A 72,089-nucleotide genomic window follows, 5' to 3' on the forward strand; every position below is an offset into this window, starting at 1 on the left:
TTAAAAACCTCAGCTGCTCACAAAGACTATGAGTTGCTTCAAACTCAGGGGCCCCACCTCTATATGGCGGCGCAGTCAGTAAGGGCTGGTAATATCCAATCCTCCCTCGCAGAGGGAGCACAGGCGATCAGCAGGCCTGCGTGGCTTCCTCCCCAGGGCTGCAAACCGGGTGTCACTAGACACCTCACCTGTCGGGCTTTGGTGGGAACCTCTGCGCCGTTGCTAGCTCTGCAGAATCTCCCTCAGCCAGGTATCTCACCAAGAAGCAGCACCCCCACTCCTGTGGCTGGAAGAGCAGGAGACTGGAGAGGAAAAAGGTATGAGGGGGAAGAGACCAGGAGGAGAGAAAGGCATCCACTTCCCGTTGCAGTCTCCCGGGTCTTTCAGACTAGGTCTCAGCAATCACTATAGTGTGGCCCACACCTCACCTACTGTCTTAAGCGGCCCAGCGCTCCTCCATTTCCCAGTGGCCACTGCCTCCGCATGGCCTGTGTGTTGGCACCATCCCACAATCTCAGGGGGCCCTAGAATGCTCCCATTGTAATCAATCTGTCACGAGCGTTGCCTGCGAACACCGCTGGATCCCACAGCATCAGCTATGCATGGATGTTGGGATATTTTATATCTGGTTGCTGCGGAGCTCACTTAGTGTGTGGCCATCTTGCTCACAAGTTGACCACCACCCCCCTACTTGTTCACAATCTAGAGCCTTGTGAAAAGCTATATTTTGCCAAGTCCAGCTAGTAGTCATTCATATTCAAGGCATAGGACCAAAACCAACATGTTGTTTAAATATTCTGTGTGTCATTTCCTGTCCTTTTGCATGTCAGTTCTTCTCACATTGAGTCAGCTTAGACAGTGAGGAATCTACTTGGCAATGCACCAGTATTTTCAGTAACATCTCTGTCCTTTTCAATTATTGTAAACCTTACATATCACTCTTTTTGCTGTTAGGTTGGTCTCAACTGACTTATGCTGAATTGTTCCACTCAGCTTACAGAAATGATTTGTGCCTGGTATTACCTTCAATCTGCTCTGATATTAATCTACTTTCCTTGCCTGGGGTACCTTTATGCCTGAGAGGCTTCTACCGCTTTACGTAAGGATGTCTTTTGCTTTGGCGTAATTCACTCCTGGTTAAAGGGACATCATGGCACCATGAAGAAATAGCTATTTCCTCTGGCAAACAAAGCGAAAGAAACAGGACAGTTGTGCACAGCTCTTGACACCCTTTCAGAAATGCACACTAGCAAATCCACAAACCAGCTATTCCTTCCAGGTTTTAACTCTAAATTTCTTTACATTAAAAAGCTTATTTTACTTTTGTTGGACCTGGCCCTTTTTGCAGGGTAGTTCCCAAACTAGTTGCCTTCATCCTGTATTTTTTCTGACCTGTTTTTTTTTGCTTTTTGACTCTGGGCCCTTTACCAGTTCTGATCAGTACTAAACTGCATGTGCTCTACCCTTTAAACTTGGCATGATTTGTCTGCATCTGTATATGTAATTTACCTGTAAGTCCCTTGTACAGTGGTATCCTATAAACCCAGGACCTGGTAATGAAATGTTACTAGTGGGCCTGCAGCGCTGCTTGCACAGCCCACAGATGTAGCCTTTCAAACCTGTCTCAGGCCTCTGCCACTGCAGGGCCTGCACGTGCAGTTTACTGCAACAGTTAAAGTTATCTGACAAGTATGGAACTACTCTTTTATTACATATAGGTCACCCCTAAGGTAGGCCGACCTATGGGCAGGGTGCTGTGTAGGTAAAAGGTAGGGCGTGTGCTGCATGTCCCGGCAGTGACTATCAGCCTTTTTGGTTTCTCAGTGATGTGAGGCTGCTCCTCTCATAGGTATACATTGGGAATTTCCTGATATGTATTTCAAGTGGTAATTTCGAATATGGAAGGAGTAATGTTGCCATGTTTGGGTGTGTGGAATAGTGGTGATAAATCCTAATTATTGGTAAAAGTGGGTTTTTCATTACTGTTTTAGAAATACCACTTTTACACGTGGTCCTTTCTATGTGCTTGTGTCTCTTTGTGCTTTGCAGCCTGACTCCAGTCAATGTCTGGTTTAGACTGCAGGGGCATGTTTTGTTCATTCACTCCACACAGTCACCAAGAGAGCTGAGGTGTGCCCTGCATATCATGGTGGGTCTTCCTGAGCTAGAGTGGTGGGAGGAGTTGTCACCTGCACCAGAATAGTGCTGTGTGTGTCTTCTCACAATGCTGTCTCTACCCCCTGTAGGGCGTCTGGTGCAAGGACTGGAATTGCATGGGGGTGTTGTGCACTTCTAAAGTTTGTTTGAAGTTGTCTCCAGATCAAAGACATTTTGAGCATAACTACAGGGTTCCTGACCGCATGATTTTAGACACTGTGTGGACTTGTACCCAGACGCGGCTGGCTCTAAAGACTGCACTGGAACTATTGTGTTGCCAGGAGGACCTACCATTTGGACCATCTGCTTATTGTGCTGGAGGGACTGCCCCTCTGCAAATGGACTATCTGTGCTGGGCTGACTGATTGCTGTTACCTGTCTTTTGTGCCCTCCGTGTTCTCCCAAACTTTGGGGGCTTGCCCTGCGACCTACAAACCAGCCCATGTTGAGCATTCTTTCCGCAGTTGGGTGGGGATCAGGATCTGCACCACTCTAGAATAGAGTGTACCTCCTTATCCTGACTAGAGTGGTGGGTTTTGCCTGGCTAAGGTAATGCCCTAGACAACCAGAAACCCCATTTCTAACAGCTATGGTTAGAATGCATATAACTGACTCATTTCCCTCAATTTTGCCAACAAACCTGCAAGAAAAATTTTTAGAATGCAAAATATTGTCTCTCAATAGCTGTGTCTGAAATTTATCTTAGACAAGAATTACTCCTGAACTTCCATAAGTAAGCTATACTTAAAATCAGAAAAACGTAATTCTGTGTATTTTTATATCTTAGTAAGCATTCTTTAATCTTAAAAATATAAATATAAGTCACAGGTAAGTCTGGATGAAGTAAGAGACAAATATTTACCAACATGTTCCATGAATCAGGAGTATTCGCAAATCAGCACCAAAATCATGTGAATTCTTTCTGGCAATCCTTTGGTCCAAACGTTTCAAAGAAGGATTTATGTGCGGCTATTCTGCTATTCACAAAGGTAAATTAAACTTGTGAGTAAACCTACATGTGTAATTTACTCTTAAACCTTTGAGTTACTTTTCTAGTTTTGGCTATTCACAAATTCCAAATGCAAAGTAGTCAAAAGTGCAGACTTACGTCTCTCCACCCCCTGAAAAACAGGGTGGGGCTAAATGTATGAATCTTAGCTACTTCTTAAAAATACAGAGTAGTAATTCCAGCACAATGAATGGCCAGCCACTGGTAGTGCAACATCCTTAATAAAAAAGAATGGAGTTTAAAATGAAACCCAAACAGAAATCATTTTAAATTAATTTTAAATTGTAAAGATTATAACTAACTTTCATTATACAATATTCCAATAATATTTTTTTGCATTTAACAATACGTTTTAAAAATAAATATTTAAATTAATTTTATACATTTTATAAATTCTGTTCAGCACTGGTAATTATTATTACTGTTTTATAAACTATTTACCTTGACTTGGGAGTTTATTTTTAATTTAACGTTCTGAAAAATATTTTTTGTTTAATTTAATATATTTGTATTAAAAAAGTAATTGCCTATTACATTAATAGTACTGTACCATTTTTTCTATTGTAATATTTGTTTTCGAGTTTAATAAACGTTCGTAGTACTGCACCATGTGGTGCTGTTAATACCTTACCCTCGTCTAAACTTCTCAGACTCGGGCCTAAGAAATTATGCTCCTAGGTTTTTTTAGTAAGGTAGGTAAGGATGCCAACAAGGGAACTGTTAAAAGAACAACGTCACAAACTATACTTCTTAGTCATTCAAGATATCTAAACATGACATTGCAACCTAATTGAAGGGCTCTTAAAGCACACATCTATTGGTAATTTCTTAGCAATAAAGGTGGTAAATATCGTTTATAACATGTTATGCTTAAAATCAGTGCTTTAAAATTTAGGTAAGCGAAGCTATCTCTGCCTATGCATTTATTTCCGATGAACACAAAGCTTTGCTGGCGCTGAAACTGTGGTCGTTCTGTCCCAGCGAGATTAATGATCCATCTCATATGTTGCACAAGAGCATTAGCTGACTAGGGTGGTTTTGTTGCTTAACCAACTTTATGGAAGTAATTAGTTACTGACCTAAATGTAAAGAAGTTCCAAGAAGATTTTTAATGCATCTCTGTTCCAAGTGTTATGCACGTCTTTTGCTGCCATTAATATCTCTAAAACCCCTGCTATTCAAAACTTCCCTGAAGAATTTAGAACTGAACGTTTGTTTCTGGAAACCAACACAAAGACTGCATCCTGTGCCATTTACAGAATCAAACCATGTAATCAGCATATAGTTGCTATGCATTGGAACACCAAGACAGTTCTGACTGATCAATTGGATTAGAGATCTTGTTTATTGTAGGGAACAGCTCAATGTATATGCTGAAGACTTACCAGAGGACTCTAGGCCTAAAGCCTTTTAGGCACCACTTACTGCATACTTGCTCGAGCATCCAGACCTGACGTAAAATGAATGTAAGTAAGCTAGCCATTGCATTGCAAGTCTGTGACGCAAACTGAGATTGCACTGCTGTACACTGTTGACCATTTCATTCCTGTTCCGCTGAGTGGGTGTTGGGCTGGGAGGGAGCAGGGGTGGAAATGCATAAAATTAGAATATTTCTGTATACCATGATGTTTCTGCATATCGTTGTTTCAATATGACTGTGATATTGTCAGTGTTGGCAGATTGAGACTCAATAAAAAAAAAATTTAAACTAGGGAGCCACATTTATTCTCGTCACTAGTTAGCAGGAGGGGGTAACTTATAGACACACCCTAACTAATATGATAAAAGTTTCCAGGAGCAATATAATCCACATTTTCACTAGTTCTCGAAAACAATCCTAAAATGCCAAGTAACAGGGCAATTTTGAGATGGCGAAAGACTTGGTCCACAATTAACTTGGTTTCTAAAATGTATAGGTGTGTAAAGGAGTGCACTATGGTAATCACAAGTGTCCTCCAACATCTAACACTAAAAGTCACTTTGAAGCAGGATCTGTACCCACAATAAACCAATAGACAGTCATTTGGTTGGACAAAATCAGGGTCCTCCAGCGACCAGACAGGGAATACACAAGAATTATCCTGTTATCCTGTTTGCTCCCTTTAAAAGGTGCAAAGCATTTAAATGTGCTTCAGATAGATGTGGCATGTAGTATTTGACACTAAGGTCATAGATCCCATCTTGTATATTTATACTAAGCTCATCTCTGCCAAATCAGTTTAGCCTATTGTTACCTTCTAGCACGAATCCCCCAGCCCTTTCACACATCCACCAGGGTTGATCAAAAGATTGGGGAATCTGCAGAGACAATGGAAATTAGCATCCAGGACCTTAAAAAAACTTTCTAAAAGTCATTTGCACCATTGAATGAATTTTTATTAACTACTAAAAATAATAGTGTAATAATTTTTCTCCCATTCCAGAGATACAGTATGTGAGAATTCTGTACTCTGATTTTCTATATAGACTGCTAGTTCTGCACAGTCAAAATAGTATTTCGAGCCTTGTCATTGTAGGGAAAACATTTATTTTTACACGACCCACTTTTAAATAAATACAGCCTTCAATGTGTACCTTGTGGGCTGAAAGGTTTACATAGAAATGACATAACCATATTTAAATGAGTGGCTTTTACTTGTTAAAAAGTGTTATTTTAACTGGTGCATTACAGATTTTTTACTGCAGCAGTCATTCTACAATGGTATACCAGGAACTAATATTCCCTTTGTCATAGTAGTGGATGGCACAATATAAGTGCTTCTGTCTACAGGTGTCATTTAACATTTTCATGCAACGGGTGCATTTCTGCAACATATATTATAACTTATAGAAAAGTTAAATACACCATTTAGGAATTAGCCACTATTCTACACCTTTTAGAGGTCGGAGCAAATACACTGGGCACTGTAAGCAGTGCCCCAGTGTACAGAGTTTAAACCCGGCAATACCATTCAGCAAAAAATGGGCTTTACCATGCAAAAAGGAGCATTTTCTCACAATACCCATGGAGCTTTGTAATATTTGTTAAAGACAAAATAGAGAACTTCACACTTTTTGCTGGAAATTTGTTGCTTAGTACTTGTAAATTCTCCATAATTTGTAAGGTGGTGCTGTCTCATTTGTTGGGGTAGAAGATCTATGCTATTAAGGAAATTTCTTGTTAGGTTTTAGAATGTTGTTATTAGGAAACATGTAACTGGACAAGCCATATTCTCAGGGAGGTAGAACATGTAGAAGAACCTGGGGTTCAGTCTGCAAATGGCATTCCAGCCTGAATTAAACTTTAGGATGTGATATTAATGAACCTAGAAATTGTGGAAGCCATAGGGTGATCAAGCTTCATACCATGGTGGTGAAGCTGGGGCCATTGCTGTTGCTTTTGTGCCAGTAAACACTACTATCACATAAGTGCAAGCCTAGAGGCCAAAATAATGGTGGGTGTGGACACAAACTGTGTATGCAGGTCCTCAGTTTCCATCTGAGGCCAAGCCTGTCCACCAGCACACTATTATTCAGTAGTGAGTTAAACAGTCGTTGTACTCAGCTGTGCAAGCCCTCCCACATACAGGTAAGCACAGGGACAATGTGCACCTGGATAACATAAAAAGCACATTTTTGGCAATCTCGCTCACAACACCTGTCTTTCGATATGACCTTAATCAGGGCAGCACCATGCAATCACTTATAGAATACATTCACTGCAAATACATAGTTTACACTTTGAATGTGTTTTTGCTTTTTATTGTTGCAGTGTCTATTTGAAGCAAAATGGCACAGTTCACAAAAAAACATGTGCATCCCATTTTCCCAAATATTATTACTCCTAATGACTAGTAAATACAAAAGGCTATTCTAGTTATATATTAACTAAAAAGTAGGATGAACATTGTACACATTTTGCGTGGGGCTTAGGCTTTTGGAATGTTTAAAAAGATTTTACATGAGTTTAATTTAAAAAAGCGAAAATGCGCAATATTATTCCTCTGCTCTTATTGGTGCTATTTATTAACCTGACATTTTAATAATGGACTTGAGAAAATTCAACCTTTAAAATTGCTTTTTCCATTGGGAAATGTAAATGTGAATTGTAGAGAAACATCTTAATAGTCTGGGTATTAATTTTAAATTAGACTTCAGGCATATGTAGGAGAGACAATTTCGAAATGATAAACGGCTGTAATTTTTCAAGAACTATAACAAATACAATAATAATAAAATATTAAGTGCAGCATTTCTATATACAACAACAAGGCTATAGAGTATTGAAATGAAATGAAGTATGAACTATTATTTACAAACCAAAAGACCTGCTGAAATTCAGCAGTTATAGTTTAGTAACTGTACCTTGTGCTGTGTCATGCAGTGCTTATGAAATCACATATTACATCACTCATGACATGATAAATTACATTGATGACATCATTGATCACTGCAACGGCTAACCCCCAATGTGCACAGCCTATGTCCTGCACAACGGCTGTGTGCCACAGGGTCTTGTCTGTAACCAGAGCCTTTTAACTGTTTTTTTCTTATGATGATCTCACTGGGTGTGCAGATTTGTCTGCAAGAACCACAATGATCACATCAAAAAATATATTTATAAAACAGAAAAAGTTCCCTACGGGATAATCCTAGGGACAAGGGTGTTCTAAATACGCCATCTTAAGTGCTCTTTTTTTAAAAAAAATTCTCGGGAATCAGAGATGGTGTCCCCCAATCCTATGATAATTGCAGCAACATTTTCTCCATTATGGTGGTCAGCCAGTGAGGTCATTTCAGTACTCTACAGTAGCTCCTTCCACATTTCTGCAGTATTGAAATTGCCAACAGATGTAAAAGGTCCTTAAGCCGACCAGAAGCGACGATTTTGAAACTTTTTTGTTTAGCAGGAGTAACCTGGTATCCCATAGTACCTAACTTTCAAGATATCTCTGACTTTTCGTGAACATTAACTGTTTTATGCCCAATCTGAGCTCCTTGTTAAAAGCAAATTTAAAAAAAATGGCTGACTGGATTTACAACAAATTACAAATATCACACTTTCTGAGTAAAGTTCTAACCTTGTGCCAAATTTATACCTTTTTTCTGTATCAGTAAGTGAATTTTCATAACAAAATTTTAAATGAGAAATCTTGGACCATGCTTCCTGTCCCCTGCTTTATAGATCAGCATAAACCTTTCCATGGAAGGTCTGACTTAACCATATCCATACTGGTCCTGCCACTGAAATGTATAAAGTCTGGAACCAATGGGGGTGACCATGCAAATAGGGGCATTTTCTCACAGTTTCCTGTCCACAAAATCACCATAAAACATGTTCTCACCATTTGTATGCTGCTAAATTGCTCCTCCATTTTACTCAGTTAAACAATACACACATAATTATTTTAGGTCCTGTCTTCTAGGGTTCAGACCTCAGGAAAAATAGTCCTTTTGCACTTAGATGTTTCTGACCTCTCATCGATGTTAGTTTACTCATATTTTCAATACATGAACTTTTACCAGAGTTACGCCTGCAGTCATATGACAGTAAAATGTTGGTAGACATTGTTGTGGAAAGCTTTTAGGGAATATTCAATTCTGACTACATGAAAGCAGTTCAGCATACTCATTTGTACGGTACATAATTGCCCATGTCAAAAAGCCATTGCATCCAACGGGAAGGGGCAAGAAACGAAAATCTAAGGCCACCATGTTTTTTGCGTTTGAAGGTAAGGGTGGTGAGCAGAGCCAAGTGGGAGGAATGAAGATTACGTGACGGGAGATAGTGATGAAGGAGAGAGGAGATGAACACCGGGCCTTGGCCTGCCAATGCTTTAAAGGTGATACAGCCTAATTTAAATTCGCAGCCCTTGGAGAGTTTTAAGCAGGGGGCAGACATGATGGTGTCTAGGTTGATGAAAGATTAAACGTGCAGCATGATTCTGCACCAACTGTAGGCGGTTTAGCTGATACGCAGTGATGCCTACGTAAAGAGAGTTGGCGTAATCAAGCCTGGACACTACTTGGGCCAGTAAAGCCAGAGTAAGGGCCTCCAAGGTTAAAAAGCGAGAGATCTTACGGATTTTCAGAAGGTGGAAAAAACTAGAGGAGACCACCGCATTGATATGGGGCTTCAAAGAAAGGTCCTTACAGATAATAACTCCAAGTCTCTTGGCGGAGTCCACAGGGCATGGAGGGGGACCAAGGCAAGAAGGCCAGAAATTAGAGCTCCAGGGATTAGAGACGCCACCGGTTAGGACCAACTCGGTCTTATCGGGGTTGAGTTTTAAATGATTGTTCTCCATCCAGTTGCTGATGAGGCACAAAGTAGACTGTAAATTATAAATAGATTGATCAGAGGAATCAATATCAAAAACTAGCTGAATGTCATCAGCGTAGTTAAATGCAGTGACCTTACTGCCTTGCAGGGAGCGAATAAGGCGGGTCAGATATAAATTAAAAAGAAGGGGAGAGAGGGAAGAGCCCTGGGGGACACCACAGGTCAGCTTAACCATTTCCCCTGAGAAGTTGGAGAGACGGACAGCCTGGTGGCGATTGGTCAAGAAAGAGCGAACCCACTCCAGGGCTGTCCCCCGGATGCCGGCCTCTCCGACATGGTCGACCAAAATGTCATGGTCGACCATGTCGAAGGCGGCCGACAAATCCAGGAGCACCAAGGCCTGGCTGGTCCCGAGGTCCGCCCCTCTCCGCAATTCCTCCATCACTGAGAGAATGACTGACTCAGTCGAAGGGGCAGGTCTAAAGCCAGCCTGTTGCGGGTCAAGGAACAGAGAGCCTTCAATGGAGGAGCTCAGGAAGCCAGTGACATGGGCCTCCAACACTTTTCTCAAGTAGGGAAGAAGGGAGATTGAACGAAAGTTGCTAATCACAGAGGGGTCGGCATTGGGCTTTTTCAGGATAGGTACTACTTCGGCGGTCTTAAAGGATTCAGGGACCCGGCCCAGTCGTAGGGAATTATTAAGAAGGGTCAGAGGAGGTGTGGGGCAAGCAGTGAAAGCCTCTCGTAAGATGTGGGGGGGACAGCAGTCAGTAGGGGAGCCAGACCCAACCTTTTTCAACATTGCTTTGCATTACTTTGCGTCAAAGGGGCATTCCATTGGTGGTACATGTGCGATCCCATGCAACCACCCATGGGTTTGAACACAGAATCCTGTCTACTAACAATAGTAGTGTTTTGCAACAAATATGAGTGCCACATAAAAACAGGCATTTCTTTTCTGACTTTCAATGTGTACAGCACACATACAAGTAGGAGACATTTTAAAAGTTGTTAAGGCATAGTATTTTGTACTAGAAGGCTACCCTTCCTGTACAAAACCTATGTTAAACTTATATACACACCATGGTGAAAAGCTGTGTGGATGGTACTCAGCAGCAAAATTCTTCATGGGAATAAATATTTTTATGAGTATAAAAAATAAGGTTTGCAAATTTCAAAAATATTTTTCAAAAAACATTTATTTTTGAAAGCTAAACTTACAAGTGCAAATAGATTTGTGTATTGGCCCGTACAGGTATGGTGTTTGAAAATGATACACACATTGTGCATGGCGGTTAGGATAATTCTGGTAACATTCTTTGATGTATTTTTCAAAATAAAAATAATGTTAACATTTGGTCTGGTTTACAGTTTCACTAGTGGATACATGGGCTTAGGAACTATGGGGTCAATGGGAATATTTCCTCCACAGATTTTGGAGTTGGGGGAGGCATGGAAAAATATTCTGTTAGGTTTGTAAGTGGAGTTTAAACTGTGGCAGACCACCTCTCTGAACCTGTGATGCACATTACATAAGTCACCTTGAAGCACTGTGACCTGAGGTCAAACTCTGTAGGTTCTATATAACCTCTTTGTTATGTGCCTTTTTAATCACGGATATTGAGGAGCATCTCCTTGAATCAGTCTGTTTATCAAGCCAGACCACCAGCAGAGCAAAGGTAAACATAACATTCTATGTTCTCTTAATGTTACTTCTTGCTCAGCTGACTTGAGAAAAAAACACTTTTTGGAGAGGCTCAACAGGTCAGTAAACACAATTAAATATTTATCAAAAAACAAAGAGGGCACAGGTTCCCCACAGAGTTTACTTCTGCAGCATGATTTCATTTTAGAAAGCCAAGTTCTGATTCCGTGTTTGGTCTCCAGTGTTTGTGGAAACATTTCAAACATAATCGCACTCCTTTAAATCTTATAACAATTCACATTAAAGCATGTGTGTATTTTTCAGTTTTATGTAAGGTGTGATAAGTGTATTTGTTGAACTCTTATGACAATTCACATTAAAGTATGTGTGTATATTGTCAGTTTAATTTAAGGTGTGATAAGTGTATTTGTTTAACTCCTTATACTAGCACTAATTGAATAACACAAATTAAGTACCCAAACGCAATGCACTCACCTTAGGCATTAACCAAGAGTGAGAAGGATGTAACTCTGCAGCATCTGCACTGTAAAATGTGCAATCCTGGATACAAATTCTAGCTTCTCACTTGACTAAATTGTGTGATTTACAGCGCATTACTTTATTTTGCTATATACCCTCTTCTCTAGCCATCCGGTTTGACAGCACATTGAAGTAATTTATTGCATGATCTGCAAAAAACATTACTTACATTTAATCAATATAAATATTCTTCCTTCACATTTAATAATAATATAGGCAATATAAATTGAGCAGGAGAACAGCAAACACATTTTGGGTAACTTGTGGCAACAGCATAAGGACATGGGGGCATTATTGATTGTTTCCTTCTTTTAAAACAAATATTACTTTCAATTAATGTCACTGAATTCAGTAGCATAATACATGCACCTAATTGAGACACTGAAAATAGTAAAAAATAAAAAAAATAAAAACATTCATCATATTTTTTTATGATATTTGTTGCCTGATTTACATCTGAGTGTTCGACTTGTAAATTGTCGTTGGAGTGAAACCAGACCCTAGTTTGACTATCTCCAAGGCTGATTGCTGTCCCAGCCATTTGGCCCAGAAATGTGGTATCTTCTACGCCTTTGGATGGATTTTCCGTCTGCCTTTTTACAAGTGCATTATAGCCTGTGGCCCTTGTAATGAGTCTGATGGTATATCCAGCATTTTGCGACAGAATAACCTGTCCGCCAATCTCTAAGTAAGGCCATTAGTTTGCATTAGAGACACCTTTGAAACATCTATCATTGCATATACCCTTCGATCATATTCACTCTATTATCGACGTACATTTGTACATAACCAGCATCAGTTTCGATACATTTTTGGATCTATAAGCTATGACGTAAAAATTACTTGAGTAATAACATAATAATTATATGCATGGTAATTCTGTAACGGAATGTGTGGCCTGCATGTGAAATAAATGAATACGAGCTATTATGTAAATGACCTACTATGCTATAGCAGCTTATGGTCGTGTACATCGAAACTGCATAACTTTTTAGCCAGTATTCTCCCACCCACAATTTTCATTTAACATCTCATTTCTCTTTTGCATGTTCGCAATTTCCCAGGACACCTAATTAAAAGTCACTGACTAATACAAAGGTTTTCTGCAATTTTGAAGTAAAATGGAAACACTTTCAAAAGAGTTCTCTCAAATTACACCGAATTTATGAAATATGTATTGTCATTTTTTAAGAGTTTCAAGGAGCTGCATCTCAGATGATAATCGAAGATATGTGAATTAATTTCAAAATAAGTATAACCAATTGTAAACAGCCTTAAAGTATGATTTCAAATTCTTTTTAGTATCATAAAGAGAAACTAGTAAAACAACACTACACGAGAGTTAGAAATTCCAAACTGTTGTTCAGATTACACTAATTGACCAACTCCGACACATTGAAATTCTTGTCTAATTTACATGATTTTGTGGCAACCGGAATACAACTGATTTTGCCTTCATTGCAGTCCAAAAATAAAATGTCGAGGGGGACAAGAAACGACGGTATGCGTGTCACAAATAAGCTGATGTAGAGAATGGGATTGGGTTAGATGAGCGCAAAAAGAGTACTCTATGTTGTTTGAAATTATTCCCTGCTCATCACCCCCACTTAAAGGCCCCTGTTTTATGCAGTGTTACAATGATTGCAGTAGTGTTTATGCTGGATCAGTCACATGCATGCATTCATAGTCATGGGCTACAGCCATGTATTACAAATGTAGTCACTACTCAGCTCAAGACAGTAGGAGAAAAGTACAGTAGCCCGCTGGCAGCAAGAGGCGGCTACCTGGATGCTAAATGAAGCAGTCAGTTGTAGGGCACCAGGAAGAGCAAGCAATGTAGTGGTAACGTGTGTGAATAAGTGAATGGAAAAGTAAAATGGTGGCCAGTGATGATGGTGAATCAAGGTGCCAATACTGTGAGATTTGAGAGTGTGGTTATCCTTTAAGTTGTGAGTAAAAAAGGTGGAAGAAATAGACTCAGGACAATGTTGAAAAAATGTTGAGGTACAACTAGAGCATGACACAGGGAAGTCACTTGAGCCAGAAATGTGGTGGATGGAAATACTGAGTTTAGATATAAACGTAAACTTCAATAAAATATAAGCATTTATTCTACTTAGGTCTAGCTTCATTTGTCACTTTTTATGCACAGCAAAATATGGAAATTAGCGAAGCATAAAAATATTGTGCTTCCGTCCATCTCAATCTATCCTAGCTGCCAATCCTAGCCCTAATCTCCAGAAGTAGTATTAGTGAACAGAGTACCATATTTGCATACTCAATATTCTATTTAGTACTACATGTGGATTTAACACTGAATAACCCTCTTACTTTTTTCCAAATCGATATAGTGAACATATATTAAAACATGCCTTTAGACTACTCCCACCAACGGAAATGTTACATGCCTGACTAAACAAATATTAACGACACCTCAACTAGTAGATACAGTGCACAAATCAGCACCAGTGCCTGATAAACTACTACCTTTTCTCCTGATAGGAACATCACTACAGACTTCAAAAACAACAGGCCCCCAACTATATCTTTCAATGATCGATGCAAGGCCTAGCCATGCTCTAATACAGACACATATTTCATCAAACTCTAACTGAGGATAAATCTTAAAGCAATATTCCTAGAAGTGTTCAGAGATAGAGTGTTCAGAGAAGTGTACGCAGGACCTTAATTTCAATAAATAATGTAAGCTCTTTGAGTGCTTTCCTTGAAATCTGTTCCAATGCAACCAATATCTTCTTTTAAGACTTTGATATAAGTGATTTAGTTTCCTCCGACTAGCTGCCGCCAATTTTTGAAGTGGAGGTTGACCCAACTTTTATATGTTGCAGCTTTCATCCCGCAATGCTTTAATGTAGATTCAGTTAAATGTATTCACAAATCATTGATCAGTCAGCAGTCGAAATCTCCGGCTTACATGCTGCTTATATATTAACTTGGTAAAATACTGACTGAAGCTTGGTATGTGTCACTCGAACAACTGACTTCCTAATATGCCCCTCAGTTCTTAAAGTTATGAGGAGGCCTGCCATCAAGCCTTTAACCTGTCACCTGCCACCATGCAAGGAGGTGGACTAAATGTCTTTTTTTCCAATGGACCTTTCAAGAGTAGCACAAAGACAGAGCTCATGCTGATGGAATCACATATTCGAAGTTGATCTGCTTGCAACATCAGGTAAGTCTGTTGAACTGACTAGTAAAACAAAGGTAATGCAAGATGGTACAACCATAGTGGGAACAGTATCCAGCTGCTCAGCCCCCCAGTGACATACTATATACCTTTGTCTCCTGCAAGAGAACACCGGATATATATATATATATATATATATATATATATATATATATATATATATATATATATATATATATATATATATATATATATATATATATATATATATATATATATATATATATATATATATATATATGTATATATATATATATATATATATATATATATATATATATATATATCATACTGCAACCTCCACACCCCACCAACTGTGCGCACTGCAGGACCACTACAGCACACCACATCTCGCTGGACAAAGTAGCGCACATGTTCCCATTTCAGCATACTTACTTGCAGGACAAAGAACCCTCATGCTTGCACTGCTGCACACTCAACTGCAGGACAAAGGAACCCTCATGTTACCACTACTGCACATCACGCTGGACAAAGGAACACACATGTTCCCACTACAGCAAATTGTAGGTATCTTACAACCATGGACAATTAGACAGTTCAACATAAAAGGAACTCAATGCTCATCCATGGGGTATCTTCCTACCCACTGACCACATGGTCACAAAATAATAACTAACCCAAACACACCCCTAAACATACATATATACATCGTGCATCTCAAAATGTAATTCCAACAAAAAAAATATGCACTCATCCAAAAGTGCAATTAACCACATTTCTGCTCACACGAACATAACCACACAGCAGACAACAGCTCATGAAGCATGAAAGGCCATCAATGCAACAAAACCTTACTAACAATACGAATAGAAAAATGCACGACATTAGGAATGTGCATATCGTTTTGAATGACAGTAGCCATTAATAGGCGATACGCTGAGCGACCTCTCACCTGAGCCTTCTCAAATAGCAACAGAATTACTTCACCTTAAGCCTCGGATAAACATGCATGTTTACCACAATGCTGAGCACAAGTGTTATTTCTCTTTTTGCCAACGATCCTTGAGCTCCTGGGTGCAGTCACATGAAACTGAACAACTCTTCCACTTGCTGACTGTTTGGCATCAGTCTGGCATATACACAACAAACAATGAGAGGAGGGGCTAAGGGCAGATTTAACAACTAACCAGGTACACGCCCCAAACACAATATCATAACACCAAATTGTACCTGGGAGTCAAGTAAGTCATTCACCATGGATCACAAAACCAATACCATACAGATAACACCAGTGAGAACACACCATGCAAGCTAGTTTATGCTGGCCAAGTCAAGGCTCAAGAGCATGTGGAGAAAAATGTTCCCATCAGAAGCCACACTGTACCGCCCTCTTTCTCATCATTTGGGTTCTCCTTACCCAGGAGACAAAACGGCCGGTCTGATGTTACCGTGACCGATAGATGTGAAAAGTGGGAAGTATGTGTTATTCAAAAGTTGAGGTGACTACTGAAAAAAAGCAGTGTGTGATGATAGGAGTGAAATAGTGAGGGGTTTTACTAAAATTAGGTGAATCGGGTAGAAAAAACAATTTTTATTAGTATCTCCCAATCCCTAAGGTTAAAAGGCAAGTGCAAGTGCGGGTTTGAAATAATAACCGTACTTGATAGTGGTCAACATGTTTCTGCATTAATAGAAAAAAGTTTCAAATGCATTCTTCAGGACCTTGTTGTATTATAACTACTGCTTTACGTGAATAGTAATAAAAAAGATATCACCTGAGAGTCCCAGGTTGTGTGCTCAACCATATACTGTTACCGCATCGTACCACACGGTATTGGATCCAACAGAAAGACAAACAAACAAGAAAAATAAAAGAACATGAATGTATCATATTCCCGTGGTTTATCTGAAGTATTTTGTCAATTAAAACCACAATGCGATGGCGCCACATTCGCACATACCGGAAAGTAAATTCCAATATAGACACTCACCCATACGTGGTGGTTGAGAAGCTTCACCCCACCTGGCTGCGGCTCAGGTATGAGGAGCACCGCTCTAGAAATGAGTTATTTTAAAAAAAGGAGTTTAAATGGAGGGACAACGGTCCACGGAATAGTCATGGCACAATACCTCCGAGACAACTGTGCACCTACAGGCCTCATTGTTAACAATGCACCACGGGTATTTCTTGATGACAAAGATTTTTTAAAAGATTGGTCAATGATAGCCTGGAGGTGCACAAGGGACTGGCTGGTCCTAATCATTAAAACCGCAAAAAGAGTAGCAGATAAAATGTTCTTTTATTTTTCTTGTTTGTTTGTCTTTCTGTTGGATCCAATACCGTGTGGTACGATGCGGTAACAGTATATGGTTGAGCACACAACCTGGGACTCTCAGGTGATATCTTTTTTATTACTATTCACGTAAAGCAGTAGTTATAATACAACAAGGTCCTGAAGAATGCATTTGAAACTTTTTTCTATTAATGCAGAGACATGTTGACCACTATCAAGTACGGTTATTATTTCAAACCCGCACTTGCACTTGCCTTTTAACCTTAGGGATTGGGAGATACTAATAAAAATTGTTTTTTCTACCCGATTCACCTAATTTTAATAAAACCCCTCACTATTTCACTCCTATCATCACACACTGCTTTTTTTCAGTAGCCACCTCAACTTTTGAATAACACATACTACCCACTTTTCACATCTATCGGTCACGGTAACATCAGACCGGCCGTTTTGTCTCCTGGGTAAGGAGAACCCAAATGATGAGAAAGAGGGCGGTACAGTGTGGCTTCTGATGGGAACATTTTTCTCCACATGCTCTTGAGCCTTGACTTGGCCAGCATAAACTAGCTTGCATGGTGTGTTCTCACTGGTGTTATCTGTATGGTATTGGTTTTGTGATCCATGTTGAATGACTTACTTGACTCCCAGGTACAATTTGGTGTTATGATCAGTCTGGCATAACCAATTGTGTTAGGATGCAGCACAGCAATCACCATGTCATAAAGTCTTACGGTGCCCCAACACAATGTGCTGTAATTAGATGAACGTGGTGACGTAGCAGGCATGGCGCTCATTGCAACTGCTCCAAGTTCAAACTGGACAATTTTGTGACAGCGGCTCCTTCTGAGTAACCTCAGATTTAGTTGGTTTGCATATCACAAATGGTGGTCATGGAAGCACACCAAAGACAAGTGCCCAGGCTTGTGCCCCCTGCGCCCACAGCTACCAACTAGAGATCTGCTGCTCGCAGACTACTTTGCAACTTCTCAGATAAACAGCACATGCCAGACCATCACGTAGCAGAGTGAACATTCTTTTAGACAGCAATGGTTGCTAGGAGCGCATCTTTCAAGTTGTAAATATCTACAGTATGATTTGGACCAGTTCAGTTGAACCAACGTCCAGCCGAACACTCCCTGGGTCTCAATTTATGCTCCTGAATACCAAAAGGCATGCTGATTATTGTTGATGCTCAACACTGATGTTTCATGATTGCCCCAAACAGTTTTGACAAAACCAGAAGCGAGTTGAGTTCTAGAAACAGCTGTGATCGAAATAGAGCGTATACTGGCCGTTGCATGCACTTAAACCACTCACTTTCTTTCCCACCTTGCTGTACTGTTTGTATACAGCAACTGACTGCATGCATCGCTGACTTTCAGACATTAAAGTTAGACGCCGAAAACTTCGATTCTGCAGGCTGTCTTAAAGTCCCATAGGCTCAACAACATTTCAGCAGTCGGTCTGTTAGTTAGCAGGTTTTGAACATCAGGTCACACATGTCAAACGTTTGTAGGCTGTCTGTCTTCAAGCAACATATGTCAAACGCAATTTCTGTAGACTGACCGACGTTTGGCAGGTTTTAAGTCACACAATGTCCAATGTCCAATGTCCAAAAGGGACAATGTTTAGGCTCTCTGTTGTGGGACACCCAAGGCGTTTCACAGGCTTATTTCAGACTCTGGCAATCTTCTTTTAGTTTCTTCTGGAATTTCTTTGCTCTTTATGTGTGGTTCTTTTCAAAATCGTTGACACTTTTGTGAGCACAGTTAGATCATTGTAGGCAGTCCGTCCAGTAGCCAGTTGTGTGGATTATGTAGGTTTATTCAGTTACAACCAAAATGGTACAACCCAACGAGAACAAAATCCTGCTATCAGCCCCCCTCATTCCAACTGACCACTCATCCATACCATGCACTCATGAACATTGTATTGCATCACTCTGACACATGCTCAGCAGCAAGGAACTAGGAGACACAGAATATAACAGTAACAACTACCTAATATTTTGAGCAAGGCTCTTCATGTGTGATTCTTTTCAAAATCGTTGTCACTTTTGTAAACACAGTTCGGAACTTATAAGCAGTAAGTCCAGTAGCCAGTTGTGTGGATTATGTAGGTTTATTTATTTACAGCTAATATGGTACAACCCAACGGAAAAAAGCATCCTGCTGCTCAGCCCCACTCATTCCAACTGACCACTCATCCATACCATGCACTCATGAACATTCTATTGCATCACACTGACACAGGCTCAGCAGCAAGGAACTAGGAGACACAGAATATAACAGTAACAAGTACCTAATATTTTGGGCAAGGCTCTGAAAACTAGAAATGTTTCCTTAAATGTGACTTTAGATTGGGTTGAAAGCAATGCTGACTCCTTTTCAAAAACACCATCAGATCAAACTTGCAGGTAGCCCATAACATTCTGCAAAAACAAGAGTGGCGACACAGGTGAATCTTAGTGGGAATGACTTGTGTCACAAGCACTATCTGCTACCTAACACTCTTAATTGAGACCAAGGGCCTCATTAGGATGTCAGGTGTGCGGACACCAACAAGCCATCCGTGGTGGTCCAACCGACATCCATCGTATCAGTCGGACCGCCAGAATAAAAGACCGCTGCCTACGACAGGCTAAAAGAGCCCGTCGGGGCAGCTGCCGTAGCCTAATCCCTAAAATGGAGGTGGTGCCTGTGGAAGCACTGCCATAGGGCTGTCCCCTTCTCTTAGCCTTTACATGGCGGTCCCACTGCCATGGAAAGGGACTTTGGGGACCCGTAGAAGAACTTCCTTCCCTCACGGGCCTCTGCAATGGGTCCAGTGGGGCACATGTGGTGCCCTCAAACATCCATGCACAATGCGGCTAGTTCTGCTGCCCTTTCCTGGGTTGCTGCACAAGTCGCAATACTAAACTGCAGGTTTCCAACTGCCTTCACCTTAGTCGGATCGTAATATGGTGGGTGGAGCCGCTTATTAATTGTCGTAAGGTCTCCATACCGCAGTGATGGCAGTCGAAAGCTCATCCTACCTCCATCATAATGAGGGCCAGAATGTGCATAGGAGCTCTAGAGCAGCTTTGAGACATTGTGACACCATTAAAACACCAATTAAGAATTTTAGAGCCCAGCATGAATTTGCTATTCAGAGCACATCATTCCAGACTGATGCAAGGGTTCTTCTGAAATTATTGCTTCAATAGTACCTCAATATACAAGTACAACAAAGAAAGGAGTGTTCCACAAGTGTCTGAATTAACATTGTCTACTTAAATCTCTACAAAATGTAACATTACATTCAGAATTTTGGGGATAGTAAGCAATGCCAGATGATTAGATGTAGAATGTATTATGTACACTTTTAGCTTAGGTAGAGTATTGATGGAAGAAGTGTAGCATCGTGTTCAAAACTACATTTCCGGTGCAACCCATCACAATAGTAAGTGCAATGTTTTATGGCAGCAAAATTGTTCGAAGTGTTTTACATATTTCAGGAACAAGCTGACATTCACCTTTAATGCCAGTGACATCAAGTAATACTCTGTCACTTCACGTGTAGTCGCAAAACATTTATGTTGAAAATGTCTTTACTAACAATGAAACCTAGGGCGCAATCAAAAATCTACCTAAAACCATTCCGTTTTGAAGTGTCCCTCTCATATCAACACATAGCAATGAACCGTAAACCACAGCTGAAATCAAACAAGTGAAGAAATACAAATATCCAAAAACATTTTGCGACTGCTTAATGTTGCAAAAAGATTACATTGAAGGAAAGCAGCAGAAATATGAGCATCAATCTGGAAAGGGATGGGACGAAGGAGAGAAAGAATGGATGGAGAATCACAACAAGCTAGGGATGAACACAGTATAAAAAGTCCCTCCCAGCTCTAAAAAAAAATTTCTCTCATCACAAAGTCGACATCACAGATATGTAGAGCACTTAAGGTATGCAGTCTAGTTAGTCAACGAGATAGTATGTCCCACAGCAATGTTGAAAATTTCTGGGCTGCTTCTAAGTGTGAAAAACCAATGGATTTACATCATATGAGGCTTACACATTTAGAGGATTCCATACAGATGCCCATGTTCATATTTTCCTGTTTTACACTCAAGTGGCTTACAACTAAGTCTATATTATTAAAATAGTGGCACTGCAATAATATGTTTTCAAGAATGATATACATTAAGCATTACATGGGCCATCAATTTTAGATCCTGGGCAGTTGTTAGTTAATGTTTTTCTCTTGCCTTCTCTTTTCAAGCCTTCTCTTGTAGTGCATTGCTTCCTTTGTCAGGAATATTGTGCCATTTCCAACTCGCCCGGAGATGCTCAGATATCCTCCTGTCGCTGGTTCCAGCCCAGCAAGTATGATGCGACCGAACCCTGTTTGGTCTCAATCCTATACTTTAGAATGGGAGCATGCATTCCAAATGGAGGTCAGCCTGTTATTGTCCTAAACTGTCATTTTCCCGTGGAAGACCAGTTTGGCTCATCCACCCTCTTCCTGCCTTTTGTCATTCTACTCTAAACTCTTAAAAGGTTGGCTACAGCCACCTCAACTATGTGTTGGAAAACTGCAAACATGCACAGTGGTTATGTAGCATGGGGCCTAGCCCAAATAATAAACCCCTTAGAGATAATGCAAGCTGCTAATGCACTAATTAGGAAATCAAGGTCAGTTGACGAAACCAAGGGGGGCTCAACTGTGTGCAGGATTTCTGTTAGTGAGCCAACTACATTAAGGAGCACTAACAGCCGAAGTTAATAAGGTCAAGAAAGGGCCACACAGTGTTCAACATAAAAGACCATCCACTGAACATCAATCACATTAATTGTAAAACATACGGTGCCAACTTTCAAGAAAACAAACGAAATATGTGTAATTAAATATTTATTCAACTGAAATTACTTCTTTATCATGGAGTAATATATTCATAATATATATATTCAGCATCTTCAAAATATTCTGTGAATAAACAGAAAAGGTTTACCTTAGGACTCAATAAACTTTGGTACTCGTTGTGCAATATGTTTGTGAGCTGTGTCTTAAAATTAGCTGTTTGTCCCTGCATGCATATCCCTCTACAGCTCGTGAAGCATCAACTCCTGGAGGTAGCAAACGAGGGGGCATTTATGCATCACCTTCATCTAAATTGTCACTTGCATGGTCAATTGGGAGTCTCTGACAGAATACTAAATTATGCAGCACAGCACAGCACAAGTGGTTGTTATTTTGAAACACATTGCTTGATCATACCCCAGGGTACCACCACTTTTGTGCAAACATCAGAATCTGCCTTTAGGTAACCCAAATGCCCTCTTTGTATGCCTGTAAGCAGCATTGTATCTCCTTTGTCTAGGGTTTGGAGATGGAATTAGGGACTCATAAGCCATAGTTTTAATGCATATGTGCTGTAACCTAAAAATGATCAAAGTAGTTTTAGAATATATGAGATACCCAATTGTGGCAAAGAAGTGCTAGCTACCAGGCACTAAAATGTGTAAGCTACACAACACCTGAACGTGTGAAGGCATGGCACCACTGCGTTGTGTGGGTCTGCTTAGTACAGTGTCCTAATCATTAATTCGTTTTTAATGAAAATTATAATAACCTCTTTGGTAAACCTATACCCACATACATATTGTCTGTTCATTCAAGAAAGGGTCACACTCTGTCTGCAAAATGTTCTCTCTCTGCCTTCTGCTCAGCCCCAAAAATCCACATCCCCCTCACTATATCATAGAGTGCCGCCATTATGAAAGATTGCAATTCATTTGGGCCCTGTTTTATACTTTGCACCTGGTTACCATCTGTTTACAAATATTGTTATTTTGCATGTGTAAATGCTGTGTTCTAACAAATTTTCTATAAGTGAATGCTATATTGATTTGCTATTTGGTAATTGCACATAGCGATTCGATATGTTCTATCACAAATATTAAGAATTGTTAAATATTCCGTGCAGTGTGCTATTTTAAATAAGCCATTTTTGAAAATCACAAACACCCTATTGAGTAGTTGCTAACCAGTTTGCCACTATTAGTGACACTTTTCATACATCAGGCCCAAAATTAAGTTGTGTTCTTTACTTTAAAATTATTGGTACTGTTTAAACTTAACATGAATGCTCTGGGAATAGCTGATTGTGCCACAGCATTCAAGGGTTAAGCAAAGATTCCCTAAGAACTTTGTTTTAACCCTATCAAAGAGGATTTATTAAGTTGAAAGGAACATCCATCTACCAAATTAAGAATTATATTCCTGACACGTATCTATTAATCCTTCAAAGGATGGTGCAGTTTGTAAAATACTTGACAAAAGTATCTGTCATCCCATAGTGGATGTGTCAACTAATATTGCAGTAAGATACTCAGAATATCTTCAAATCTTGTTTGGACTAAGCAAATAATGTTTGCCATATCCAATCACGATTTTTTAGGTTTCAACTTTGATTGATAGATTTGGCAAATCCAAGATAGAGACCAGCTGTCAAGCTATACATCTTTTTTATTTTTCTCATTGAACCTCTAACTTTTTTGCTAATACTGTAAAACAGATTTTCAGCAAGGTAAGTCACTTACCTGGTTGGGTTTGGTAAAAACTGGTTCAGCAGTTTCAGTTATACCTACAAAAGAAATCGCCCTATGAAAAGTAACTTTGGCATTTTCACTATTAAGATCCCTTTGCTCGAAGTTATTGCATTACTGGACACATCCCACTCCTTTTCAGCCACATGTGGCAGTGGAAGCTGCTGTTGTGGCGCCCCTCCCCCTACAGGTTACCCTATATAAGGAATACAAGCGCCCTAGGGAAGACATTGATATGGTAGAGACTATGCAATGGGCCTCAAATGAGTTGCGGAAGAGGGCAGGCGTTACCATCCTATAAGCCCCGGCAATGCCCATAGCCAATAACCCGGCGCTGTTCCCCATGGGAGATGGTCTTGGAAAAGACTTGGCATGTAATATAAACTTACACACTTTTAAGGACCTCTACCCAGAAGGACCTTTCCGACCGCCTCCATCGGCCACGAAAGAGCGGCAAGTGCCGTTTTCCAAACTGTTTGCATATCATAAACTTAAGGCTACGTGTCGATCTCTTCATGACATTTTTCCGGACGCTCCGCCTATCCTTAGCGCCTTGGAAAATGTTCTTAAGACAGCTTCCCCTTGCTGACTAATCACCAGGATATACAATCACATGCAGAATTCGGCCTCCTTGAGGACGTCACCGTGAGCAATAGTGGCATGGAATGAGGACCTACAAACCTCACTCACAGACGACCAGTGGCTTTATTGTTGCAGCCAACTTACTGCACTTTCCCCAAATTATAAGCTTAGTATAGTTAACTTTAAATTCCTACATAGATTTTATAGAACACCTATTAGTCCACATCATATATGTCTCAAAAAGGGTGACAGTTGCTGGAAATGTGGGCGGGCTCCAGCCGGTTTTCTACATGTTGCATGGGACTGCCTGCGATTGGGGAAATATTGGTCCGATGTGTTTCATATCATTCACCAAATACCCGGGCTGGCTGGGGACCCCACTTCTTTGGGATATGTTAAGGACACTCCTGCTAAGCTCAGGAAATTACATCATTACTGCTCCTTTTTGCCAAACGACGAGTCGCCATGCATTGGGGAAGTAGGAGGGTTCCATCCAAAACCGATTGGATATCAGACATAACATTTGGTCACTCACAACTGACCACTTTCTGGGAACTAATGCCCTCCACATCCAGACCCAAAGACATATGGGAACCATTTGTGGTGTGGGCCCGTGAACTTCAAGAGATAACGGTCTCCGTGGGACCCCAAGAGTAGCCTTGAGGGTGGTCTGAGTGAGCTGTGAAATGCAATTTGGGGATGTAGTAAATATGTAAATGTGCCTGATTATGTTGTACGCATTCTATATTTTATGGTTTTAAATGTGTCATACCCTGCTATGATTTACTGTGTTGAGGACACTGCTGCATCCTTTATAAAGGCAATACCTACTGTGTTGTTGGGACTATATATTGGGGCGATTATGTATACAAATATGATACGAATATACATGTCTCTGTTACGGAACGGTAACCCTGTATTGTATAAGCAAATGACTGGCTGTTTTTGCAATTGTTTGTAATGTTGATTTTTTGAAAATGGCAATACAATGTTTTTTTTTTTTTTAACCACTTGGCTGCTAAGGCAATATTTTACTTTTCATTGAATTTCCATTGAAATCAATGAAAAGTGCATGACGAGTTACCCTTGTCATTAGCGGCGAAGAGGTTAAAGATCCATTTGCAATTTTGGGCTCTTTAGATGAATCATGATAAAACATTTCGAACTTTCACCTCCATCAATGAAACAAATGTAGGGAAGTTTTGTATAATTTCTTTAAAGCATTCCAAATTATTTTAATTTTAATAAATGCGATTCATATGGGTAGTGCAGTGTAAGAATGTCACGTTTACCGACCCTGTCTGTCTGCCTGTCTGTTTCATCTACCACATGCTCCTTTCAATAGGTGAACAAACAGGAACAGTCACCCTACTAAAAAAATGGTCTCTTAGTAGCTAGCCTTTCAAAAGTAATTTCACTACCTGTAGACATAAAATGATATTCTTTCAAACCTGAGGGCAAATATATAGGCTCAGAGAACACACAATTAGCTGTGAAACAATCTGATGGACCTCGAAATTTTGCTTATAAATCGTACCTACAGCAGCTAACGCATAAACAAAAGATAAGGGGCCTTATTTATGAAGGCCTTGCGTCAGTTTTGCGCCGCCGGTGCGTCACTTTATGTGACTCACCAGCGGTGTGAAAAATGCGCCTCGTTGCGCCATATTTAAAAAGTGACGCATCTAGGTAGATGCGTCACTTTTTAAACGCCTGCGCCACATTATACCTGCGTCAGGTATAATGTATGCAGAGGGGGCGTTACCCCGCAAAAAGCCTCTTAATAGTGACGCAGTGAAATCTATGAGATTTCACTGCATCACTTTTAGGATGCTGTTGCGTCAAAATCTTGCACCTGCCTCACAGCAGGCGTAAGACTGACGCAAGCCCTTTCACATGGGGCTTTCCCCATGTGAAAGAACGCATTGCTGGAGTTGCGTCACTTTTGTGACACACTCCAGCAATGCGCCACTTTTGCGCTTACAGATACGTCAGAAATACTGACGTATCTGCAACTCCTTGCGACATGATGCGTCATACATTAAATATGACGCATCAGGAATGTCGTAAGGGGTGCGCAGTGAAAAGTGACGTATAGCTGTTTTCACGCAGCGATGCGTCACTTTCCATAAATGAGGCCCAAGCTGTTTTTAATGGTAGAATTCTAGGGTGAGGTAGGGGGCTTCCCAGAAAAAGTGGAAAAGGAGTTCAAATCACAAACACTTCGAATATAAAGACGCAGCATAGAACGAACTTTTGATTGTTTACTCCCTTGTTTTTTTTATATTTTGTCTTTCTACAAAGTGTTGCGTTCAAAGATATACCGGCTGTGAATAATATGCTTCTCCCAATATGCAATTAGATAAGCGCTTCTCCTTAAATTATTTTTCTTTAGGCCACTGAAAAGCTTATTAGGGCCTTCATGAATGTATTCCCGGTGGGACATTACAAATGTAGGTTTTGGCCTATTTTTCAGCTACTGATAGGACTACTTCATATCCGAAAAGTAGCTCAACATAAGTAATAAAAGAAAAAACATGTTTGATGAGTTGTAACTTCAGTGGCGGCTTCATCCCACTAATTAAAAGCACAGAGCTAGCCGTATTTCCACTTTGATGTTGCTGACGCACTAATAAATATTTATTTGTGAGCTATAAACATGCAATTTGCACTGAATGGTAATAGTATTTTATAATTTTTTTTCACTTCTACTGCATAATATTATTATTATTGTTGTTATTATGAGAGAAGGGTCTAAAGGTATGAGTAACTATTGTAAAATAATGTTGCCAAGTGCATGACACCTATTTTACGTATGAGTGATATAGCATTCATTTCACTATTAATAAAATCACCATAAATATTTCTATCCGAACTTGCATAACCCAATGTGTGTCTTGTTATGACACTGGTGCTGTGGATGCTAACACCTGCATGAATATCAGATAAACTTGAGTCTTGCCAGTTGTTGAGTTTGGTCCCCCATCCAGCTTTATTGTGCATTTGAGCCAACGCGCTTGATTACGGTCAATTAATATAATATGAAAAAGACTTACACAAATATGCCAAGACAATTTTAGGAAGCATTTTTCACATAATAATACTTTAAAAAAGATGCTAAAAAATCATCCATAAAATGATTCCGCGTTGATTAAATACATTAAAGCTCTTTCTTACTTAAGTTCGGTATACACGAATACACGAGTAACGCTTGAGCTACAATTGCCTAAATTCAAGATATATTCACCTGGTTGTCTCCTTTAAAGAGTCGTGCAAGGTTTTCCGAAAAATGTAATGGCAAGCATCACCACAATGAAACTTGCAAACAATATGTTACTGAGGCAATAGACTGATCTGTCCTTTAGCGAGGGATGTTCTATTTATTATACGTGGTTACGCGGAACAACAAATGCCTATTAGGAATAGTTGGTTTGAAAACAATTTGCATGAGAAAAAATATTAAACTGCATATACAAATACACAATGTGGCTACCTGATTGTTATACAACTATACTCAGCACTGCGAGTGTGAAGTCAGCAACGCCGCTGCTTCCCCCTTTACAGCGAGGAGTGCATGGAAGTCGCACTGCACTCCGGAAATAAATATCAATTTCTGCAAACCGACAATCTAAAATGAAAGAAATTAAAACTGTCTCGGCAGACTCTTTAAGACATGTCAATGGATATGCGTTTCCTGGCAGTTTCGATGAGCCCATGTGGCCTTCTGGTACGAGCTGGCTCCAGACTCTATGATGTGCCAATAGCACATGCCAAAAGAATGGGCAAGTGAGACTGCTTTAGTTTAGAATGGTAACGGAGTTACACCAGACACTGCAGCACTAGCGGTGAGATGTAGGCCTCATTTGTGTACCAGGACCTCAATGTCAGAGGTTTATCTGGACTGTTAACTAGTGTACCAGTTACTAGGACACGGGGGTCCCAGGGTCTTCTGCACCCCAGTTAAGTTTGTCTTTTGTTCTTCAGCTGGAAGATATTGGAACTAATTTCCTTTACTTTTACCAGGGCCCGTTGCACATTTGATATGGGAGTGTTGTACGAGTAGTAACTTTCAACACACAGGTTTGTGATAATCACACAGGTGCATTCTGCTATTATGTTTCAGGTCCTCTATACCTAAAATACAGGCAGGGGTATGCAATGTTGTAGTCTGATTAAATAAGGAACAGTGGTTACTAGAGAAAGATGTAGTAAAGGGAAAAAGGTACCCCCTATATCAATTTTTAGGTCCAAGAGTGGGGGGAGGGAGAGGGGGAAGAGCAATTCCTGTAAGAGAGAACTCCTGTCCGACCTATATTTCTTTATATACGGGCTCCTATAGGCAAACATTAGACAGGACCCCAAAACATGAATCAGACATGACAAGTAATGGAAAAAATATGCATTTTATTTATGATTTTTTACACATACAAAATACTTTTCTCTTTTTTGGGTTGCAATATTTTATGTGATTTTGGTATGTATCAATTAATCTATGACAGATTATAACAAATATTGTACAATTCGGATGTGGGGAAACCATTAACCAATACTATAACATAAATACAAAGAACATTAATTTATAAATATCATATGTTACAGAACAGACTCATCACACAAAAGTCAGTAAAAATCAACAATAACCCCATGAAAAACCATCTGAGTCACTCTCATCAGGCAAACAATCACAGATACCCTAACACTCATACACAAAACAATGCCAGTGCGCAAGGAAATCCCATTATTTATATAGACATACATTTCTTGCATAGTTTAGTGATTTGATTTAATCTAAACACTTTCCACTGGTATGTTGTCTTATATGGGATTTCCCATATAAACAACTGTGTTCAACTCACGTTTCGGTGGGGAGGCTTTACAACCAGCTTCATCAGGACCAAATTGTTTAGAGGGATGAGTCTCAAATAGTGGGCCGGGGTTATCTCAAAAGTAGAGGAAGGCCCATGTGCTTCTCTGTCTATTTCCCAGATTTTTAAGATTTATTGTGAGTGAAGCAGAGCTTTGACTAATTGCGAGTGGTCACGCTTCCATGCCGTCTAGAAGATTCTGTAGTATGGTGTTGCTATTTATCAGCATCCAGCAGAGAATCAATCATACGTCTGCCACTGTATAGTGTCCCTCTGACAATCTGGATACAATGATTCATTTACATGGAGGGACCAAAATCGTGCATTTAGCAGGGAAACAGCCTCTACAACGAAGCCGTTTCCACAAAAACATTAACCACGCATGCATTACAACGCATGCGTGGTTACCACGAAAGCCTTTACCACACATACCTTTACTACGAGGTACGTAGTAAAGGCATGTGTAGTAAAGGCTAACATTAAAAAGGGGGCTTGGGGGGGTCTCCCCCCAAAAAAAGAAGCTCACCTAAAGTCACTCAGCGTCGTTTAAGAGGAAACGGAAAGAAACTTCCGCTTCCTCTTAACGACGTTCGACGTCACCACGAACAAAGAGAGGAAAAGGTTCTACGTTGAAATAGTATTCCGTTGTAACGCATGCGTGGTAAAGGCATGCGTTGCAACGGAATTCGTTGTAATAACATACAACCATTTAGCGGAGTCGTATTTTCTCCTAATCTTTGACCATATTTGTGGCTGTTAGTCTCACGTGGGACCAATAGACAAAGATGACCTCATTGGACATAAAACTACGAAGCACCACTAACAAATGTGCTGCAAAGAGAATCGTTTACGTTTACACTGAACCGATGTCTAGTACTCGAGTTCACAGATGCTGCAAAACAGTCAAACTGATTTTGTTTTTATTTTGAATCGGAATAAAATGTTTTATAATTTCCCTTTGTTGTCGCAAGAAAAAGACAGATCAGGTCTCTAAAGTAAATCATGTAGAAGTGTTAAATGTTCATACAAAAGTGATTGATCGAAATCATTAGCCAAAGTAATTTGAGAAAAACTGTAAGAATGTGGGTTCCTGGTTGATATACATATATATATATATATATATATATATATATATATATATATATATATATATATATATATATATATATATATATATATATATATATATATATATATATATATATATATATATTATAAGGGAGATTTATAAAGCGCCTGGTTACGCAAGAGTGTGTCCCTGTGCTGGAACTGAAAGCTCAGAGACAGACGAAGGGGAAACCCAGTTATCCTAGAAAAAGATGTGTTTTAAGTTTCTTTCGAAAGCTTGGTTCTGAGGGATCCAAGCGAAGGTTAAGAGGTAAGGCGTTCCAGCTCTTCGCCACCAAGTAGCGGAAGGACCTCCCTCCCATGCGGGTCCTGCTTACCTTGGGGACCTTTAGTAGGCCTCCGTATGTGGAGCGCAGAGCTCAAGATGGGTCATGCCTAGTGACAAGGTTATGGAGTGGAGCTGGCGCCCTCCTAGCAAGGATGCGATGGCAGGTGCAGAGGGCTTTGAATTCAATTCTGCTTCTTACTGGCAGCCAATGGAGGGTCTGAAGGGCAGCTTTGGAGTTCGATCTTTTGGGGAGGTTTAGAATAAGGGGTGCTGCCGCATTCTGTAAAACCTGAAGGCGGTTTGTTGCCTTACTGGTTGCTCCCAGGTACAATAGGTTACCGTAGTCCAACCGCGATGTGACACGTGCATGCACCAACGTTCTACGGGCGGACGTAGGATGGAAAAAAAGGACCTTTCGTAAGCTTTTTAGGACGCTAAAACATACACCCGCCACACAGTTTATCTGGGGTATAAAGGATAGGTCAGTATCGAGCCAGACACCTAGGTTTTTGACTTCTTGACGGGGCGTGGGGACCTCTCCTAGACATGGGGGCCACCACGCCGATGACCAAACAGATGGATTCTTCCACACCACGAGCACCTCAGTCTTGTTGCCATTTAATTTAAGGCAATTAGTGGACATCCAGGCTGCCAGATCTTGCATGCAAGCTCTGAAACTGTCCATAGCAAGGCCGGGCGCACGTGAGAGGGAGACAACCAGCTGCGTGTCATCGGCGTAGGACACAATTTGCAGCCCATGACCTACCGCAATGGAGGCCACTGGAGAGACATAAAGATTAAAAAGGCTGGGGCTCAGGGAAGATCCCTGGCCCAATCCTATGTCCCTAGAATAGTGGTCACCCTGGCGGACCTGAAAACTTCTCCCAGTCAGGAAGGATTGGATCCACTGGAGTGCAGCTCCTGATATTCCTCCATTGTTCAGACACTGTAGCAAGGTGGTATGAGCTACAGTGTCGAATGCTGCACTCAGATCCAGTAGGATGAGGGCCATAGTATGACCCTCATCCGCCCCCTGACGTAGGGACTTCACAGCCATCAGGAGCGCAGATTCCGTTGAGTGGCGGGGACGGAAGCCAAATTGGGTATTGTGTAGCAGGGCAGCCTTTTCCACGAAGTCCATCAATTGTAGATTGACCGTTTTTTCGGCCACTTTGGCCATGTAGGGTAGAAGAGAAATTGGCCGGAGGTTCTCTAGTTTGTCAAAACTGATATTAGGTTTCTTCCTAAGGGGTAGGAGCACCGCCTTTTTCCAATCGCTGGGCACGGTCTTGGTACTAAAGGACACGTCTAGTAGATGTCTAATGTAAGGTTCTAATACCACTAGGCTATCCACTAGACGTTTGGGTGTGGTTGGGTCCCGTGGAGATCCCGACTTCACAGATCTGCAGATTTGTAAAAGTTCTTCTGCAAGCGGGGTGACAAAGTTGGTTAGTCTTTGTCTAGCCCCCCATGCCCTAGGGCTTTTAACAAATTCCTGCCCATTACTGGGTTGAATTGGAAATGCGGAATAAATTTTAGATATTTTTTCAGAGAAGAAATCTGCGATCCTGTCGCAGGATTCAGGCGAGCAGTCAACTGGAGTGGAGGCTGGTTTCCCACTTGATAAAGTTGTATAGAGCGAGAAAAGCTCCTTCATCAAATTACTAGCTTCGGTGATTCTGGTCGTATAATATGTTGTTTTGGACTTTCTGATTAGACTATGGTAAAGGCGCCTTTCAATCAGGTAGGCGTCTCTGGTTACTTCAGACAGTGCCCTCCGACACTGTCTTTCTACTTTCTTCAGTGTGGCTTTCCTGACTCGTAGTTCGTCGTTGAACCATGGGGCAGTTTTTTTAACACGGCCACCAGTTTTGGCTTTTGAGAGAGGAGCTGTAGAGTCTAGCGCCACATTGATGCGCTTACATAAGTTGGTATTAGCCGTATCGGCATCATTCTCTCCGGGGTTTCCCCCTTTAGTCAACGCCTCGCAAAATTTGGATTGGGAGAAAGTGGCCCATCTCCGCCTAAGGTGGTACAGTGCCGCTGGCTGCGGAGATCTTCTTCCAGGAATTCGTATAGAGAAAGATACGAGATAATGGTCCGTCCAGGGAATAGGGATGGGGGTCGAAGCTTCTACTTCATTCCAGTTAACAAATATTGGGTCGAGTAGATGTCCCAATTGATGAGTGGGACCCTTAACAATTTGGTTCAGTTGAAGGGCTCCCAATGCCTGAAAAAAGTTCTTACTGACGTTATCTGAGGGATTGTTAAGACGTAAATTGAGGTCTCCAAATACCAAAAAAGTTTTCTTTGCACAACGCAGTCTCTATAATGCCCTCAACCAGACTCTCTTCAAACCTGGCCAAAGGGCCTGGGGGTCTATAGATTAACACGCCCTTCAGCGTGCAACCATTGTTCACTTTAATGGTGAAACTCCCTGCCTCACTGTCTAGGATGGGGGAATGGTCTAGTTGACAGCGTAAATTTTCTTGGATTATGATTGCAATTCCCCCTCCTCTTCCTAAGGGTGTGTCCTGCCTATGCATTATGTATCCCTCTGGAAGTGCCTCTAGGGCATCAGGTGTAGACCCTTCATCTAGCCAGGTCTCAGTTAGAAACATAAGATCCCACTGTTTCTCTGTGAGTAGATCAAATATGTCTAACTTATGTTTCCGTAGCTTGCGTACGTTAAGTAATCCGCAGTGCAAAATATGGTCCGTAGTGGCCATATTCCTATCGAGATCAGGATCATAGGAGAAGTGACAGTATTCGCAACCTATGTTATCCTCCACTTGCAGGGTATGCATGCAGGATTCAGCAGTATTGTGGCGGAAGGTTAATAGATCCTGCTTGTTCCATCGCATGTCGTTCTCCCGAGGGGCATAAGGTATGGCCCTGGACCGCGTACGATCGCGGACGGGGGCAGACGGGCTTGCCTTAGGCGCGACTTCGGCGCGCAATCGGCGCACCCGCTGCGCTCGTCGGCTGCGCTTCCGGGGGAAGCACATTTTTAAATATGAGGGGGCGTGGCCTAGAGTGGTGGGCGTGGCCGCAGTGATTCCACTCGAATGGCAGCAACCGAGGAAAGTTTCCCCTGTGAGCGCTAGAGTGACAGGTACGATCTATTTTGTTTTTTAAAACAAGCAAAGTATCACACAAGTTCTAAAAATATTAAAACACCACAATTTTAGCAAATTCTCCCGGCTTTCCGCCTCAGGAGCTTAGCAGTACTCTGGTCGCGCTAGTAGTTCAGCGCGCCTAAATACCGAAAGGAGGGGGCGTGGCCTAGAGTGGTGGGCGTGGCCGTAGTGATTCCACTCGAATGGCGGCAACCGAGGAAAGTTTCCCCTGTGAGCGCTAGAGTCTGCAGCGCGGGGAGTGCACTGGGCGAGTGACAGGTACGATCTATTTTGGTTTTTAAAACAAGCAAAGTATCACACAAGTTCTAAAAATATTAAAACACCACAATTTTAGCAAATTCTCCCGGCTTTCCGCCTCAGGAGCTTAGCAGTACTCTGGTCACGCTAGTAGTTCAGCGCGCCTAAATACCGAAAGGAGGGGGCGTGGCCTAGAGTGGTGGGCGTGCCCGCAGTGATTCCACTCGAATGGCGGCAACCAAGGAAAGTTTCCCCTGTGAGCGCTAGAGTCTGCAGCGCGGGGAAAGCACTGGGCGAGTGACAGGTACGATCTATTTTGGTTTTTAAAACAAGCAATGGGGGTGAAAACCCTACTCAGGCACCAACCACAATCCTTGTCATGGTGAAGTCACAACCAAACCCCAAAATAATTATGCTCAACCCTCTGGTAGCTTGACACAAAGCAGTCAGGCTTAGCAATGAGGTAATCGGTAAAGCATGTATGCAACAATTGAAACATTAATGAAGTGAAACACAACACAAATAAAATCCCACATCAATTTACAAAAATAGAGTAACATGTAATAAATAATGTAAAACAAAAACAATAACTATCTAATCAGTAGAAATGGAGATATGAAATAGTAAAAATGTAAGTGAAAATAGTGTAAAAAAAGACAAAGCACCAGTTGTGATTATCTGGTTCCACTAAACAGGGACAAAGTCACAAGTTCAGGCCAGCCATGATAGAGTGTGGCCTGGCTACAGGGACCCAGTTCAGCTCACTGAACTAAGTACCCTAAATCCTGGTTGAGGAGTGATATACAGTCTTGTATCAAGGATGTCTCATGCAGCAGAGGCAATGTGAGATTCTTGCATAGAGATACATCACTCAGTGGCAGTTCCAGAACCCAATTTTCCAGCTTCAAGGTCGACTGCCCTAGCCATTAGGCCACATCCTCTCTCCCATATTGTGTTCCCAGAATTGAATGTGACTTTTAGAAAGTTGTCATTTTCTTGTCCTAACCATTTGGTGCTTGCAGCCAGCCCCTGGATCACATGACTAGGTGTAGCTGGCAGTTAGTTCTTGTGTATAGCTCCCAGACAGTGAGTCTAAGGGAAGGTACTGCTCTCCATGCCAGGACCACCCTGGTACAAGCACTGATAATGAGCCGCCTGGACTACAGCAATGCCCTTCTGGTGGGTAATAATTAAAGCCTCTTAGCCAAGTTCCAGCTGGTGCAGAACTCTGCTGCTCGCATGATCCTGAATCTTTCCCTCTGGTTCCTGTCGGAGCCCTCTCTCGACTCCCTTCACTGGCTCCCGATCAAAAAGCATGCCCTTTTCAAACTTCTCTGCCTGGTATGTAAGTCCCAACTTGGGAAGAGTCCACTCTACCGTAAACTGCGGCCATACATCCCAGCACGTTAGCTTAGATCGAGTGATCTATTGCTTCTATGCCCCAAACGCATTAGAATGACTACGTTTGGAAGCCGCTCCTTTTCATTCCTGGCCCCCATCACTGGAATCAGCTACTTGTATTCATTCGAGCCGGAGGGCCGCTCGTGAAGTCAAAGATTCAGCGCCTGCCCTGCAGCTCCGACGCCCTATGACGTCTGCCGACGAGGGCAGTGATCGTCCGTGATTGACGCCAGCACCTCGCATCGACTCTGGGTCCTTGTTGGAGGCTGGCCTCATGTTATCGCGGCGCCAATAACGGCCGAGGGTGACGCAAGAAGCTCACCGGTGTCCCATCAACACAGAAGCAGACACCGCTCATTTACATGGTCGCATCTCGAAGATCTACACCTCATACCTGTGCCTCACCAGTGCATTGGACCCAGCATAAAGACTCAACGCCGCTCTCTCCCTACAGATCAGACTCGACGCAGCTCAAGGCCGCCTCGCCTCCCCAAGGTCTCAAGAGTGCGGCACCACTTTATTTTTCGACGCTGCAGCTGTTTTTGGAACTCTCACGACAGATACAGGTACTTTGGTCAAAATGTGACGTCTCTGTGAATTATTTTGGTACAAGTTCTGGAAGTCTTTTTAAAATCATATTCTTAAATTGTGTATGTTGGATTTTTGTCATTTTGGTCTTGTGTAGTTTAGATAAAAATTATTATTTTTCTACACTGGTGTGGAGTCCATTTGTGGTGTTTTCACTCTGTTACTGTGAGTGTTGGTACAGATACTTTACTTATTGCCTTTGACAAGCTTGTCTGCTCGTGCGAAGCTACCAAAGGGTGACCAGGGGTTATTCAAAGAGTTTATCCCCTTACCCTGACTAGAAGCAAGGGTCCCTATTTGGACATTGATACCTACCTCTGCCAACTAGAGACCCCCAGATCTAACATTGGTGGTCAGTGGTGAGGATTTGAACTTGTACTTGACCCAGAGTAATTGGTGTACATCACTAGTTTAGTGCAGACACTACGCAAGCACATACTGTGTCTTGTTTTTGGTTCTATTTTTGAGCAACCCTGAAAGTATCCACACATCATGTCTCAGAAGGGTAAACCAGCAAGTGAGGTTGCAGAACAGGAGTTTGATATTGAAATATTAAGTTATTACAAAGTAGGTAAACTCAAGCAGTTCTGCTGCAGCTTTGGATGTCCCATTGACAGCAGCTCCTGGAATGAGGAGCTACAAAAGGGTCTTAAGGGCCTGGTGGGAGGCCAAATAGACTGGGGAGACAGATGGTGCAGAAGTGGATGAGGATGCACAAGGGGATGGTTTCAGGTCACAGGATCTGCCTGTGTCCAGAGCAGCCTCCAGGGCTGACAGCAACCATTCCGCTCGAAGTTTTTCCCCAGAGGAGTTGTATGAAAACAAAAGGGTTAGAGATCATGAGTTAGAAGTCATGAGGCTTGAGATGAGCTGATGGAAATAGAAATCCAGAACAAGGCAGAGGAGAGAAAGAAGATTTATGCCTTGGAAGAATTGAAATCGACCTTGGCCCATGAATTGAGAATGAGGGAGCTTGATTTGGAGCTCGAGAGGCTTGAGGCCTTGAGTGTCTCAGCACTGGAAGTGAGTTTTGATGACTTGGAGGTGGAGCCAGCTCAGATGGTGGCATTAAGAATGTGGCATCTAGTGCTGAAGGAGAGGTACAAACACCCAAAGATGTGGCACCTGACTTGAGGGAGGGGGCTGACATACACCAGGGGGTTCAGCTTTATGAGGTAGCTCCAGTCATGTGCAGTGTCCCTAAAGTAGATTGGGGTACAGACACAGGGGGCCATATTCCGAGTGGTAGGAGGGACGCTCTACTAACTCTAGATGAGAGGTACAAGGAGAGGGGTTCCCCCATGGTAGAAACCTTGGTGTGTGAATGTAAAGACCACCCAGAAGAGTGTGGATTGTGTGACAGAGACAGCCAGACACTGTCTTGTCAGTCTCAGGAGAGTGGTGTGGGGTAATTGTGCAAGGCACTGGATGGTGAGGTGAAGGATGGTTTGGATAACCCTTGTACTGGGCTGTGTGATTCATTTGTTGGAGAGCATATTTGAAGTCCCTGTTTTCCAGAGCTATGCCAACACCCGGTGGAGTGTTAGTTCTCTGATTCCAGGGAACTTGCACAGGAGGCAGACCTCTTGGTGGATTCCAGAGAGTCTGATGAGGCATTGGGGAGTTATCCCCAAAGGAGTAGCGCAGATATCTTCCAGACCTGTGAGATGGAAGAGGTTCAGTGCAGCCCAGTTAGGTCCCAGTGTAGTGGGAAGGGTGTAGGGGCTCACGTCCTGTCTCAGTGGAGAAGGAGTGAGTGTGGGAGTGTGAGTCCCAAGGTGCCCGAAACCCAGTCTCAGGGCTGGAGAGTTCCTTAATGGAACACCAGGTTGGGGACCTAGGCTGGACTTGCAGGCCATATGAGGGGGACTTCCAAGTGCCAGGAGAACCGGGAGCATCTGTAACCAGAGCTCCAGTGGTTCTGGTGTCTGGTGGTACCACTCCAGTTGGGAGGGTGCAGAAGTCCAGACTGAGGGGTGAGAGGGGGATGTGTTTCCCAGTGGGAGAACCAGTGGGTCAGGGACCAGTCAGAAGAGTTGAGTCTCCCAGGAGTGACCATGGTTACACCACTTCTGTCCTGGGGGATCTTCGTGCACTGTCAGGTGCACAGGGGTTGGGAGATCTGCGCCAGGCGGACTATCACAAGACACATGAGTCATGTGTTACCCTCGGGGGATACTGTGTGAGTCCCCAAAAGTCCTGGTGTGCCAGGCAAGCGTTCAACCATAGGGTTTAGTCCCTGGGTTGGGAGGCCAGGTTCAGGATCTGCCTGACCTGGAGGGAAGGATAACTGTAAGCAGTGTCCTGACCGGTTTTGTTTCCAGGGGTACCACCCCAGGTGGGAGGGTGCAGCACTCTGGAAGGGGGTGCAAAGGGAAGGAATCCTCGCCTCTGACCCCCGTGCAACCTGGGGGTTTAGACCCTAGGTTGGGAGACCAGTTGCTGGAGAGAGTCCCAGAAGTGGTGAGTGAGCTGTGTTCTGAGGGTGACTCTCATGGGAGGAGGGGACAGGACCCGAGAAGGAAAGGTAGGTGGAGGAGAGCCTCGCCCATGACCTCGGGTCAACCTGAGGATACAAACCCTTGGCTAGCTGGCCAGTGTCAGGATGCCCTACCTGACTTGGCAGGCGGGAGAGTGGAGGAACGGTGCCAGGCACCTGGGGCTACTGCGCCCCACTTGCTGATGCCACAGAGGTTAGAGAGGCCTAACAGGCATGAGGTCTGGCTCTCATCCCTGACCGTTATCAGTGGCTCCTGTGGCTGGTTGTCCTGGTGGACAGGGTTGCCCCTGGGAGGGGGGCAGGAGTCATACCCTGGTGGGGGACTGGGCCACACCTTTGTGTTGGCCAGGTGGGTAAAGTCTACCTGTGTGCACACATCTGTGAGTGAAGTAAGGTTAGGCGCTGCACAGATAGGGTCCCCAGGTGAGGAGAAGGGTCTCCCATGGTTTGGCCCAGTGGGCCCTGAGAGTATGGATACAAGGATCCAATTGGGTTTAGGAAGGAGTAGACCAGGAATAGTCCCCTGCTGTTTGTGCTAGTTTCTGTGTTCTATCGCCCTAAGCAGAGAATCCCATTGAGGTATTGTTTGGTCTACCCTGGCTTTAGGCTGGAAGGGGGTTGTGTTGGTAGTGGCCCTTTTTGCAGGGTTATCCCCAAACTTTTTGCTTCCTCCTCCCTTGTTTTTCTTGACCTATGGTTGTTGGCAATAGGACTCTGGGCACTTTACCACTGCTGATCAGTGCTAAAGTGTATATGCTCAATGTATAAATTGAAATTATGATTGGTTATCCATGATCGGCAGATTTGTTTTATCAGTAGGTCCCTAGTAAAGTGCATTGAGTGTGCTACGGCTGGTGATTCAAATTCTACTAGGGGTCCTGCTTCACTGATTGTGCCACCCACTTGAGTAGCCCTAAAATTGTATCTCAGGCCTGCCACAGCGGTGCCAGTGTTCAGTTGCTAACTGCCATACTGACCTGGCCAGTGTCCCGACAGGCCGGGCCTAACCCTTCCCTTTCTGTGCACATTGGACACCCCTCTGGAAGGTCCAAGGTACCCCCCTGGGCAGGGTGCAGTGTATTTAAAAGGTAGAGCATGTACTAATGTGGGTGACATGCTCTGATAGTGAAATACTGAGGAAGAGGAGTTGGCTTAACGGCCAGGGCGGTCAACCTCGAATCTGGGGAACTGGGTTCGAGTCTCAGCAATGACCCTGAACATCCTGTGGTTCTGGGCAAATCACTTAATCTCCCCGTGCCTAACAAACATGAATGTGTGTTCTCAGGTAACGGAACTGGTGCTATGTAAAGTGGTCTGATACCCGATTTGGGTCAAGTTCGCTCTATATAAAACTCTGAAAAAAATGTTTAAGAAAATACTGCCAATTTCGTTTTTCACTATTGTAAGGCTATCTTGCCCATAGGCTAGAATGGGGAATGCTGTGTATAATGTTTACCTGCATATCTTCTCATAAGAGCAAGAAAGAAAATTGGAGTCTGGTATCCCTGAACTCAGAATTTAATAACCCATCTTTTAGGAAGGATGGTTTTCAAATCCTGTGTTTGAAAACAGCACTTTTAGAAAGTGGCTGTTTTCTTGTCTGATCTTTCTGTGTGCCTCTGCCTATTTGTGAATTGACTGTCTGGTGTTTGAGTGACAGGGGCTGGGGTGGCTCCAGGAGGCTGGGTGAGTCAGCACTAGGCTGAAAAGCTCCATCTGCATCCTGAGTGGTGGGAGGGGATATCACTTGGGCCTGAATAGGGCTGTGCCTGCCTTCCACAATGCTGGCTCCACCTCATGCTGGGCGGCTGATGACCCTGCCCCTCTCTCTCAAAGGAAGAAGGTATCCACTGACAAGAAGCACCCAGAACTGGTTTGGACTAGAGCCCTCCTGCACAAAGGGATCAAAAACCTCCTCAGAGCCCTCCTGCACAAAGGGATCAAAGACTGTTTGGGGTATAACCACAGGACCCCAACCCCCTGGACTTTAGATCATCTGGAAATCAAGAAGGATCCTCTGCCAAGGAGAAAAGCTGGAAGACTGAAGAGGAAGGACTGACCTGCTGTGTGTTTGTGGCTGACCTGTAGTTGCTATTCTGCCAAGGAGAGGTGAAGGACTTTTTTGTTGCTGTGTCCCCTGTTTGAAGAGATCTCCAAGGGCCTGCTAAGAGCTTGCCTCCTGTTTTAAAGTCCCTGGCACAAAAGGACTTCACCCCCAGCTTCCCTCAGAACTCTGCTCTGTGAGTTCCGACTTGCCTAGAGTGGTTGATCCAGTTGTGGGGCCTCTGGAGGTTGTTTGGGAGCTGACCAAGAGAAAAGAAGCGAAACAACTTTATTTCCGACGCCGTCGACACCGTCGACATAATGCCGCCACCTGCACCGAGACAGGGGGCCGCTCGAGAAGTCAACGACTTAGCGCCTGCCCTGCTCCGCAGATCCAACATCCTACAACATGCACCGGGAGTGATCAACCGCTATCGACGCTAGCGCCTCACGTCGACTCCGGGTCCGTGCTGGAGGCCGGCCTCCCGTTATATCGCAGAGCCGATAACCGCCGAGGGTGACGTAGGAAGCTCACCAGCGTTGCATCAACACCGAAGCCGACACCACTCACTGACGCCATCGCAACCCAAAGATCTACACCTTGTACCTGTGCATCACCTGCGCATTGGAGCCAGCACAAAGACTCGATGCAGCTCTCCTCCTACAGACCAGATTTGACGCCTCTCGACGCCGCTCGATGCCGCCTCGCCTCCCCAAGGTCTCAGGAGTGCCGCACCTCTTTGTTATTCGACGCTGCAGCTGTTTTTGGAACTCTCACTACAGATAAAGATACTTTGGGTAAAACGTGACGTCACTGCGGATTATTTTGGTACAAGTTCTGGAACTCTTTTTAAAATCAAATTCTTAAACTGTGTATGTTGGATTTTTGACATTTTGGTCTTGTGTAGTTTAGATAAAAATACTTTATTTTTCTAAACCGGTGTGTAGTCCATTTGTGGTGTTTTTACTGTGTTACTGTGAGTCTTGGTACAAATACTTTACACATTGCCTTTTATAAGCCTGAATGCTCGTACCAAGCTACCAAGAGGGTGAGCAGGGATTATCCAAAGAGTGAATTCCCCTTACCCTGACTAGAAACAAGGGTCCCTATGTGGACATTGGTACCTACCTCTAACAAGTAGAGACCCCCAAATCTAAAAATGCTGATTGAGGGTTTGCCCTTTATGGGGTAGCCACAGCACCTTGTTTAAACTTAGGTAAAAAAATGTCCCAGCTATTCTACAACATGAAAAAGTTCCTCCTGCTTTTTGTATTTGTTCCTAAACCTTCAGAGGATATTCTTCAAGATTCAAGCCACAAATTAAACAGTTATGTTTCTCTCTCCTTACTTTGTAAGGTCAAAGGCAAAATCCAATATAATTAGACTTGCTGATTTTTTCTTCCAAGGGGCTGCCTTGACCTTGGCCAATTTTCTCTCCAATCCACAGAAAGCCACCCCGTAACCCTTTTGTAAAACCTTCCAGAGTTTTGGTTGAAGACAAAGCATAGTCCTTTTCCCCAGTCCTCCCTCATGTAGCGAGCTGACCTCTTCCCTTTAACTTTTCCAAGTAAAGGGCAATGTTCTGATTTCCCAGGGATGGAAATGCTGAGATATAGCACACATTCTGCATTGATTAGTAGAGGGCCATGAAAATCTCCTTCCAAAGCTTCCATTGAGGACCTTTCCCAGCTTTTTACATATTTCACTGACCTAGGGCAAAAAAATCCATAGAAGCACAATTCTAGGAATGTATTTTACTTTCAAAATTACAGCAGGTAATCTCAGTTGCTAGAGCCATCTAAACCTACCAAAGTGAGTATCTGTTATGATAAGGTACATCCCTTGACTGCTACTCCAGTGAAGAATTTATTCAATGTGGAACTCTCCCTCGGGAACCCATTCTATGAAATGTGGCTTGTGAAGAGTCAGCTTCAAAGGATGACTCAAACAATCTTCTTTTAATGCAAACTTCCAAAAATCCATACCTGCCCTTTGACTTCCTTCTCCTTCCTCTATCAACCTTTGGAAAGAGCAAGAAGATGGTTTCTCTGTATGTGTTATACTCAGCCGCGGCCCGTGGAGGGAGTTTCAGTGGGGCGGAGAGGCGGGGAGGGGGAGGGGCAGGGTGGGGGGTGCTAAAAACAGGAGTATGGATAATTGAAGGTAAGTAAACAATTTAATTAATAAAACGAATTTTGTAGAGCGCCCTGCATCGCAAAATGAGAAACTGGGTCCTGGGATAGGCTCCCAGGACACAGTGATTGAGCTAGACCTGGGGGATGTGTCCCTGTGATCTTTCAAGGTTAGGGGAGGGAAGTAGTGTGACCCACTCCCATTTAAAAAAAAAGTATTCACTCACAGGGAGGAAGTTCTTGGGCTTAAGAGACTTAGGGAGGGGGGTTGCACTAATCCTCCCCTATAACTATATGCATGAGTCCTGGGGGATGAGTTTCCTAGGGCATGTAGAAGCTCGATGAAGTGGGCTCCATGACTCCTCCCCTTTTAATATGTCTGTTGGCCCCAGAGGATGTGGTCCTTTGGTCTGTTGCATGCTTGGGAGGGGGGCGCACACCCCTCACTTTGTTTAATACAGCGGCCCTGCGAAATGGGGTCCCTGTGTCAATAATCAGCTTACAGAGGTCAAGCCCATGCATGCCTCCATCTATAAATCAATATATATATATATCTATATATATATATATTACCTACTGGCGGTTGCCAGTAGGTAGTTATAGTTAGGATTGTTTTGTATAGGAAATCCGCAACATTCTATTGGGAATAACGTTGGCACCGGTTGAGGAATCTGCCTGTAATTTTCCTTAAATTTGCCTCGCTGCACTCCGCTCCTTCCCTGGGGGGGATTCGTCAAGCGGGGGCCGAGATAAAAGGGGGGTCCCAAAACGTGTTTTCCCCATGTTAATTTGCATAGGGCGGTTGGACTCACTTTTAGCCCGAACGGCTGAATGGATTTCCACAAAACTTGGCAAAATTGTAGGGACTGGTAGCCCGATGTGCCTTTGCTATGTCTCAAGATATGTGCTCCAGTGGATTTTGAGTAATTTAGGTTCAAAAAAATATATATCTATAAGCGCGCCCCAGTACGCGCACCGGGGCGCTCTCCAGCGCGCTACGCGAGTTCGCTAGCGGAAAGTAGATTGGCTCTCGGGTGCCTTCAACATTCCAAACAGTCCGGATCGGCCGCCATCTTGTGTCTCAGTAGGATCGAGACACAAGAGGTGGCATAAACAAAGGGGGAAATGTCCAAAAGGAGGCAGAGTAGACCCCCCTGACCCCCTAGGTTTGATGTGGGGGCCACAAAAGGGGCAACATTTTTTTATTTTTTTTCGATTTGCGCGGGGGGAGTGCCGGGTACGCGCACCGTGGAGCGTACCGGGGAGCGTACCATGGGGAAAAAAGAATGACAAAGTTTTTACAAAATTTAGCATTTTTTTATAAATTGGAGGTAGTTATAAAAAGAACTATTTTTTTTAATTCTTTTTTTGTTTTATATATTTTTTTTTTTTTTCTTTTTTGGAACATTTTTTCCTTTTTTGGCTTTTATGAGCATGAACAATTTTATATTTTTTTTGTAATTTTTATGGGGACAAACAAAAAACAGGGAATTGTAAACGGCTCAACTGGAGCAAAAAAAAAAAACAGGAAAAAATTAAGGTTTGTTTTTGCACTTGTGGTCGTCTTCAGCACGGTTAATCAGTTTAATACTTTGCTCTCCATAGCAAATTGTAGTCCCGCAAAATTTACAAACTATTTTAAAATCTCCAAACTGGGTTTGGATATTTGGGACCATCTCCCTTGTCTCTGGACCCAATGGAGTGAGTTGTTTACTTTGGGAGGTGCTGGGAGCAGATTGGGGAGGGTTTCTGGTCAGTTCTCTATCCTCTGCCGCAGCATAGTTGTTTGGGTGCCGGCGTTGCATGTGGCGAATCATAGTGTTGTTGCCAAAAGAATACTTTTTGGCAGGGTTCCCCCTGGAAAGTACAGTGCCACAGATCAGACAAGTAACTTTGGGAGCATTAACTTTCTTTAGGCCCCTTGGGATTTAAAACAAAACTCCCAGACAATGTGCTCCATTGGCTTATAGGGGTATTATCTTCAGGCAGGAACCGCCTCTCCTCCTCCTCCTCCTCCTCCTCCTCCTCCTCTTCTTCTTCTCCACCACTGTGGTGTTGTGGTGGTCCTTGTGGTGGTGGTGGTGGTGGTGGTTGAGATGCTCCTGCTGCTGCTGCTACTGTAGCCATTTCTCAGTACAAATAGGTCTGCAAACAGGTCTTCCTCAGTCAAAGTACAAAGTGAGAATGAGGAAAAAAGGTGGGGGCCTTCATCATTTGGAAAAAAAACTGTTCTGAACCAATGAAAAGTGTTGTTTTCAGGTCACATGACCCGACGCGCTCACGCTACGCGCCCCGGGGCGCTTACGTGGCGTGATTGTATGCGCTCGGGTGCTTCCTGGTGCGCTTACGCCGTTCATATCATGTGGACGCGGCTACGCGATACATCACGATGATGGTTTCGTTCACGGAAATAGCGCAAACCAGACGCTCACCAGGACGCGCACAGGGGTGCGACGCAAGACTGCGCTTTCTGGTGCGCACACCGGTACGCGCACCGGGAGCGCTCCAGAGCAAAAAAAATAAAAAAATAAAAAAACATGAACAATATACATAAAAAAAATAGTATTACAAAAATATACAATATAGGATTCATTATAAAAAATATTATATTTCATAGCCATAGAAATTTGCTATTAAAAAACCTTTGAAATTCACTGAAAAAACATAGGTTTGAGGCCCTATATATAGTTAGGAATTAGCATTTAAAAAACCGATGAAATTCACTGAAAAAACCATAGGTTTCACACCAGTTATAGTTAGGAATTAGCATTTAAAAAAACCTATTAAGTTCACTGAAAAAAACATAGGTTTGACACCAGTTATAGTTAGCTGGAAATTTTACTGACATAAAACCATTGAAATTCCCATTTTATAGTTAGTTGGACTCACTATAACTTGCGCGCCTGCAATGCACTGCTGATGACGTCACATATTACATCACTCATGACATGGTCAGTGACATCACTCATGACATCACTGATGACACCATCCTTGTGACAGAGAGACAGACCTCCTTTCAGTGTAGTGTAATGTAACCCTTGAAACACATATTCAAAAATAGAAACTAACATTTTCCAAAAAATGGACATACCCATACCAGTTACAACAACCAATTCAGTAATTCCACCATCTATATACACATCCACTTATTCACTAACAGTTCGTTATAGTCACTCTCATACATATACTCACTCATCATATGTAGTGATACACCTATACATCCTGTTACACACCGACAGTCATCCAAAAGTTACTCACACACATACTCACACATGCAAATAAACTATTGAACATCCATTTATTTGCATATACACCTATACACACACTACCACCTTACTTCTAAGGAAACTTACACATACTTACTCTCTTAAACAATCAGTTATAGAAACACATACTTATTTAAACAGGAACTCTTACAATCTCTGACTCTCACATATACTCACTTATAAACATCAATACTCACATATACTAGATTAAACATATGTAGTTACTGATAAAGACACTAGTGAGACAGTCATTCACTCACTAACACACACATATACACACACTCATCCACCCATACAGTCATGCACATATGCTGTCTTCAAAACACATACAAACAGTGAGTCATTCATTGATGCATCTAAGTGCTAAGTAATACCCCCACCAAACCATACAGACACGCATACTGATACTAAAAAATATAAAACAACAAAAAAGAATAAAAGAAACAGTGACACCATCCTTGTGACAGAGTGACAGACCTCCTTTCAGTGTAATGTAACCCTTGAAACACATATTCAAAAATAGAAACTAAAATAAAAAACATATTTATTTTTCAGAAAGACACACATTCACTGGATGGTGTCATCAGTGATGTCATGAGTGATGTCACTGACCATGTCATGAGTGATGTAGTATGTGACGTCATCAGCAGTGCATTGCAGGCGCGCAAGTTATAGAGAGTCCAACTAACTATACCTTGGGAATTTCAATGGCTTTATGTCAGTAAAATTTCCAGCTAACTATAACTGGTGTCAAACCTATGTTTTTTTCAGTGAAAATATATATATATATATATATATATATATTCACTGAAAAAACCATAGGTTATAGTCGATATATAGTTAGGAATTTGCATTTACAAAACCTTGAAAATTCAATGAAAAAACCATTGGTTTTAGGCCATATATAGTTAGGGATTTGCATTTACAAAACCTTATTTTACTCGCATAAAACCATTGAAATTCCATATATAGTTAGATGCACTAACTATATATCGCGCACCCGCAATCCACTGCTGATGATGTCACATATTACATCATTCATGACATGGTCAGTGACATCACTGATGACATCACTGATGACAACTCAAATGACAGATGTAGTTGAGTTGCTCCCGCTCTTGCGGTGCAGCGATAGGCGGCTGCCACAGGACTCTCAAAATGGCGGCCGGCTCTTCGGTTTTGGGCCTGGTCCACTAAAATGGCCCTGGGACACCTTTGAACTCGGACGCTTCCCTGATAGGGCTTGGGTCCCATTCTCGAAAGCGTCCCCTCAGCTGTGAAGATTCTACAAAAGTCTTGGGGGCCCCCGACTCCCGCAAGCTTCTGGTGGGGAGCGGCTGCCATGTCTGCTCGTGGAATGGCCACGACGGAGCTACGAGATGGTAGTGCTCTCATGCTGACGCCAGCTTTAGTCTGAAACATCCAGAAACACTGTAGACTACCAATTCGATCAGTTCCGGTAGCGCCCCAACATGACCCGGAAGAGAAGAACTTGCCCTCCTCTCTTTGACTGATGGTTCTTGTTGCCTGTCCCCTCTGTTTTTTGGACTGCTGAAAGGGGTTGTGTTCCGAACGCTGGTTGGTGGAGACATTTTGACTATATTCTTGACCTACGTTGTCGTGTAATGCGTTATATGACACGCCGCGTTAGCGCACCCGGAAGTGATCCGAGGCGCGGCGCGCAGCGCGTAACGTAAGCATAACAGGTCATGTGACTTGTTAATAAAACTTTTCATTGGTTCATTTTACTTTTGTTATTTTAATGATGAAAAGCTTGGTCATATGACCTAAAAATTACGCTTTTTATTGTTTTCGAACATTATTTTTTTTTAAACATATGTTATAATATTCCAGGCTAATGTACTTTCCCGGAAAATTTACAACTGTCCTGCAAGTAAAATATATTTCTTTTTCGAGAAAAAGGGCGTTTCTTCGTTCCATGACGGAGCCGTTGAGTAAAAGAGACTCGGCCTGCTGTTTTAGTCGCCGATACGCCTGATTATCAGATTCTTATCGATCACTTTATGTTGCAGAAATGAAAAACACAACTGCCCTTGACCATTTATCTTTACTGCGTTCCTACATATTATACCTTTTATCCGTCATGTAATTGGACTACTTTATTTCACTTGCCTTTTACTGATTCGAAAACAGTGACTAAAAGTAAAAACTTTACCAATGTAAATACTACTACCATGTTTTGTTTTAAAAACCTTTATTGTGAAAATGTCAGTATACAAATACGGGCCTATAACCACGTGGGCCGGCCACGGAGCAAACTGGAATCGTATATGATGAGGAGACATTTACATTATGGAGGAACGTAACGAACGAGCCATTAGGTTGCAAGAACTAAGGTGTCTAACAGTTGCGGAATCGGTGGACGTACATTTTGTAATTATAATACGACAGGGCCACTTATATACATTTGCGTGCAAGTACCATGGGTGACGTTAATTCGAACTTTCAATAGTACAGTAATCAATAACACATCAGAACTTAATATCAATAGGGATGTCGAAATATTCAATCAATTCTCGTCCCCGCCCACCATGAGCATCAAAACTGCATTCATATCTCGTGATATCAAGATTGTTCAACCAGTACACAACAAGGAGTTACGAGTCCCATTTATACCGGCGCCATTTTGGGCAAGGCCGGGCAGGTCCAAGATATAGTCAAAATGTCTCCACCAACCATCGGCCAGACCAGAACCCCTTTCGGCCCTTTATGCTACAAGATGGTGTCTTCCATTCAGAAAATATTATTGGCAGCATTTTGAAAGGAAACATAAACAGCCGTTCTCCTAGTGAGTTTCACATTGTTACATTTAGGAAGAATGTTGAAGAGTAGTATGTGGAAAATCTGAAGCCATTTTTCTACAAACTCTCAATCAGCCTTGGATGGAAAAAAAATCCTGAAGAATGTACAAACTGAAAACCAATTTTTGTCTGTATAGCATCAACAGCAACGCGTGAGTCAGCTTTGTGTCAAGCCGCCATTTTCATTCACTCAATAGCGTCCCCCTGCACACATTCAGGGACCTGGTCGTGTTTTCAGATGAAACGGATTGTAGGACAAGAAGCAGAAAAGAAAAGGAAAAAAGTTCCGCCGGACCTCGGGAGCCGGCCGCCTATGTCATGTGCGACCTTTGGCCACACCAGGGCAATAGTGAAGCTGCAGCAGGTGCAAATAAGCTTCAGACAGTCTTACAAGCACTGCTCAGAACTCTCAACTATGGCACTCAACATCCAGGACTTGCCATTCGGATCTTGGCGCCTTGTGCTGGTTCCGACCTATTCACACATCGGTCCACTACTGACATCACCTCATAAGCCAACGGGGCACCCCACGCCGACTTTCGGCGCAGCATTGTAGGATGGCCACACCAGTGCGGCAACTTGCTGGACACCACCTCGGTGCCATCCGGATCTCGGCGCGTTCGAGTCACTGTACCGCAAGAGTGACCGCAACTCAGCTGGACACGCCGTCTTTCGGCGCAGCATTGTAGGATGGCCACACCAGTGCGGCAATCTGCTGGACACCACCTCGGTGCCATCCGGATCTCGGTGCGTTGTGCTGCCTTTGGCCTACTGTAGCCGCAAGTGCGGACGCAACTCAGTTGGACGGCGAGTGAAACGCTAAGGGGCGCCGCACTGCAGCCGAGGAGCCTCCATCTTGGGGGAGACGCACAGCCCCCACTGACTGACGCGACCTCACAGGCCAACGGGGCGCCCCACGCCGACTTTCGGCGCAGCATTGTAGGATGGCCACACCAGTGCGGCAATTTGCTGGACACCACCTCGTTGCCATCCGGATCTCAGCGCGTTGTGCTGCCTTCGGCCTATTCGCACATCGGTCCGCTACTGACGCCGCCTCACGTGCCAACGGATTTTCTACGCTTTTTGTAGCCCTATGCCACATAACAGGTCATGTGACTTGTTTATAAAACTTTTCATTGGTTCATTTTACTTTTGGTTTCCTAAAGATGGAAGGCTTGGTCATATGACCTAAAAATAACACTTTTCATTGGTTTACAACATTTTTTTTTCCCAAACGATGAAAGCCCCACCTTGTTTCTGGATGTTTCAGACTGAAGCTGGCGTCAGCATGAGAGCACCACCATCTCGTGGCTCCGTCGTGGTCATTCCGCGAGCAATCATGGCAGCCGCTCCCCACCGGAAGCCTGCGGGAGTCGAGGGCCCCCAAGACTTTTGTAGAATCTTCACGGCTGAGTGGACGCTTTTCGAGAATGGAGCCCAAGCCCTAGCAGGCAAGCGTCCGAGTTCCAAGGTGTCCCAGGGCCATTTTAGTGGACCAGGCCCAAAACCGAAGAGCCGTCCACCATTTTAAGAGTCATGTGGCAGCCGCCTATCGCTGCACTGCAAGAGTGGGAGCAACTCAACAACATGGTGAGCGAGACGCTGTAGCCACAAGAGCGGGCGCAACTCAGCTGGATGGCCGCCACCTGGGGAGGCCCGTTCACGCCGCCTCCCCCACGCCCCCCCCCCCCCCCCCCCCGGGCCGCCCCACGCCAATTTTCGGAGCAGCATTGTAGGATACCAAAACCAGTGCAGCAGTTTACTGGACATCACCTGGGTGCCATCAACATCTCAGCGCGTTCTGCTGCCTTGGGACTATTCGCACAACAGACCGCTACTGACGAGGCCACCACCCGGGACGCCCCACGCCAATTTTCGGAGCAGCATTGTAGGATACCAAAACCAGTGCGGCACCCAGGCGACATCACCTGGGTGCCGTCCAGAACTCAGCACGTTGTGCTGCCTTGGGACTATTCGCACAAAAGACAGCTTCTGACAATTGTTGCTTTTTTTGGTGAAAAATGTTTAAATGTTTTTACAGTTTTTGTTCCGTTCATTATATTTAAAAGTTAATAAAGTTTTATAATGTTACTTTGTTGGAGTGTTATAATTTTTTTAAAAACGGGTGAATGGGGCCTTGAATCGGGTTATTGTCATGTGTGGGCTTTGCAAGTGTACTGCTACAGGATCGGACATTTCAAACTCAAATGCACGTTCTTTTTCTTACCTTTCCGAAGCATGGAGTGCAATAGCGGGCAGAGAAAGGGTGATGCAAGTGTTGAACACTGCCTAGCCTGGAAGTTGCTGGCAGTGCCCCCCCCCCCGCCCGCTCCTGAAAGAGGACACACACACACCGCCGCCCCGAGTACTTCACAGATCTTTAAAAGACCATGCGCTTGTTCATGAGGCTTAAATGGTTTATCACCCCTTCTAGAGCCCCTGCATCGACCCTCTGACGTTTCCTGGAAGAATTACCACATAACACAATACCAAGCCCTGTCAGCTGAAACCCCCGAGGAATCATGGGGCATATTATCAAGGGGGTTTATCTCCGCTTTTTTGGCTTTAAAAGCCAAGAAAGCGGAGATAAAATTATCTCCCTATTACCAAGCTGTCGCTAACACCAGTTAGTGACAGCTAAAAGGAGATAGCGACCATCGTGGACCCCGCTTTGCATGTCAGTGATAGTGCCCTGAGCAGTTCTTAGCCATGTTATCCAATGGGAGGTGGATAACATGGCTAAGAGCATTTGCTCGATAATACATGAATATCGCTGACTTTTCAGCGATATTCATGCATTGCGGTCGTTTTTTATCGCATTTGCGATAAACCTTGCTAATAGCAAGGTTTATCTGCGATAAAAATCGCCGATGTGCGGCGATAATTTTTGTCTCTAAACAAGTTAGAGACAAAAATTATCGCTAGTTGTTGGTAATATGCCCCCGGGTTTTTGCTTGCAGAAATCGGGAGGCGGGACACTAGCACTGAAATCAGTAGTCTCACGCCTGAATCGGGAGGGTTGGCATGTCTGGATTCTCTACAGCTGGGGCCATAAACTACATCCGCAGGGGTAGGTGATAGCCTGGGACCAGCCTGGCATCTAAAATGGCTGCCGTGCACGACAAAATTGTGGCATTGGAAAAAAGGCAAGATGGCGCAGACAATGTTTATCAATAAGGATTCATTTATAACAAAATATTTTATCGCAGTGACAAATTGGCGGTCAACACTTCCTGATTTCCATCGAATCGAACGTTAACAGACGTCACGCAGCAAAAAAAATAAAAAGCTCACGCACAGCCGCTGGAAGAGATGTATCAACATATATGAGCCTCCTCAGCCACCCTCATGAAACATAGGGGATTAGGATACGTCTCCCGCACCCCCTTATACCTAGTAATTTAATTAAAACGAAGCACAAAATGGCGAATTCCCGTTTCGCTACCAGTTTGCGGCCCAGTTCGCGGCCCGTGAAGCGCTTCTACCGTGAAAAATCATTTTTTTTTTATTTTCCCCACGGGACCCTTTAATAACCCCAACAACATTCCTAGGGGGTCAAGAGGGGTATACCTTGCCCCCTTTCATTAAATTCCCCCTTCGTTTTTCACCTCTTCTTCTCTCTCGATCCTACCGAGAGATAAGATGGCGGCCGCTCCGGACTGTTTAGAATGTTGACAGACACCGGGGAGCCAATCAGCTTTCTGCGCTCAAAGTTCCGTTTCGCGAAAAGTAAGCGAACCGGAGCGCAGCCCGGAGCACTGTTACAGATATATATCTTGTTTTGAACGTTAATTTCTCAAAAACTACTGGAGCACATATATTGAGACCTAGCAAAGGCACATCGGGCTAACAGTCCCTACAATTTTGCCAAGTTTCGTGCAAATCCATTCAGCCGTTCGAGCTAAAAGTGAGTCCAACCGCCCTATGGAAATTAACATGGGAAAAACACGTTTTGGGACCCCCCTTATTTCTCGGCCCCCCCTTGACAAAACCCCCCCAAATTTTCAAGGGCTGCTCAGAAACAAAATGTGCCATTTTCCTGAAAATTTCAGCCGATTCCGTCCACAAACGCCAAAGTTATTAGACATAGAATTTTCAAAAATCCCATAGGGAATAAATCCTAACTATATATACCTGGGTAATATATATATATATATATATATATATATATATATATATATATATATATATATATATATATATATATATATATATATATATATATATATATATATATATATATATATATATATATATATATATATATATATATATATATATTTTTTTTTTTAGCCAGGGCTAGGGTGGCAGGGTCTCCTTACATATTAAATATTGAGAGACTTTATGGCTTTCACATTTTCATTTTCACAATGCAAACATACCGTGTACTGAGTTTAACACATCAATCTGTCCCTACTATTTATCATGGTTCTGCTACCAGGTCGAACAATATCAACCCATTCCCATTATGAACCCCTTCCTTGGGGTTTTCTTTCATCTGGTCACAGCCGCACTCACGTTATCACTGATCCACCTGGCAAGATTGCTTGGTTTCCCAAAAAATGCTTGGCTCTCATGTGCACTGAGTAGGCTGCTGTTAAACCCATGGCCCATGATCCAGTACATGTGCATGCCCTCAAGCTTAGGAGCAGTTGCATAAGAACATGTAGAAGTGGGTAGTGGCACAGTCAAGAATTTGGTGCAGCGCTTCTCCCATGGTCATGCACTATTCCTCAGCATTAAAAGTACTGTCTTCTCCTTCTGTCCATATTGACAGAAGCAGCATTGCTCCCAACAACCAGGCCACACAAAATGGGCTGAAAAGGTCCATGATCATACAACTTCACACACTCCCTTCCCCATAAAAGGCCAGAGTTCTGTACATACAGTGTATTCTGCACAGTTTACCAACATAATATCTATTCTTTTTTAACTCAGATGAGTTAGGACGACCTAGCAACACCATGCTTTGAGTCCGCCAGTTAAGTTCAGAATGGGTCTCATCTGCCACAGGTCAACCAGTATGCAGATGACAGGCTAAGCCTTCCAAAGTTAATGTGTGTTACCATTGTAAACGTCTACCAGTATCTTTCCTAACTACCAACAATGCAGCCAACTTTATGCTAATAGGTGGGATTTGGAGGTTGTAGAACACAAACCAATTTGGATGGAGTATGCAGTTGGTGAGACTCGATAGGGTAGTTTCACAACACTAGAGAGGTCAAATACCGGAGGTTCAAAATGTGAAAAAATGGTGGGTTCAATGAGTTAAATGTACTTGGTTGAGCAAAAATTCCTATATGGACACAAACATGGAGTCTCACATGACTTATAAGAACAGACTGACAGATAGACAGACAAGCAGGCAGGTAGGCAGATAGACTGATTGTGATTATAGTAGGCTTCTTCTCTGTCACCTCAGTCAAATATAATATGTTCTTTCCTTATAAATTATGTAATGGATGTGGATAGTATGCCCATCCTCCTGTACCTGTGTTGGTTGTTTTTGATGTTATATATAACTTTTCATACCACATTTTTTGTATGCCACAGCTGATTTGTGGAAACTGAATGTAATGCCAAGTGCTCCCTATTACACATCAAAATCATATGTTAAGATTTAAGAACCTGCAAAGATAAATTTCGTTACCTCTGCTTACCTTCACTATCCAGCCTACCTTCTTCTACTAAGAACGTACCTACACTGTTCATGTTTGTACACTGAGGGTATGATTCTTAACCCCTTAAGTGCTGCCTCGGTGCGTTGGCCGACGGCAGCACTACCTCCCCAGTGCTGCGCACGACCATTGGACGTCCATTCAGCACTAGTTCCAATGGACAGCGCAGCACTCTGGAGGAATGTTTAATAGCATCTATGAGGTTAAAACATAAGTTGAAAATGTGCACCTGTAAGGCCGAGTCCACCCATATAATAAAAAAAACAATTCTAAGTTTTGTCTGAAAAACTGCATCAGTTCTACCTTTCGTGGTGTAATCCTAAAAAAAAATGTTTTAATTCCTTTTTCACATGCAAAAATGTCATATTAGAATAAAACAAAGAGCAAGCAAAAACACACTTGGTGACTTTTTCTTTTCTCAAGAGGAAACATATTGTTCACAATTTTAAAAAAAACCTTTCGTTGAAACCCAAGCACATTCTGGGGTAGTTCTCTCCCCCTTGTTAACATGGAAAGGGATTTATGCCCGCAGGTGAAGGGAATAAATCTTCAACCATTTCCATGTCTGGAGGTGGTCAGTGAGTGGTCTGTGGTTCCTAAAAAATGTGTAAGTTTGTGGTTATTCACAAATTGCAACTGATATTCAAGAACACCCACGGTGGTGGTTTACTTAAATTATTGTGAGTACTTCTGATATGAATGAGTGTTAATCTGACCTGTGAAATACAAGATATTTGCACTCACAAAAAAACTTTTTTCCCATTTAAGTACGAATTACACGCACAAATAATTTTGTGAATCAGGCCGAGTGGCAAATTTATTAACGTTATTGTCACATAATATACTCGCAGCATAGTACCAGGAAAACGTTTGTACAAGATCTGTTGTCTAAGTCGTAGAAAAGATGAGCAACTATTTTCTGCAGCAATTCTGCCTCTGCAGAGCAGACGGCTTCAACTTCTCTGTTGACCTTAAAATTTCCGGAAAAGAAATAAAATTCTCTGTGCGAGCTCAAAAGTGAGGGGGTCTGTGGCCTTCCCACTATTGCTCTGAAACTTTGCCATTAACCCTTTTGAAATAAGAAATGTATAAAAAAAAATCACTCAAATAATTGTAACCCAGTCTCGTTATCCAACACGCCTCCTACTAGCAAAACACTTTCATGCCATTTTCTGAAAAACAAATTAATTTTAGAAACACTGTTGCTAGGAGAGATTTTCTAAGTGAGGAATAAGAATGATGGAGCATGAATTGACTCATAATAGACTGAGATTGAAATACAGCAGGGTGTGGGTGGACACCTTTGAGGCTGCAGTCGAGTACTGCAGTCACAAGTGTAGTTTTGTGTGCAGAAAATGGAAAAGATTAACGTCTTTGTAACATTCACCACTTTTGGCCACTTTTATTAAAACGCTTTTAAGAAAGTTCACAATGTGGGACAAAATTCTCTTTTTACACCTGAAGCTATAAAAAATTGCTCGAGCCCTGGATGAATGCATGGTCATATCATCATGCCATACATTTTGTTAAAAATGTAGCCAGCGTCTATGTTACAAATGGTCGTTTGCGCTACGCAAGCGGCTTAAGTAAAAGGATTTACATCGTTATGTTCACATGCAAACACAATTTCGACATATTTACATTTAAGGCCACATGTATCAAGGGTCTTTGCATTCGCAAACGGGCTGATTCTCAGAATCAACCCATTTGCCAACGCAAAAAATACTCTTGCCAGGTATCAAACCCTAATTTGCATATCGGTATTAGGAAAGGGTGTGTTTAGGGCGTCCCTTCCAAATACAGAATCCTAACGGTGTGTATGAATGTTTTGTGACCACGAATGAAGTCGCAAGACATTCACATGTTACCAACTACTTCAAGTAGGTGGTAACACATTCGCAAATTGGAAGAGGTCCCTAAGGGACCCCTTCCCCTTTCTGAAAGTTTTAAAGCATTTTTTAGAGCAGGCAGTTATCCCAGGAACACTGCCTGATCTTAAACAGTGAACAACATTTTTAATGTTACTTTTTGTAAAGCATCTCGTTTTCCTTTAATGAAAACAGGCTGCTTTGCAAAAAAGTATTGCTTTATTTAAAAGCAACCACGGACTGGTTGTGTGCTGACCCCAGCAGGCCATCATCACCGTATTTTTGCGATTACTAGGGGGGGTCACACATTGCAATCTACCTCATTAATATTAATAAGGTAGAGCAATTTTGCAACCCCTAGGAACCGCTACCTGAAACTCTTTGAGTTTCATATATAGTACATTGTGACTACCTAATTGCGATTCCAGAAATTCGCAATTAGGTATTCTTAATTTAAAATTTAGGTACATGTAGCCCTTAATGTCTAAACTAACAGTGGATGTCAAGGTTAAAAATGAAAGTCATATCAATGCAAACCCACTAGCAGGAACATGTTCTGTCCCGTCTCCTGGGAAGGTAAGTTAGCAAACACCTCTGAAGCGCTGTCCTCTAGTGGGGTCATCTATCTTGTGGCATCAGTAAGCATGACATTTATTTTTCTGTAACCTTCATTTTTTCGACTTAAATTGACACTTTTGGTGCATTTTTTGGGGGTTTTTATGGAACCGGTTGCCTTGGTGCATTCACGGCCTTCTTGTGAATTAATAGCAGTCATGTTCTGGGGGCAAAGGCCCTGTCTCCCTCAATCATATACGGTAGGTCTCAGATGCGATGTGCAGATGTTCATTCCCTACGCCCATTCTTGACTTTTCAGTTAATAGATTTTCTAACTTGTTCTAGTCGATATTGCTCAGATAATATGTTTCTGTTGAATGTAAGGGAAAGAATGACAATTTTCAAGCAAGACAGAGGTTTGGGGGCTTTGCGTAACGTCAGATATGTAGTACTGCAAATTCATTAAATAGTAGATCTTAGCATCCTGCATAACTTGGACCTGACAGAGTTTGGCAGATAAGTTATTCCATCCACCTTATTACCAGCGGCGTCGGCACAGGTAAACACGGTGGGGAGGGGTGAGGGTGGGGAGACGATGGAATAGCTATAATTAAATAAATAAATAATACCTATTCTGTCGTTTGTTGGCTCCCCCATGCCACGCCCTGCCCCCTCCACTGTGCTTACCTGTGCTGTCCTACGCTGCTTACTATCTAAGTATCATAGGATATAATGCATTTCTAGTAATGTGTACAAGATATCCATCATGTTTGTGAAGAGTAACCCAAACTTCACACTATAGATCAGGCCCTAGGCTTCTTGTGTGTGACAAAGTTGTGTCAGACTGGTGATTGTGCACCTATGTTTGCTGAGTATGAGCTCAACAAACAAACCGTATGAAGCGCTTCATGTATACAGAAAGGAAGAAGCAGAGATGGCTATCATAGTTAGACATCTCATTTCTGTGACAAATCAAAATCACTAGATTTTGACAAGGAACACTATGCATTGCGTTCAAGTTGAAAAATATCATTGCCAACTCTCTCCTATAACGTCCTCTTTATTCTATTCGGATACTTGGGGCTTTCCATTTTACTTGCAGCTCCTAGACCAATCAGTGCAAAATCAAATAAAATATCTCTAAGGGACAGAATCTGGAAAAATGTGATCTGAACATCATGACTCTAATCATCCCTCAGATATTTAATTAACCACAACAACTGAATCAAAGAGAAACACACCCTGTGGTCTTACCTGAAGGATTTAATGCCAACCTGCAAAGCCATTTGATTCAACTTCGCCTATGCATAATTGCATCAAAGCAAATATTCATAGAGGCAATGAGCATGGCTCATTTATTTTCAAGTAGATCAGCATAAATTACAAGCTTAGGGCCTTATTATGACTTTGGCAGTGCAGGAGTGACCGCCATGCAGTGCCCCGCTTGCACCACCATCAAAGCCAAATATTTTTTTTTTCAAATGTTTTCATTGATTTTTAACGAGTAACACATACAATCAAGAGGATCATTAATATACTATGTGGGCTGAATAGTGGGCAGCAAGTAGGTAATTGTGGTCAGAGGATATTGCAGCATTTTCACAGACAGAGAACACATGATCACGGGTCAACATTGTATACAGGCATATAAATGGGTTCATTTCTAACACAGGCACATTTATCAACCGTGGGCTAGATATCACAGACATCAAGGTCCGGCCTCTGACCTTCTTTGTGGTAAGTCCATCCCTTCCTCCTCCATGTCGAGGTCTAAACCATAAAACTCTATCCATGGCATCCAAATTGTTCGAAATTTTTGTGGGCACACTCTTGCCTTTTACGTCACCTTCTCTACGACCATGTAGAGATCCATACTTGACTTCCACTCTGTGAACGTAGGAGGTCGTGGAGACCCCCAACGTTTAGCAATGTCTCTCTTGGCTACCACCAACCCTAGGTTAGCCAACAGCAGCTTATGGCACATCAGATCTACATCTGTGGGGATGCCTGGTATGAGGAACTTTGCGTCTAACCCAAGCTGAGCCCCAAGTATATCATTCAACTCATTTTGTGTGGCATCTAAGACAGTTTGGGTTATCCGCCCTCCCAATAGAGTGTAGGCACACCCCGCAAAGTATGTCCGGCGTAGGATCTTGTATTGTATGAGCCGCAACCTCAATCTAACCGCTACCTTGCACGGGTGCATGAGGGCTGTTTCCCTGTCAATATCATCCGGTGGGACTGTGGTGAGTTCCCATTTAGTGCGGAGAGGACCTGAGTTGTTGAGCATATTATTAATTTGCATCTTATATGTCAAGGATATGGCTTTGGTCAGAATCTCCTCCTTTAGAAGCCTATCTTCTATTGGGGCATATTCCGGCAGTGTCTCTGTGTCCAGCCCCTTAGCTTGCCATGCCTGTTTGAGTTGGAGGTAGGCGTATGCTTGGGAATCATGCAGCTGATATTTGGCCTGAAGTGCGGGGAATGGGCCAGGGAGCACTTCTCCAGTAAGTCTCCTATCTTGAAAATGCCTATTAGGTCCCACTGTTTAAAGCCCTTCAGTTTTCTAATCTCTGACAATCTAGCCCCTTGTTACAATGGGGTTTCCCGCATAGGTTTCCCATCCCATTTCATCCCATTTGTTTTTCGGCACTCTTCCAGGCTGCCAGCACCAGCTGGGTACCCGGTAGGAGATCCGTGCTACCTACTCCTCCGTATATGTAGTGTAGGTGAGTGCTGCCCTGAAATTGCAGTCTTTCCAGTCTATAGGTAGGATGGTTCCCAGGCGCATGGTTCCATTCGATGATGACTATAGGATGGGCAGCTCTATAGTAGGCTTTAATAACCGGCAGGACTAGCCCCCCATTGCATGGGTTACGTTGTAACATTTGCGGCATGATTCGCGGTTGGGAACCATCCCACAGGAGCAAACATGGCTCACTGTTAATGGTGGTAAAAAGAGCTTCCGGCAGTTTGTAGTAGGTATTTTGCAGAATATAAAGGAGTTGATGGAGTGTTACCATCTTGTACATAGCGGTCCTCCCCATGATGGTCAGAGATTGCTTCCACCTCTTCACATCCTCCTGAAAGTTCAAAAGTACTCGTCTAATGTTACGCTCCATTCTATCTATTGAGTCGGTTGTTATGTAGAGTCCCAAGTAGGTAAACCCTTCTGTAGGAAGCCATAAACAGCTGGAGGTAAGTGTGGGGCTCCACCGATCCACTGCGTGGATAAAAGGTGGATTCATTCCAGTTATTCTTATAGCCAGCATGGCTGGCGTATTCTTAAAATATCTATAGTATTTGGGGAGTGTCTCTACCGGATGCCTGACATAGACTAGAATGTCATCTTCATATAAAGATATGCGTTCCTCCTCCAAGATCTGGGACCCGCCCTCAAAGCCACCTAGTCCATGACGGGTTCTAACCACACAGGCCAGTGGTTCCAAATTGAGGGCAAACAACAGGGGAGATAAAGGGCATCCTTGCCTAGTTCCTGGCTAGATCCGCCAACTCGCAGAAATAACTCCATTGACTCAAACTATATCCTCGGGTGTTGTATAACAGTGCCAACCACTCTCGGAACACTGGGTAAAAGCCCAACTTTTCCAGGGTACACCACATAAAGGACCAGTGAATCGTGTCAAATGCCTTTTTGACATCAAGCGAAAGTAGCAAATGGGGGCTATCTCGACTCTGTACAGTGTCTATCTAGTGAGCTACACGGCGTAAGTTAAAATGCGTAACACGCTTTGACATAAAGTCTGACTGATCTCTATGTATCAGAGGGTTAATGACTGTCAGGAGACACATGGCAAGCACTGTAACCAGAATCTTCGTCTCGATATTAAGTAAGGATATGGGACTGTAAGACCCACAGTCATCAGGGGGTTTCCCTGCCTTGGGGATAATCACCATGGTGGTCGTACAGAATTCTTGCGGCAGAGTCCATTTGTCCTTTGATGCCTTCAACAGCTGAAGCAAGTGCGGTGCCAGCAGTGTGCTATTTAGTTAAAAAAATTCACCCGGAAGACCATTAGGGCCTGGAGTTTTGCCTGCTTTCTGGCGACAATGGCCTCTGTCACTTCTTCCAACGTGATATCCCCCTCTTTCCTCCTGCAAAAGTAAGGGTAGCTCTATGGCATTTCATCAAAGCCAAATCTTACCGTCTGTCAAATTCTGACTAGAATCCAGATTGGACGGTCCTGCGGCGGCTGGACCATGACAGTGCCTGTTTAAAGCTTATAGGAGAGGTGTGGCTTATAGGAGAGGTGTGGCTCACTGGTTAGAGGCGGCAGACCCGGAGGCTGAGAACGACCCGGGACCAGGGTTCGATTCCCGACGCGGCAGGGTCGAGGACCAGGGTCAGCGGACTGATAATTCTCGCCTCGGTGCCCACTTTGGGCAGTGATCACACTCGGTAACTCTGGGCATTAAGCTTGCCTCATCTCTACAACGGCCCCCCACAGACGCCGGGGATGCCTGGCTTCACCTTGGAGATACCCAGCATGGGACCATCTCACAGGGAAAGCCAGGACGGGTTCCCCAGCGGTCATTCGCGCCAGGATACTCCGGTAGTAATTGAGCGCGCTATAAAACACCTTACATTACATTTACCTTTACCTTACATTTACCTTACATTTACATAACAAGCACTGCACTGGGAACACCATTGTAGGTATTGTAGGTTCCTGCAGTGTATGTCAAGTCCTTGCCCTGCTGCAACTGGGGATGCATGCAGACAGCGGGATCACACCATGCTTGCACAGGGGCTCATTGTGTACTGTGTCATAGTTAGGAGTATATGCTCTGTATATTATTGAACTTTACAGTTAGGAAGGTGTGATTGTAACACATTACTAAGAAGAGTATTTTCTGTATAACTTGTATCACTGGCTCCTGATAAAGTAGAGACTCATTAGCAATTAGATTCCACGTAGCAGAGTCTGGTACCTGAGAATATTTATACTGATTATTATTGTTTGTATGCTTAATTGTTTGTTTTACAGGTCTCCTTCCCAGCTGTTCCCTTCCTCAAACCCTTCCCCCCACTTGGTCACTCTAACTTTCAGTGCTGTAATAGCCTCCTGAATTGGAGGTACCGAGAGGTGGGCCCATAGAGCAACGTACAGACTCCGAGGAAGTGGCACTCTGACAGAATAGTGAGCCCACAAATTTAATTCCTCCACTTTAGATGACGTGTTCAAGATAATCACTCAAATGCAAAGAGAGATGGTTGAATCCAAAAACGCAACTGCCGCTTTGGCTGATAAGGTAGCTCAACTCCAAACTAAGGTAGGAGTTAGTGAGCAAACTCCTTTGCGGGGGGTTTGGAACAAAACTCCGCTCCCTCCAGATTCTACACCTACGAACATAGCTGTAACCGTTCCTACTCTGATACCATTAGCTGCTCCAGAGCATTTTTCTGGGGATGCAAATAAGGTTAAAATATTTCTTACTCAAGTAGAGTTACATTTCACTTGTAGACCAAGCGCGTTCCCTGATCCTCAATCCAAGATAGCATTTTTAATCTCATATTTGTCCGGAGACGCTGCTAGCTGGACAATTCCATTGGTTCGAAAAGACAGCCCATTGTTATATAACTGGAAACTCTTTGTACAAGAACTTGAAAATGTTTTTCACACAAAAGCGGCGACTCTTTCAGCAGATCAGGAACTGTTGGAGTTAAAGCAAGGAAACAAAGATTTGGTTGTCTATTTATCACAATTTAACTGATTAGTCGCAGAAACAGCATGGCCTGAAGAGAAACGGTCAGCGCTATTTTAAAAGATGGTTTAAAAGATGTTTTGACGCAGATCGATCCACAACCCACAAATTGCTCTGATCTCATCAACTTAACACTTCGTTTGGATCACCGCCTATCAGAACGAAGTGAAGACCGGAAAAAATCAGAGAAAACAATGTGGCGTTTTGACAAAACAAGGTCCTTTTCCAGTTCTAGCCCTACAAACAATGCATCAGAGCCTATGGAGATTGGGACATTACGTCAACCATTAACAAAAGAGGAAAAAGAGTTACGTAGGAAAAAACGGACAATGTTTGTATTGTGGTCACAAAGGACTCTTTGTAAAAGAATTTCCAATAAAACCAAAAGGTAAGGGACCACCTTCCACTAAAAGTGTTGCCAGTTTGGAACAAAGTCAGGAAAACTGACACACCCAAGAAGTAAGGAAGGGTTACACTTGGGTGTCGTTACCATCCCTTCACAGACTATGAGTACCATGTTAAACATTCCTAAGACAGCAAATTTCCGAATTGAAGTAGAAATTTATTTTTAGCCGAGAAAACAGACGATGAGTGCTTTAATAGATTCTGGCGTGACAGGACATTTCATGGATGACTCCACAGCAAAACAACTGCAGATTCCTTTCAAGAAGAAGCTAAACCCTGAAGTCGTGCAAGCAGTAGATGGCAGTATACTGTCAGGAGGCCCTGTGTCATTGCAAACAACATTAATACCGTTAATTTGCCATGATCATATCAAAGACGAAAAACATTCAGAGAAAATCAAATTCGACATAATTCAGGCACCACAGTATGTTCTTATTTTAGGAACGATTCAGAAAAGGGGGTGGTGATGAACAGAGTGTCTGAATTAAGCAGACCACTCTTACCCAGTCCAAAGATCAGGGCTTGATCCATCACCGTTATTTATCTCACTGCACCATCCCAGCTCAGAACCTGGCTATATGCAAATCAGTCTGTCCCTGGCCCAGTGCATCATGGGAACAGGGCAGACTAAACTACCAAGCCAATTCTTCACCAGAAAGGAGACAAGCTACCGGGGACCGGTTTCTGGCATTTCAGCCGTCTTCGGCCCGGCTTGCTTATTTTAGGAACACCATAGCTGGCGCTTCATAATCCTCACATTAATTGGGCCAAAAGAATCATGCATTTTACCTCATCTTTTTGCCATGAACACTGTATAAAGGAAAAGATCACCATGCCATCTACTCTACACGTAGCAACTGCGGCAGAAAAATATACTGTATTACCCTGGCAGTATGCAACATTCGCAGACGTATTTGATGAGCAAGAAGCAGGCGTTTTACCGCCTCATCGACAGTATGACTGTCAAATTGATTTAGTACCAGGCTCCATCGTCCCAAGTTGTCGGATTTATGCTCTCACCGAGCAGGAGAATCTATATCTGAGAGAATACCTGAACCGCTATTTAGCTAACGGATTAATTCGATCCTCTAAATCCCCTGCAGCGTTGCCACTTTTTTCATTCCAAAAGCAAATGGCGATCTGAGGGCTTGAATAGATTACAAAATTTGAATAAGATCACTGTCAAAAATAGATACCCCTTACCTCTGATTCCAATTCTTCTGGATCAAGTTAAGAAAGCTGTAATCTATACAAAATTAGATCTACGATGAGCATACCATTTGGTGTGCATCTGTTCTGGCGACGAATGGAAGACAACTTTTAAAACTAGATATGGTTTATACAAATACACTGTGATGCCATTTGGACTTTGTAATGCGCCTGACGCATTTCAATTCTTTTTAAACGACGCCCTAAGAGACTATCTGGACTTATTCGTAATCGTCTATATAAATGATATGCTCATTTATTCCAATAGCGTACAGAACACGAGCAGCATGTAAAGACAATTCTGTTAGCTCTACGAAAGAATCATCTCTGTTGTAAAATAACTAAGTGTGAGTTCCATGTCACCACTGTTGAACTTCTAGGGGTAACGCTATCACCTTTGGGAATGCAAATGGCGGAACGGAAAATTTAAGCAGTTACAGACTGGCCTACACCTACTTCAGTAAAAGATGTACAATGTTTTCTTGGTTTCGCCAATTTTTACCAAAGGTTTATTGACCAATTTTCAAATACTGTGGCACCTATCACAAAACTACTAAGAAAGAAAGCGGTGTTTCACTGGTCAAAAGAAGCAGACACAGCCTTTGCCACTCTTAAAAAGGCTTTTACTTCAGTTCCTGTTCTGACACATCCACATATGGAACAACCATTCATTTTTCGAGTCGGACGCCTCAGATATTGCTATAGGAACAGTACTTTCTCAAAGAAATCCCGCTACTGGACAATTACATCCCGTAGCATAAATATCACGCAAGTTAAATGACAGTGACCAAAATTATGTCATTGCTGAAAAAGAATTATTAGCAATACGAGATGCTTTTAAAGAGTGGCGTCACTATATGAAAGGGGCAAGACATACAATAACTGTTTTCACCGACCATCGTAATCTGCAATTCATGAGCTCAGCAAGACTTCTTAGACCTAGGCAATTGCGATGGATGCTCTTTTTTTGCAGAGTTTGATTTTGTAGTAACTTTTAGACCAGGATCTGACAACCGAAAGGCTGATGCCCTCTCAAGACAAGACTCTTCGCTTGTACCCTGTACTGGACCTCCTCAAGCTATAATAACGCCCTCAAAGGTAATTTGTGTGACAGAAACAGAACTATTTTTTGATCAGGTTCGAGATGCTTTTAAGATAACAGAGTGGCAAAAATGGCTCAAGGATAACCCCAAGCGTGCAATGAAACAGGGATTTCCTTTACATGAGGATTGTTTATAAATTCCCACACTAAAATTACAGAAAAAGGTTTTTCAATGGTTGCTTGATAATTCTGTATCCGGACACCCCAGAGTTCCAAAAACTGTGGAGTTGGTAAAGAGATACTTTTGGTGGCCAACTCTTGGCAAGGACATCAAAACTCTGGTGACTGCCTGTGATACATGTGCTAGAAATAAAGCAGATCACTCAAGACCTAGAGGGCTATTGCAACCACTTCAGACTCCCACAAAACCATGGGAACATATCACTCTCGATTTCATTGTTGGTCTCCCAAAAGTGAAACGTTGTACAGTCATTCTGGTTGTAGTGAATAGTCTAACAAAATACGCACATTTAATCGCATGTACAGGGTTACCTACGTCTGGCCAATTAGCGACCCTTTTGTTGCAACATGTGGTACGTTTACATGGCCTTCCAAAAATCATCCTTTCCGATAGGAGATCGCAGTTCACCTCCCAATTTTGGCAGACGTGGTGTAAGGCACTTAAAGTTTCATCCACATTGTCCACAAGTCATCACCCACAAACTGATGGTCAAACGGAGCGCTTGAATCAGACGCTAAAACAACATCTCCGTTGCTATGCTGATGAAGCAGTCAACTCTTGGGTGAATCTTCTTTGGTTAGCGGAATTAGCCTATAATAATGCTTTTATCCACAGGTACTACTCCGTTTTTTGCTCTAGATGGTCATCATCCACATACCTTGCGATCACCATACCTACTACAATGGACAGTTCTCCTGCCGTACACACTACGTTGCAGGACATTCAACAAACTCAATCACAAATATATAGACATCCGGAGAAAGCCAAGACAAAGTATAAACATCAATATGACAAACGTCATTGTCCTGGTCCAATATATCAAACAGGTGAAAACGTCTGGCTCTCCACCAAACATTTCACCTTCAAACATAAGCACATGTTTCATCCTAAGTTCGTAGGCCCTTATCGTGTGATAAAACAAGTGAATCTGGTCACTTACAAGTTGGCCTTAACACACACTTTACATATTCACCCTGTATTTCACACTTCCTTGTTAAAGAAGGCCCCTCAGCGCTGTCGCCCTTGTCCTTCCCCACTGTTGGTTCGCGGAGATTGGGAGTATGAGGTAAAAGCCATCATAGATGCTAAACGGCGAAACAAATCTCTGTGGTGTTAAGTATCCTGGAAAGGTTATTGTCCGGAAACTGACTCATGGGTGTCTGCTCCGGATGTGCATGCACCTCGTCTTCTTCAACACTTTCATCTCCTCCATCCTTCAAAGCCGGGCCCTGGAATGCGCTTGGGAGGGGGGAGTACTGTTAGTGTTGCCTCTGTGGTGCGTGTTCTAGGACCTGCCCCCACTGTGGTACGATGTGGGAAACTACATTTTCCTGTTGCTAAATGGTGGCTGCGGTGTCCTGTAAATGTACATTAACCATTGCTTTATGTTTTGTTTGTATTTCTCTTTCATTGTTCATTTTCGTATATATGTTCTCCTTTTTCCCAGCTGTATGTAACTATAGTGGACTACATGTCCCAGAATCCCCACACAGCAGTAACTTTGGGTGTGGTTGCCTATGGGTGTGCTCATATCCCAGAATCCCCACACAGCAGTCACTTTGGGTGTGGTTGTCTATGGGTCTGGTCTGGCTATAAAAGGAGCCACATCCATTGGGCGAGGCTCACTATTTTGGATCCTGTGTGGAAGCAACCTCTCTCTCTTCTGCTGACTTGTGAGATCATTCCATTTTACTTTGAGCCTGCAGGTAAGCCTCTGTTGTTTGAAGGCAACAGAGTAACTTCATTTCCTTGTTGGGATTCGGTGCACTTTGGAGCTCATTTGATGCATTCAGTGTTTTTGGAAGCACACTATTCTGCGCTTTGGGACTCATTTTGCAAATTACATTTTGGCAAGCATACAACTGTGCGCTCTGGAGTTTATTTTGACTATTGTATGATTACTCTCACACTGTTTGATTGCGCGTTTATGAATTCATTAAAATATTGTGTTGTCGAGCATTAGGTCCAGCATTATGATTTAGAGCTCTGGCTAATTTTTTGCATATTGAGTTGGTGAACATAGGGACTAGTGCTCTGGGTCCATTGGCATGGTGTATGTGGAACTTTTCGGATTAGCCCTTTGGTGCTTTTGGTAGGTTTATGTTTCAAGCGCTTGGGCAAGCTTGCACAGGGGTTCATTTGTATACTGTGTCATAATTATGAGTATATGCTCTGTATATTATTGAACTTTACTGCTAGAAAGTAACGTACAGCAACGTACAGACTCCAAGGAAGTGGCGCTCTGACAGTAAATGTGTCTTCAAGAACAGTAACTGAAGCAGAAATATCTGTCCTACAACTAGAGCTATCCTTCTGTCCCAGCAACAATCTAAACCACACAGACACAGGAATTGATCTGTTCCTTTATATTCGCAAGTTGAAATTGATGAAGCTATATGAAACGCACAGTAAATTTAAACAAATAACTAATATGATATCAGAAAGTTCCAGTACATCTGGTTTACAAGTACAAGACTTGGAGCTATTGAAAATCATTCACAAACTCCAAATGGGTGAAAATCAAGAGATTAATGACCATTTAGTATTGCAATCTTGTAGAATCAGAAATAAACAACAGTCACCATGGAGCTGAAAAAAAAAGAAGAAAATTGCACAATTCCAATTGGGATAATGTATCCAAGGAATAAAGAGAAGCCATCAATGCCTTAGAGAAGTACCCCAATATCGTAATCAAGCCCTCCGATAAGGGGGTCAATGTTGTTGTTATGAGTTTAACAAGTTACAAAGCGGAAGCAATGAGGCAGTTATCTGATGAGACCGGCTATGAATTAATCAATTGCTACATATATAAATGAACAATTCAACAATATCATAGCCTTCTGGGAAATTAGCACCATCAAGGACTATTGGACACAAATGAATACAGATTTTTAAGAACTGAGAAACCACAAATACCTTGCATCTATTTTCTTCCAAAGATACACAAGAATGCCACTTCACCACCAGAGAGTCAAATAGTCTCCTCCAATTGAGGATTACTGGAAAATACATCCATATTTCTGGATCTTTTTAATCTGAATATGTACTTAATCTAGGATCATACTGCAAGGACAGCACAGACTTTCTCCGTAGACTACATGATGTCCAATGGGAGGAAGGGTACTTGAAGATTGATTTGGACGTGTGTTCTCTCTACAAATGTATTTATCAGGTTAAAGGGGTAGCAGCATGTATGTACTTCCTATAGAGTAGGCACATTGACCATTGGGAACAAAATACAATGTTGGAAACTATGATGCTTTTTTGTTTACAACAGAATACCTTTCTTTTTTAGAAATCTGTATACCAGCAACGATCCGGTACTGCCATGGGCACATGTTTTGCCCCCAGCCTAGCGAATTTATTTCTAGAAACAAATTGTGTGGACCGAACACTTGGAAGAATATACTGATCACATACTTATATGGATCAGATATATTGATGATTTATTGCTGATATGCGATGGTCCAGAAACTTGGCAAGGGAGTTCATTGGAAAGCTGGGAGACAATGATCTAAACTTACAGTTCACGCATGTTATCAGTCCTAGTTACTGTGAGGTTTTAGACATAGCAGTAGAAATCAAGGAGGGAGAGATCAAAACCCACTTGTACCGTAAACAAACTGCAGGGAACACGGTGCTGCATGCGGCCAGTCACCATCCAGCCCCCATAGTACAGAGTATACCATATGGGGAATTACTGAGGGCTCGTCGTAACTGCATCACCAATGATTACTACCAAAAAGAAGAACAGGTTATGATAACTCACTTCAGAGAGAGAGGCTAAAAGGAAGAAACTCTAGTAAAAGCTAAGGAGAAAGTGGAAGATCTATCACATCAGGATTTATTGTTTAAATCGTCAAATAGTGTTCTCAGGAAAAGCAGACAAGACAATGATAATGCGCCTAGGATGATAACTCAGTTCAGTAGAGATGCATAGGCCTTACAAAGAATAAAGAAAAAACATTGGAACCTGTTGGCAGCATACCCTATAATAGGTAAACGCACAGGAGCCAGACCACAGATCACAATTAAGTGAGCTAGATCCCTACGGGACCGCTTAGTCTCAGTAATCTCTTGGAGGATACACATTCACAATGGCTTAGAACGCCAATGGGTTCACCACTTGTGGGACATGCAAGGCCTGTCGTAATGGTAAGAACTGCAAAGATTATATAACAGGCACCAATCAAGTGCCAACAATTAAACAGGCCATTAACTGCAATAGCAAATTAACTGTCTACGTAATGGAGTGTCCTTGTGGACTCCAGTATATGGGCAGTACCAAGCTTTCACTGAAACTAAGAATACTGCAACACTTACATGCCATTACAAATCAGGATCATTATTATCCTGTGGCAAGACATTATACAGATAGTCACAAAAGCAATAACAACAGTCTGCAGTTCCTTGGAGTGGATAAAATACCAAAACATATACGAGGTGGTGACCATGAGAAGCACCTCAGAATCCTTGAATCCAGATTTATTCTGGAATTAGACTGTAAGGTCCCCAGAGGTCTTTACTGCAGTGAGGAGCTCGCCACGCATATAGGTCAATAATGTTAAAAACGTATCAATATATGCTGAAACTCTTGTTGAATCGATTTTAAATCAAAATTATGCATTTTCTCCTTTTTACTAGTACTTTTTATTATTATTATCCACATTTTAAAGGGAAGTAGGGAGTTGTACCATGCACAACAATTCCTATTTAGGAACTATCGGTCATCGTAAACCACAATTGTGGATCTACACAATGGATCCCGACAGGGCTCCCGTTGCAGTTACCTCGTCTCTCCTCTTTTCCCAGTTGACACGTAACACACATAAGCAGATATTCACTCACCACAGTCTCATCACATTCTGCACACCCAGCACTTAGTAAAGGATACGAACCATACTTCACCAGTGCAAATGCACTAGATTATCAATTATGGTATCACGCATTGCGTATGGCACCAAACATCTGGATCATATTTTGCAGGTTGAATTAATTCAAAATTAGAATTGCATATATGCTAAAGCATTTACTCCGCACAGACTGCTGATCAAAAAAGGTTGATACTGAATACTGTCTGTGCTGATTCATGTGGAATTTAAAGGGGCCTTTATAACATAATACAATATGCGTGCTAACCTATGTAAAAGCCGACTTGAACTGCATATGGGGGCATTTATCCCTCAAATGGAATGTCGGGTTACAATGACCTGTATATAAGCATATGCAACTCTGCGTTAAGGGTTCCAAGCATGGACAGTTCCTATAGAGAGATATATATATAATACATATGTGTCTTTTGCCATAGTATGCATTGTAAGATCACTTTGATTTAGATTTTTCACTATTTTCTCTGTTTACCGTAAAAAAATTCTGTCATTCCCCGACAAATCATACAATCATTATTTCACATGATGTTAGCTCATGCTTTTATATAATTTATATCCATATATATTTTTATGGTGAATGTAGATTTATTAAGCAATGTTACAACATCAACTGCCACTATGAAATGATCGTGATTTATGCAATGTTTTGAACATTTCTTCTATTTCCATTAACTATGAAGTCTATATCTATGGGAAATTGAAGTATGCTATTTAACTTGATGAAGGCTGTTATAGTTAGTCACAAGTTGTCCTTGTTTCTTAAAGTCAACATGTGTGTTCCACGCGCCTGCCCTCGTGCGCTATTGTTATGTGACACGTCACTTATCCTGGAGTTCTCGTTCGAACTCTGCTGCTCTGTAAGTGGCAGTTACTGCGGGGATACCAGGATGAGCGGTCTTGGGTTGTTGTGCTATATATAACGCATGTAGCAAATAAAGGTGTTCAAACCTAACCCTGCTGAAGAACCATCATTTTATCGAAAGAACCCTCTTTCTACATTTGGCGACGATACTGACGAAAGAACCTTCTCTTGCTACCTATGTTACCACGGGAAATCAGAAACTAAAGAACTCACAAGGTAAATCATTTTTCTTACTTTGAGCTGCGCATTTAAAAATCCTGGTATTCCACTCATCACAACCCACTGACAGACCCCAACGATCAATTTTAACATCTTCAAGCAACATATTGCAAGATACAGGCAACGTTAATAATAGTACTGCGAAAACTACCGAAGGATTTCGCACTGCTGCCTCAACGCTGTTTAAACGCTTCTGTCCTTGCTGCCTGCACAATTCAAAAGACATTACGCTTAGCTTTCCGCATTGTTAATACCTGATGAGTGTACAAGATCAGCCATTAAACTTCAACAAAGCATTTTGTTCACGAGGGGACACACCACAGGTGACCTTATCCTCCTTCCAAGAGCTTCTTCCAACACCGAAACGTGTCGTCCTTAAAGTTGAGTGCACAATAAATCATTGTGCCATTATCCTGGTGTGCTGCCTCTTAATTTCTCACCATTTGGCTGTGTAGTAAGAAACTTACAGAATATCGTGTAGCTGCTGCTACCACAGGCTGGCACCAACGTTGCAGGAAGGAAACCACTCTAGCAGCGACTTGGTATATATATGTACATATAAGCACATGTTTTTTATGTGAGGCAATATCTGTTCAGAGGTTATTGCTGCTACAAAAGTTTGCATAATTTGCACAGGAGAGTAAATATGCTTACAGATCTTGCTCGATTTGCACATTAGTTTTTTTAATGATGATATTTTGCACATTATGAAAGGAATTGCGTGATATTGCACATGTTTCTTTGCTTAATG

This window comes from Lissotriton vulgaris, chromosome 6 (assembly GCF_964263255.1).
Source record: "Lissotriton vulgaris chromosome 6, aLisVul1.2, whole genome shotgun sequence".
Classification (NCBI taxonomy): domain Eukaryota; kingdom Metazoa; phylum Chordata; class Amphibia; order Caudata; family Salamandridae; genus Lissotriton; species Lissotriton vulgaris.